Consider the following 72,089-nt stretch of genomic DNA (forward strand, 5'->3'; position numbering starts at 1 on the left):
ACCATGTACGAGGGAATGCACAACCATGTGAGCCCTGGTACCATCTATTACGCCACCCAGGACGCCGCCTCCGGCCGCTTCTTCGTCGCCGGGATGCATCAGCCAGGCCACTGATCAACCAGAGATCAGAGCGTGTTAATTAATTGGTGTAAGGTAGATACACTGCGCACTATCTTTAGGGTAGAGACAAACCTACTCAAGAAAAAACTGACGTAACATGTCGCTTATAGCTTGTCATATATCTCTCGATGCATGGTCTCTTCTGGTTTAACGTGGGGCTAGATGATTTTGTTTGTGCTGCTACTAGGAGTAAATACTAGCTAATTATGTCTCGCTTTCAGGAAACTGATATATGTGTTCATTTGAAATGTGCTACAAAACAAATGCAATTTTCACTTATTGAGGAGTCATACAGTTTTAATTAAGTTTGATCAAATCTATGCAAAAAAAATATTAACATTTATGACACCGAATAAGTATCTTTTTGACAAGTGAATAAGTATGAGTAGATCAATCATAGAATATACTCCCTCTGTCCCTAGAAGAATGAATTTCAAGCAACTTTAGGGCAGATTAGCAGCAGCAACAACAACAACAAAGCCTTTAAGTCCAAAACAAATTAGGGTAGACTAAAGTTAAAACCCAGCAGAAGCAATCAAAGTTCAGGCACATGAATTGCTGTTTTACAAGCACTCCTATCTAAGGTTAAGTCTTTCGGTATATTCCATCCTTTCAAGTCTCCTTTTATTGTCTCTACCCGAGTCAACTTTGGTCTTCCTCTGCCTCTCTTCACGTTACTATCCTGGCTTAGGATTCCACTACGCACCGGTGTCTCTGAAGGTCTCCGTTGGACATGTTCAAACCATCTCAACCGGTGTTGGACAAGCTATTCTTCAATTGGTGCTACCCCTAATCTATCATGTATATCATCGTTCCGAACTCGATCCCTTCTTATATGACCGCAAATCCAACGCAACATACGCATTTCCGCGACACTTATCTGTTGAACATGTCTTTTTTTCATAGGCCAACATTCTGCACCATACAACATAGTAGGTATAATCGCCGTCCTATAAAACTTGCCTTTTAGGTTCTATGGTACCTTTTTGTCACATAGGACACCAGATGGTTGGCGCCACTTCATCCACCCTGCTTTGATTCTATGGCTAACATCTTTATCAATATCCCCGTCTCTCTGTAGTATTGATCCTAAATATCGAAAGGTATCCTTCCTAGGCACTACTTGACCTTCTAAACTAAAATCTTTCTCCTCCCGAGTAGTAGTGCCGAAGTCACATCTCATATACTCGGTTTTAGTTCTACCGAGTCTAAAATCTTTGGACTCCAAAGTCTCCTGCCATAACTTCAGTTTCTGATTCACTCCTGTCCGGCTTTCATCAACTAGCACTATATCATCCGCGAAAAGCATACACCAAGGGATGTCCCCTTGTGACCTCATCCATCACTAAGGCAAATAGATAAGGGCTCAAAACTGATACTTGATGTAGTCCTATCCTAATCAGAAAGTCATCCGTGTCTCCATCACTTGTTCGAACACTAGTTACAATATTATTGTACATGTCCTTAATGAGCCCGACATACTTCGTTGGGACTTTATGTTTGTCCAAAGCCCACCACATAACATTCCTTGGTATTTTATCATAAGCCTTCTCCAAGTCAATAAAAACTACGTGTAGGTCCTTTTTCTCCCTATACCACTCCATAACTTGTCTTATTAAGAAAATGGCTTCCATGGTTGACCTTCCGGGCTTGAAACCAAATTGGTTCATAGAGACCCGCGTTATTGCTCTCAAGCGATGCTTGATAACTCTCTCACATAGCTTCATAGTATGGCTCATCAACTTAATTCCTCGGTAATTAGTACAACTTTGAATATTCCATTTATTTTTGTAGATCGGTACCAATATACTTCTCCACTCGTCAGGCATCTTGTTCGATCGAAAAATATGGTTGAACAGCTTGGTTAGCCATACTATAGCTATGTCCCCGATGCATCTCCACACCTCGATTGGGATACCATCCGGTCCCATCGCCTTACCTCCTTTCATCATTTTCAACGCCTCTTTGACATCAGATTCTTGGATTCTCCGCACAAAGCGTCTATTGGTGTCATCAAAAGAGTCATCCAACTGAAAGAGTGTGTCCGTATTCTCACCATTGAACAATTTATCAAAATACTCTTGACATCGATGTCGGATCTCATCCTCCTTCACCAAGAGATGCTCCCTTTCATTCTTAATGCACTTAAGTTGGTTGAAGTCCCTTGTCTTTCTCTCACAAACCCTAGCCATCCTATAAATGTGACTAGGTTGTCCCTCATTAAACGGTTGAACCTTAATAGCTCTCTAAATATCGAGAAGCCTAACTAAGTAGTGTTGTTTAGAGTATCCAATAGCAGCGTAGGAGAGAGAGGTTGTGTTAAATGCGACCCAGACTACAAGAGAGATTAATGTGGATCTGTGGACCGTTTACCTCTAGAAATCGATTCTTTTGGAGATAAATTTTTGGGCTAGAAATAGATTTTTTCAGGAACTGAGGGAGTATTTTCATAATATACTTATTTCAAGTCCCAAATATTTTCAATAAAACATAGTCAAATGACTTAAGAAAATATTGATGATCAATCTAAACCCATAATTGCATCTTATTTGGCACTGAAGTAGTATAAGATAAATGCCAAATTTACAAGATGGATAAAATGATTCAACACTAAACAAAATGAAAAAAAAAATCCAATGTCATAGTTATATTTTGTCTTGTTTGCTAGAGCTCCGACTCTAGATTCTCATGGGACATGGAATCTAATTACAGCTAAAATAAAGTGGTTAAGCATATGTTTATAGTCGATATAAATATATAATGGACCGCAGCTCTCTTTGTTGGTGTTGTGTATCTAGCTTTTTTAAAAAAAATACATTTTCTAAACTTTGAGATAAGTAACCTATCTCTACTAATGTAACTTTCCACTTTTAGCAAAATGTAATATAAATACCAAAACATCGGCTAGACTTGAGATTAAAGAAGTCACCATAATCGTCTTAATGCTGGCGGGCACATATCCAAAAATTGAAAAGAATAGTTGGCCAAAATGCAAGCACACATACTGAGTGACTCGAACTCAAGTGGCAAGCATTCACCATAAGAAACATAGCTTAATTAGTTTGCAACCACTTCTTCTGACCTTGGCATGTTATAAATAGCTTGGTTCTCGATAAGATTGGTATCTAGGCATAAGAAGAAGAAAAAACAGCACTTGCATTGGGATATTAACAGTAGAATCTGTATGGCTTTATCTAATTGCAAGTTATGTATAAAAGTTTTCCCTCAGCTAGCTAGTAAAAGCCATATTAAAAAAAAGCCACCTGAAATCAATATGGTATAAACATGCTTAACACAATTTTGTAAGTGCAGCAGTAGACCAAGGAAAAAACAAATTAATACTCCCTCCATTCCAAATTATAAGTCGTTTTGATTTTTTTGATACTCATTTTGCTATATATCTAGATGTATATTATATCTAAATACATAGTAAAATAGATGTACCAAAAAAAATCAAAGTGGCTTATAATTTAGAACAGAGAGAGTAGATATTATGACATAGAAAACAGAAGCAAAAGGTGCTCAGATAGAAATTTGCACGCATAGAGGGTGGTGCAAGTTTCATTTGTTTTGGTTTATCGGATTGATTTAAAACTTGCTAAAATAAGCTAAAATTATGTGTCCTTTTAGAAACATAATCACCCTAATGAACACGTCTGACAAACTAAGCAGTAGATTTTGATATTAGCAAAGTTAATAACATAGTTTTTCTTCTAAAATTATTCCTAAAAGATAGAAGTATTCATGTCAAGCTGAGAACTTAAATGTAAGTACACAGACGCGCCACTTAAACGTGGCACGTAACTAATTGGCTGACTTATTAGAAAATACAATTAGATATCCACTTGTATCCGTAACGATGGACGCATGGCCAGCACGGCAGCACCGATAGTTCTAAGAGCAGGAAATAGGAATGCAGAAGCAGGATATAGTTTTGCTTGTAGGCTGCAGGTATGCAGGCCCAGCGAGCGACGCTAGTGTGCAAATTTGTGCACGCATGCAGAACATTCACGAAGCTTCCAGGACGTTCTGGAAAGTTGGCGTGTCACCTCATATCCACTTGGACAAGAGGATCGTTTTCCCCTTTCTGCGCCTGTGCGCGAACAAGCAGGGCACGTCCCTCGCTTCCGCTTCCGCTTTCGCTGCGGTTGCGGGGATCGAGCACGGGCCATCGCGCCACCAGCCGCCCTCATTCTTATCAGCTCGAGTATTCCTCCGGATCCACGGGCTCGAAGGCAAACGGATGGATCTGACACCATCCACGTACGGATCATGGCGGTGGAACAAGCGCGCGACAAAGTGACAGACCTGGAGGTACTCGTCAGCCATCTGATTTTTACCTATGCCTCGCTTCCTCCGTTCACATCTCGGTTGCTAGATCAATATCGATACCTGATGTCCTGATATCATCTACTTTAGGCTTATCCATGCAGTTGAGTGGGTATGCGGAATTGTAGTTGTGCTGCACCGATACCCTGCGAATGGTAACGTTCATGTGCATTGCATCTTTGCTTATCTGGGTGCAAATACCTATCCTTCTCTGATCTTCAACAAATCCATACTCATGGTACTGAGCAACAAGCTTTTCCTGCTCCAGTTCAACCGGGTCTGTTGGAACGGAGGATTGTAAAATAGAGGAAATGAAGAAAACACGTGAATAGAAAATGAGTGTAGGTAGAAAATAGACGATGATTTCCTAACACTCCATGGAGTATGTCCAGCTTTGGAGCGCTCTAAACCACATTCAGCTCCAATCGGACAGGAAAGACAGCATCAATTGGAAGCATAAGTTGGATGGAAAATTCACAACAGGATCGGCCTAGCATGTGTAATTCATTGGATCAACAATGACAAATTTCAAATGCCTAATTTGGAAAGTCTGGGAGCTGCCAAAGTACAAATTCTTTGGGTGGCTCGCCATCCAAAACAGAATCTGGACCTCCGATAACTACAAGCGCGGGCATGGCCAAATAATGGTGTGTGTATCCCCATTGCAGGCGTAGTCAAGAGTTTGGAGTCCATCTCTTTCAAGACTGTCGTTACACTAGGCGTATCTGGGAGAGCATTCTTGTCTGGCTAGGTAATGAGCATGTGCGACCTTCCGCCTGGGTGCTAGGAGACTCGGTACAAACTTGGTGGAACAACTTAGATGGAACACCTTCGACTACGAGACAAGGACTACGCTACATCATCATTCTTGTCTGTTGGAAGGTGTGGAATGAAATAAATGCAAGAATCTTTGAGCGCAAAGAATCCACACCAATGCAGCTCCTTCAGAAGATCAAGGATGAGGCGGGTCTATGGGCAATGGCGGGAGCAAAACACGTCTCCAACTTATTATTGTGTGCTTGATTTGAGGCCTAGAGAGCTTTGGTCTTTTTGTACACATTTGTATATGTCTGCACAGTGCCTTTGTAGGATCCCTTCTTTTTAATACAACAGGCAGTTCTGCCGGTTCCGTTTCAAAAAAGAAAATAGTTGATTGAAAAACACATAATTTTTATAGGAATGAGTGTTTGGAACACATGAATATATGGTGTGTTTGGTTTGTAGAGTCACCATATGCTTAATGAGGCGATGCATCATGAGTTCGTCCTATGAATTTTGGTGGGATCAACTCATTCCTCATGCATAACTAATTATTAGGTTGTGAGGAATGAGGTGATAATGGATCAACTCATTCCATTCTACAAACAAAATGAAAAAAGTGAGCCAGAAGAAGATGGACCACCTCATTCTCCAAACCAAACACACCCATAATAACTTATTCCTTCATTTTAGTGAAAAGACTTGCTCATCCCTCCATTCACATGTAGCAAAATTTCCAAGAGCTTGAAGTGGATGTTTTATTTCCTCTATTTTACGAAGGAAAGCAAGCCATCGATTCTCACATAACCGGCGGTGATCATCCTTTCTGTAGTAGTGAAAGTCTCATAAATTACACTTTAATCATTTATTTATTTTATACTAATTGTTTATTCTTATAAACCTTTGATAATTATATATTACATTTAATTACAAAATCTAACTGTATTCAAAGAATTTAAAGTCTGAATCTTAATATAATCTTAATATATGTATGCGCCTTGTAAAAGAGAACGAAGGGAGTAGCATATTGGCCCCACGTGCTCCACAGGCTGCAGGGGACTGCATCAATGAAGCCCTAGATCCTATTATCATGGCAATCTTATGGTTACTATGTCTCAATGTCTGTGGATACATATGTTTAGAGGGAAGGATGGTACCACGATTTTTCTGCATTAGTTATTGGCAGATCCAAATCATGCCTCAATTCAACTGGAAAAACTAATTGTGTGTCGCTGCCAGGGTGCCTGGTAGTGCAATGGGTAGCGGAGTTATGGAGTTAAGGAGAGGCAGTGTAGCACAAGGAAATTTACCCTAATAATGCAATGGTATATTTTTTTTTTCTTTTTGTAATACAAGTGGATCTATCTATTGCAACGCCCTATTCGCTTGAACTTATCGACATGACTTATCAGTCGAACAGAAATTTTGGTAACCTTATGCAACAGAAATGCACAATGTTAAACAAATACTGGCAACATACTTGATATATTGCCACGAGATTATTGGCCGTGGTAACAATATCTACTAGTTCCATCCAAATATGACCTATAGTAACATGTTGCTGTGACAAAAGAGAAAAAAAATATTAGCAGTGGGCTGCACAATGAGGCAGCTCGTCTTGTTTTGGCTTGGCTCGTTATGGCCCGCCTCATTATGAAAATAGGCTAAAACTCTAGCTCCACTTTTGGCTAGTTTAGTTTGTGAGTTGGATTGTTAACAATGACAACCGAATGCATAAATCTGAAACTACTAACTTGGTCTATACAAACATCAAGCAATAAATAGCATAAATATATTCTAGACTAAAATAATAGGCATATATATCGTAACATCAAGCATAATTTTTTGTTTTGTTTAATGTGGTTGACTGTCACGTGCTTTGTTCATTTAGCTCCCAACCTAGATCAACAACTTAACGAGCTATAGTGTTGGCTTTGTTGACAATGGTTGTAAAAGATTTCGATCTTAAGTGAACCATTTATCAATTTCTTAGAGCAAAATTCATTATTGGGGATCTAGGTATATTCATTTGCTTCAATCGATACTACCAATTGTGGGATCGGTTCGACGAAATTTCCTGTTGGAACCGACTAAAGATACCAAGATCCAGTATGGCGTTTGGTGTATACCTGTAATACCCTGAACTTTAAAAACTTAATGGTTGAACAGATGAACTAAAAAGAAGACAAAATTGTAACTTTTTGAGTTATCAGTGTTGTGTGGACGATTGGAGACCGCCTTGGGTGCTGACGAGTGGGCCCTAGAGCCTGCTACCCCTGGAGTTGGCTCCAGGGCCCACTCGTCAGCGCCCTATGCGGAGGCTCCTTCCCAGCCAAGGAAGCCTCGAGAAGGTTCACCCGGGGAGGCCACGTCGCAGCAGACAACCGTTGATGGCCAAGTGCTAGGTGACGGCAACGGTGTTAGGCAGCGGCTATAGCTCCATCGACTCCTCCCTACGCGATGAAGGCAATGTCCATCCCACACCGTGGTAGCACACTCCTACACCCATCGTATATACACCACAGACTAGAAACCCAAACCGACTTGTACCCGACCCCTCCTCAGAATATAAGGGGATGATCGGCTTCCAAAGAGAAGGGAGAAGAAGGAAGAATAGAGAGAACCGAACCGAGAAGGGAGAAGAATCGAAGGGAACATTAGACAGCCCCCCATCAACACAGCTAGAGAAGGTCGGTTCCTTACTCGATGCGAAAGAACTCTGACGAGCCGTAGGATAGCACCGAGCAATCCCCTCCTCCGTTGTAACCCCCAATTTCGGTGCTCCTTAACAAGAAGAACACCTCACTGTTAGACGTAGGGCTCAGAAGCCTGAAACCAGGATAGATCATCGTGTCTCTCTTGTGTTTTTGAGTGCCCAAGCCACCGGAGACCCACACATCAACTTCCGACGAACAATCACGATGCTTGTCACGGTTATGAACCCACGACACCAGGCAAAGATCTCAGGCGTGTTGATGGCCTAGGGCTAGGATTGCTTGCCTGGCCTAGGCAAGCCTGGGAGGCCTCCATCCAAACAAGCCCTATATTTGTGTGTTTCATGTGATCCAAGTTCACGTGTTCCTTTACATTCAGTTCATGTTCCCGTGGATCCAGGTGCAATTTGGTTTTTATATTCAAATTTAAGTTTTAAGTTTTCACTTACATTCAATTCTAGCGTCGTTTTATCCGGAAGTGCAATTTGATTCTTATGTTCAGTTTCCTTTGTAAGTGCTGGCCCCACTTGCTTGGGTTTGCTGGTAAATGCTAAGGAGCATTAAGGTGTTGTTGGTTTCAGACGGAAACTAGTGTTTAATTAATGTTCCAATTATTCATTCATGGATTTCCCTGTGACTCTTGTTCTTTCGGTTCTGAATATACTTGCTGATTGTTTTTACTCACCCTTATGTTTATTTGGTTTTTATAAGTAGATTGTAACCTGCATGGGAATTGGGAGTAGCATCTTCGTTGACACAACCACCTAGATCACACATGCTTATTTATTCGAAGTATGCAACTCTAATAGTGTAAGTAGAGGTCGCTTAAAGGATGATTTGGTTGAGATGATCTTTGCTATTAGGGTGGTTCTTATGTTATTGGGTTGGGCTGTGATGCTTATATCGTTCATGCTATGTGATTTTGCCTGTTCATATATATGCTTAATTTACTGGAAAGACTCCACCAAAAATTTTAATAAGTTCTAAACTTAATAGAATTTAAGTGTTGATTGGTAGCCTCCGGTGGCGTGTCTGGCGGTGGCGGGCCAGGGTGTTACAATACCCTTTCTCCTTCCACTGAGAACATACATTATGCATGCTCTGCTATGATAGACACTAAACTGATCATATTATCGTTGTGGCAAGTTGGTTACCTAAACATAGGAAAATTAAAGCTTCAATTCTCGTGACTTGTCAGTGTTGTGCTTGTTCCAGGTTAAACAGAGGTGAACGATCATTGAAATGCAGCTTGCATGTTCTGGAAATGGCGTTGCTGGTTCCTGCTTAAAGAAAAATTTCAAGTGAAATTCCTCATCACGCAAGTACCAAAAACAAACTGCCTCACGAAATGCGTGGCCAACAGGGTTGCGTCCTAAGCCCCAAAGGTGACACCACTCCGTGAGCCTAACGTGTTAATTGATCTCCACCAATAGGCCCAACGGCCTATTGGGCCCTATCTCTACTCCCTGATCGGGGGAGCCCAACCCTAATTCGGTTGGAGGGCCCCTGTCGCACAGCACACATAAAAGGAAGGTGGGGGGGACAGCTCGGACTACAAGGTTGACTGGAGCCGCCACACCCACCTACAGAGATACCCTAATCCGATCCTAAAGCGTGCTGCCAGCGACGGGATGAGCCCGTCACCACCACTGTCGTCTCCCCTGTAGGTCACCACCCGGGCCACTGGACCTCGCCACCGAGTCGGAGCTGCCTCGACACTGGCGTCCGTGAGGTCACAGCGCAACCGCGCACGGTGAATGGAATGTTACCCGGATCTACAGGTTACACACAGAGAGGTACACATCCAATCCTACGATCCTAACATTGGTTTCAGAGCCAGGTTACAAGTGTGTAACCCTAACCCTAACCGGGTAAAAGAAGAAAGAAAATCCACCGCCACCGCGCGGGGGGAAAGATGGCCGCACCGCTGTTCTACACCGGCGCATGGCAAGAACAGAAAAGAACCAAACACTCCCTAACCCTAACCCTAATTGGGTTAAAGGAAGGGGGAAAAGAAAGGTTTCGGCCTTAAGACGAACAGAGCCGAACCATAAATCCAAAAGAGAAAAGAAATAAAAGAAAAGAAAGAAAATTCCAAAGAAAGAAGAAAAGAAGGGTCGGAACCCTAACCCTAACCCTAGTTTCCCATTCGGATGAAAGCAAAAGAAAAGAAAGAAAAGACAAAACAGAAAAGATGACAGGTCGGATTCCGAACCCTATAACCAGTTCGAAAAAGAGGAACAAGATTCAAATCTGAAAGGGGAAGGGGAGAAGAATAGGGTCGGCACACGAACCCTAACCCTAACCCCATTCCCCACATCAGTTCGGATGAGAGAAGAACCAAATCAAAAAGAAATAGGGGAATGAGAAAGGGAAGGGAGAAGAAACCCACCCGAACCGGCCCTTGGCCGACGCGGGAGAAGAAAGGCCGAACCGGGGCTGCTGCTCGCCGGGCTCAGCAAAAGGGGGCACCGCGGCTAGGCCGCTCGACGGCGGCGTGCTCACCCGTTGGGGAGCACGCGCGCTGGCGAGGGGGCCAGCGACGGCGCCAAGGTCGCTCCACCGCCCGCTCGCTCACTCGGTGTCCTCTCGGTTACGCTGAGAGAGAAGAGAGCGGCGCTGAGAGATAAAGAAGAGAGAGAAGCAGAGAGTGCGAATGGCCTAGGTTTTCCGGTCGGGGGACGCGGCCGCGGTTTTGTTCGCGCGAAATCGACGCGCAGCCGTCGATCTCCATCGGACGGCCGAGATTGCACGGGCCAGCGATCGGCCCACGGGGGCGCGCGCGGCCGCGCAGCTTTGGCAGCCCAGGCCCAGGTTGCGGCCTGGGAGCTACAGTACTCGCGTCAAAGGAGTTGGGCCGGGCACAGTGCTCGCGTCAAAGCAGAGGGGCCGAGCTGTTTTAGCGGCCGGGCCGAAAGAACAGTGAAACATTTGAGTCATATTTTTCGTTTTTTCATTTTCCGGTAAAGGTTTTATTTCCTAGAAAATGGATAAATAGCTCAAAAGAAAATAGAAAAAGAAATTTTTCCCTGTGGGTAAAATTCAAGAAATTGAATGAAAGTTTTTTCCACTGCTAAAGAAAATTAAGTTCTCCAGTGTTTTTGAACCGACATGGTATTTAACTGGAGAAAAAGAAAGTTTTTCCAGTAAATGTTTATTTTCTGGAAAATGATTAATAGATTAAAGAAAATAGGAAAATCAATTTTCCCTGTGGGTAAAACTCAAGAAAAAGAGAGTTTTTCCACAGCTAAAGAAATTATTGATTCTCCAGTTATTTTGAACCAAAGTGGTATTTAATTGGAGAAAAAGAGATTTGTCATGGATTATAATGTTGTTATTTTCTGACCAACGTTGTTAATAACAATATCGTAATGTTAATGATTTATGTATTGATTCTACATCTGCCCAACGATGATGTAGAATTAGTGTATGAGAACAGTTGTAACAGTTAATAATTTATGTATTAATTCTATTTCTGTCCAACGGTGATATATAATTAGTGTATAAGAACAATTGTGAAAGTTAATGATTTATGCATTAATTTCATTTCTGCCCAACGATGATGTAGAATTAGTGTATAAGAATAGTTGTATGTTTTGATTTTGACCAACGTTGGAATCAAGGCATGCAAATGGTGTTAATTTTATGTTAAGAAAAGTTATGATCTGGTTTTCATCCTGTCTAAGATGGACTGGGTAGTCACCTCACCGAGGGAGACAAAAGAGAATAATGCCACTTGGGCAACTAAAGAAAGGGATTTTGAATCCCAAAAGATATCCTATGGCTTTTGAGCATAGAAAGTGGGTCACTGTCAACAAAAAATGTTTGGCTGTGATAAAGAACATGATTGAACCCGCAATTGTGGGCTTAATCCTAAAATGTGACACGGTCACCGAGTACCTCGATAGAATAAAGAGTCAATTCACTTACACTTCAAAGACATATGCTACTTAGCTGATAAAGCAGCTGGTGACAGAGTGTTACTCTAGAAATGGTGGCATAAGAGAGCTCACGATGCGTTGTCGAAATTATGGCACTATCGTTCAGGCCATATTTCGAGGGGGAGAATGGAAAGACAAGTTAAGAATGATATTCTTCCTCCATTAGAGCTCTCAGTTTTAGAACAAAGGAAAGTATGTAAAAAGAATTAAGAAAAGATGACAAACAAAGCGTAGGAATTCTACAGATTATTCACACAGACATCTATGATCAGTTTCCTATAAAGAGTGTGGATGGTAATGATTCATTCATAACATTCACAGATGATTACTTCCATTATGGCTATATTTATCCAATCAAAGAAAGAGGAGATGTATTGGATAAATTTAGGATATTAAAGATTAAGATAGTCAGGTCTGACCGTGGAGGAGTATTACGGTCGGCATACCCTAAAAGAATGGCATAGTAGCCCAGTATTCTATACCGGGTGAACCTCAGCAGAATAGAGTAGCTAAAAGAATTAATCGTACCCTAAAGGATATGGTGGGCAGTATGATAAGTTACTCTACCTTACAGTTGAGCTTGTGGATGGAGGCGTTAAAAACCTCATTCATATTCTTAAAAGAGTACCAAGTAAATCGGTGCCCAAAACACCGTATGAGTTGTGGACAGAAAGTGTACCCTCACTAAACCACTTGCGTGTGTGTGGGGGAGCCCTGCTGAGGCTAAAGGATTTAACCCAAATATTGGGAAGTTAGATCCCAAAACAGTAAGGTGCCATTTCATTGGCAACACAAAAAAGTCAAAAGATTTTCGTTTTCCACTGTCCAGAGAGACATACAAAGTTTGTGGAAACGAGACACGCTGTTTTCCTAGAGGATGAAAAGATGAGGGGGAGCATAGTAGCTCGAGAAATTGTCGTTGAAGTGGAGCGGGTGTATGCGTCTACTCCAATGATTCATGAGCCATTTTTCTCACTGCCTGCTATAGCTGCACCGACAGTGCTAGATAGTGTGGTGCCAGCACCTGTTGTTATCCCACCTGTGGCAACAATGAATGACGATGAGGAATCTGTTCCTCAGGATCCTATAAAACCTATTGCCACACATGAGGGGAGCAACAATAGCCTCAAACAGAAGTTGTGCCAAATGTGGAGGCCCCTAGAAGGTCTCAAAGAGTTAGAAAATCAGCTATTTCTGCTGATTATGAAGTGTATAACACTAAAGAATTTCAAATGGAGGATGATCCCACCTCATTTAAAGAAGCCATGAGAAGTGATCATTCATCAAAGTGGCTTGAGACCATGGAAGATGAATTGGAAATCGATGAATGCCTATAGAGTTATGGGATTTGGAAATAATTCCTAAAGGAGCCAATACAGTAGGCAGTAAATGGGTCTACAGAATAAAACTTGACTCTCAAGGGAATATAGAAACATATAAAGCGTGACTTGTGGCAAAAGGATTTATGCAAAGAGAAGGGATTGATTACAATGAGACCTTTTCTCCAGTCTCATGTAAGGTTTCCTTCAGAATCATAATGGCATTAGTGGCACATTACGATTAAGAATTACATCATATGGATGTAAAGACGGCATTTCTCAACGGAGACTTGGAGGAAAATGTTTACATGGCACAACCGAAAGGTTTTGTCATGGAAGGAAAAGAACGAATGTGATGCCACCTAAAGAAATCCATTTATGGATTAAAACAAGCTTCAAAACAGTGGTACTTGAAGTTTGATCAGACAATAAAGAATTTTGGATTTTAAAGAGAATGTAGAGGACAATTGTGTCTATACAATTTAAAGAAAATATAGAGGATAATTGTGTCTATGCAAAGTTTAAGAATGGGAAGTTTATCTTCCTTGTTCTGTATGTAGATGATATCTTACTTGCTAGTAGTGATGTCAGTCTACTACTGGAGACAAAGAAATTTGATATGAAAGATCTTGGCGAGGCCAAGATAGAAGAAAAAGGGTATAAGGACTATCACAAAAGGCATACATAGAAAAGATCTTAAAGAAATTCAGTATGCACAAATGTAGTCCCTCACTTGCTCCTATAGTCAAGGGCGATAGATATGAGAATTTTAAATACCCCAGGAACCAATATGAGCTCAATCGATAAAGTGAAAGTGGTTCCATATGCTTCAGCTGTTGGAAGCTTGCAACATGCTCAAGTATGTACACGCCCTGACTTGGCATTTGTTACCGGGTTTTACTTGGCAGATTCCAGAGGAATTCTGGAATAGAACACTGAAATTGATAAAGAAAGTCTTACGTTATTTGCAAGGAACGAAAGGCCTCATGATGACATATAGAAGATCTGATTCACTCCACAAGGTGGGATATTCAGATTCTGATTATGCGAGAGTGAATGCATATCCAGACGTAGATTTTCTATCATCTCGCAAAGAGGAGCTATTTCATGAAAAAGCTCAAAGCAAACTGTCACTATATCGTCCACAATGTATGACAGTTTGTAGCGTGCTATGAGGCAACGGACAGGTGAACTAACTAACGAAGTTCATACCCGGTTTGAAGGTGGTAGACGACATCTATAAACCACTAAAGTAATACTGCGATTATAATCTGGCAGTACAGTATGCTCACAACATAAGTCAAATGGTGCTGCCAAACACATTGACATAGAGTATTATGTTGTGAAAGATAAAGTCCGGGATCAAGTCATAAGTCTTGAGCATATAAGAACAGAAAGGATGCTCGCGGATCCGCTTACAAAAGGCTTACCACCCAATATGTTCAGAGGACATGGTGTTCAGAGAACATGTAGCTAGCTTGGGTTTAAGGGAAAGCCTAAAATATTCCTGGACAAAAGAAGGTCCAAAGATAAGTATCTATTTCAGAACAGAGTAGTGAGTTGTAGCTGTTAAGTCTATCGGTAATGGACCGTGACGATGAGACATGCTCTATGAGCTAATCTGTAATGGAATGAACAAAAGCAAATGATATAAAAGTGAAAGATGGAATGAGATCAAGGTAGAGAATGTTAGTTGATCTCCACCAATAGGCCCAACGGCCTATTGGGCCCTATCTCTACTCCCTGATCGGGGGAGCCCAACCCTAATTCGGTTGGAGGGCCCCTGTCGCACAGCACACATAAAAGGAAGATGGGAGTGAGGGCTCGGACTACGAGGTTGACTGGAGCCGCCACACCCACCTACAGAGATACCCTAATCCGATCCTAAAGCGTGCTGCCAGCGACGGGATGAGCCCGTCACCACCACTGCCGTCTCCCCTGCAGGTCACCACCCGGGCCACTGGACCTCACCACCGAGTCGGAGCTGCCTCGACACCGGCGTCCGTGAGGTCACAGCGCAACCGCGCATGACGAATGGAATGTTACCTGGATCTACGGGTTACACACAGAGAGGTACACATCCAATCCTACGATCCTAACATAACGGAGCAACATGGTTCTGCTGAGAGCTCTTTTACAATGGTTGAGAAAGTACCATAAGTTTTTTTTTATTATTTTCTTAGCTAATTAATTGAGGAAGATTATTTATAAAAGATAATTTGTACTATAGAGGGTATTTTGGTAACACATGGCGGCCTCGGCTCTACCGGACGCAGCGTGCCCCCGAACTCCCAATAGCTCGTCATCCGCTGCCGTTAGGCACTCCTCTCTCGATCGGCACTGAAGAGCCCAGGGCGCCACCGCTAGACGCTCCTCCCTCGAGTAACCGAGGACAGCAGCCACGCTCTGCTGCTGTGCCATCCTTGTCAAACACGAAGTTGTCTGAATGAGAAAATGGGCACTTAGAATTTAGCAGACCGTGGAAGCTTGAGTGGTAGCAATTCCTGACAAAGCATCATATTTGTTTCTCAAGCTCCTCCTTTACGAACAACGCGTGCTACCAGCAGGGGTGGGGAAGGCATCCGGAGTTGATGGGCGTCAACGCCGGAGTTGGAGAGGAGAGTGACGACCGCTTGCTGTGCCGCCGCGTAGCGCTGGATCACGGCGGACACCATGGTCGGCCCGCCCAAAAGCTTTGGGTTTCCCGCCTTCTCCGTGTGCGCGTGCTGGCAACGGTGGTGGGGACGCATCCGCGGGGGAGGTGGACGTGGGCACCGGAGAAATGAGGAGGAAGCCAGCGAGCTACGACTGTTTTGCCGGGTGGCGAACGCCAAGGATGGCCCACCCAACCTGGCTTTGCTCTACAGGATCCCCAGTTCCCCCACAGCTGCGGACGGAGGGACAGACGCGCGGCGGTGGCGGCGATGGTCCGGGTGCTCCAGATGGTGAGAAGTAAGGACGAGTGTCTAGATGAGCACGAAGAAAGAGCGGTCCGTGTGCTTCCTATACTGAAATTACCAAACTATCCGGGCATTGCTAGAGCGTGGGCGCGCAGGATCCAAAATTTCTGCCCGCTCACCTCCTCCAGCAGATTTTTAGTCCAAAAAAAACACACACGGCAGCTCTTTCTCCCCGACTCTGGTGCTCTCACCCCCGCCGCCGCCGCCGCCGCCGCCGCCACCACCGCCACCGCCACCGCCCGACCGTGGCGAGCTAGGGTTTCACCGGAACTCGGTTGGATGCCCGGTCTAGGCTTTTTTTGGTTTTTATTTGAATTAACAGAGACGTAACAAGCGCCTATGTAAATCCTCGATTTACCACCAGTAGAGAAACAACTTTTGATCCACTTTGAGATTTGGCTTTAGTCCCGCTATTTTTCGTGCCCGGGACTAAAGGTCCCTGCCCAACGGCTATTGCGGCAGACTTTTACTGCAGGGGACCTTTAGTCCTGGTTGGAGCTACCAACCGGAACTAAAGGTTAACTTTTACTCTCGGTTGGTCCCTCCAACTGGGAGTAAAAGTCTACTCCCGGCTGAAGGCTCCGTCCGAGACTAGAAATGGACCTTTAGTCCCGGTTGCTGTCTCCAACCGGGACTAAAGGCCCCCTCCTATATACCCCTTCTTCCTCCCCGAGCCCGAGCCACTTCGAGCTCAGTGTTCTTGCTTCATCGCCGGCCTCTCTTCTTCCTCATCGCCCATCTCTGACAGGACACAGCCACGCACACGGCCCGGATCGACTCTCAGCACGTAGGCAGCGAGCAAACCCTCTCGGCTGACTCGTCCACCTCCTTTTTCCTCTTTCCCCCTCGTGTCCGCCGCCCGCGCCGTCGGAACCCTAGCCTCCGCCGCCACAGGTGAGCCGGACGGGACTCTTCTCTGCTGTTCTCCGTGCACTTCCTGCTCGGGTCCAGCAGTCTACTGATCCGCCTGATCCAATTGGCGTGGTGCAAGCAGCCGGGATGGAGAAAGGAGCCCTGGAGGCGTCGCCCCCCTGCGCTCGCTGCGGCAAGCCCGCTCAGCTCCCGTTCACATATCGCTTCCTGTCTCTACCAGTGATCTGCTGTCGAGTTTTACCCGCTGCGTTTTGCTTCGACGCCCTACACCTGTCCATCTAGTAATAGGAATTGATGCTTGACGTGGCTTTGTTGTGACGATATTTATTTTAAGTTATAGAAATTGGGTCTTTAGCTCTCATTTGCTTGTAGTTAGAACATTGAAGCGGAACCTGGGTGGCTCTGATTGTTCATTGCTGTGATATATGGCTGGAAAAGCAGAGTTATACTTTGGAAAGTAGCACATAGTAGACATGTTGGTTTCTTCAAGTCATTGCTTATGCTCTGGTGTGTTGATTTTCAGATGCATATGTTTTAAAGGCATGTATCATTGCTTATGCATGTTTTAAAACATTCTGCATATTTTAAAGGCATGTATCATTTAGTTATGGCCTTATGTGGAAACTTCATCACAGTACGTAGTTAGTAGTGTCTGTAGATACCTCTATTAGTGGAAATGGTATTTTTTTCATATCCTTGATCTTTTGATTTTTTAAAGGAAACGCATCTTTTTATATCAAAGTATCCATTGGAAGTGCTGGCACACTAGTGCAGGGTAGAATTATGTTTCATGTGTGCTCCTTCACCTTTTTGAACTAGTGAAAGTGTTAAATTCTTTTGTGTCCACAAATCATTTGCAGCACACAGGATTGTTTTAGGGCAGCATGGAGCTCTCACAAATCTGTTCACCCAAAGCCTGGTGCACTGGCATCCCAGCAGTCTCCAGAAGGTTGGAAATATTGTGTGAGAAAAGGGTGGGGACGTGCATTGGAACTTCCTCGTTTTGATTGGACAGGGTAAAATACTATTACCACATCCTTAATTCCTTTGTTTGATTGTTGTTCAATATATGTAGCATTCCATTTGCCTCTGTTGTTCAAATTCAATCAAATACAAAAAGAACAAGAACAATAACAAAACTTTCTAGTTTCTAGTCCCAAGCAAGTTTAGGTAGGCTAGGTCTGAAATCCAACATGAGCCACCACAAAAAATGGTAGTGACAACTCAAATTCGAATATTCCAAATTTATATTAATTTTTAGCTGGTTGATTTCCTACCTTAAATAAATGCTGGTACCTTCTGACACAACCTATGTGGAACACTAAGGATAACCCTGCCACAACCATGCAAAAGGTTTAGAGCAGCAAATGAGCTATTTGGGTGGGAGGAATGAGCTATTTGGGTAGTACCTTTCTCACATTTACTGAATGATTATGTCTTTCAGTCCATTGATACCATATCCAATATCAAAGATGCGTGTGGTGCCAGATGAAATTGAGAAGCCTGATTGGGCGCTTGATGTAAGTTCATGTTGTTTTAAGGGTCTCTTCCTTCACAGTATGCATGCAGTGTCGTCTCACCATTCCACTATATCTCTTGCAATATGCTCTTTCAAATCTCCCTGACATTGTAATACTTTTTAGGGAATTCCCAAGATAGAACCAGATAGTGATTTGCAGAAAAGAGTAGAGGTAAAATCCTTCAAAGATTTTTTAGTATCACATATGTTCCATGAACAAATTTCTGATGATTACTGCTTTCTTTGTGCCTCTGTAGATTAAGACCCCTGAACTCATAGAAAGGATGAGAGAAACATGTCGAGTAAGTTCCCAGCATGTGTAAATGAGTGCTTAGTTGTGACATTATAATTTCACTTTCCTAATTTTTTCTGCTTTATCTCGTATTATCATTTATAGATTGCAAGAGAGGTTTTAGATGCAGCTGCTCGTGTAATTAAACCAGGAATTACAACAGATGAAATTGATAGAGTTGTCCATGAAGAGACAATTGCTAGAGGTGAGATCAACCTCCTTTAAGAATTAAATGCAACAAATTGAACTCCAGTTGATTGAATGATGAACTTGTGATCACTACAACTATTTTTAAAAAAAATACTATTTGTGTCTTGATTATAACTTTCATTCTTGATCCTCAGGTGGATACCCATCTCCATTGAATTACCATTTCTTCCCCAAGTCATGTTGCATGTATAAATATTATCTTTCTATATTTACTTACATGCATAAAGATTTATTTTTATATTTACTCAAATGTATTACAATTATTTATGTTTCTTGAGTTCTATTTGTATGGTTGCACCTGATAGAATTTGAAATAATATGTTCAAATACATTTGATAGACCCATTCAAATCTCAAAGTAATTACCAGGAAAACAAGTCAGGAGCTTTTGTTTGTTTATTAGTTAATAATATTTTCACTATCATTAACTTTTGTCCAAGTTGGTATATTTGATTACAAAAAAAAGAAAAAGAAAAAAGAAAACCTTTAGTCCCGGTTGGTATTACCGGGACTAAAGGGCCGGCCCACGTGGCCAGGCCGGGAGGCCTCTTTAGCCCCGGTTGGTATTACTAAAGGAGTGGCCGTTTTGTCCCGGATTCGTGCTCCCGGTTGGAAAACCGGGACTGAAGGGGTTTCCAACCAGGAGTAAAACTTGTTTCTGTACTAGTGTACAGTGACTTTAAAACAAAGGCAGGCATGGTGCCCGTCTTTGTTAATGTATTTTTCTTCCTTTGAAAACCTTTATGCTAGGAGAGGGAGGATAGGAAACTATTATTTGGACAATTTTGTGTACTCCTAATGACATTGCTTTTGAGAAAAAAATATTTCTTTCATGCAAGCTGTTTTCAAGGGATCATATTAGTTGCGGTTCCAAGGTGGAGAAGATTTAATTGGCAAGCAAAGCATTGGAAGTTATCACTTTGGATGTTTTTGCCAAGAAAGAATGGCAAAGTAACAAGAGCAACTTCAACAACTTGGTTAAAATTAGTAGCCAAATTCCATTGTTTAGCCATTTTATAAAATAGAAAACTCCTCAAGAAATAAGAGGTTTACAAAGCAGATAGCGAGTGCCCATGATTGGCTATATATGGCCACTAAAAAGATTGCATATCTATTGAAACCTATTTTTTGCTATACAAATTCTAAAATAACCTTCACAACAAGAATAACCAAGCTGTTGCAGTTGCTCTAATAGATTTTGCATGTGATTTTTCCTATTTGAGTGCACTCTTTTTCTTTATTTCTATCAGGGAACAAGCTGACAATATTATGATACTTGGCTGTGTACAGTCACGGAATATTTTTCCATTTTCTTAAGAAATAATGGCAGAATAGTTTTCACTGCTTGAAAAACACACAGAAGTGGTTATTTTATTCATTACTTAGGTTATATCAACCTTGTGCAAATTTAGCAGCAGGTTGGATTTCATTAATTAATGGAAATGAAGTCAAGGGTAGACAAAAATTCGGTTGGTTAGTAAATAAAGTCTAGATATTAGTACAAAGGAAACTGCTTGCCTTAGCCTTAGCCTTAGCCTGGCAACAGGCCTTGGAATGCTTTTGCATGCCCTGGAATACATACAGCCAACAAACCTTCGCATGCCCTGAAACAACTAACTTCCCCTAACAATGACTCCCATGACGCCTAGCTTGTCTATATATATGAACAGCAGGCCAGAGAAGGGCTTCATCTACCGTCTACTTTGCTATTGCTCTTGCACTGCCACACTGCTGGCAGGTAACCTCCGATTCCCTTCTGTAGCTTTCCCTATTGAAGCTTGCTGTTCTTCTTTTCTTCCTGTTCTATCAATGAACTATGAATATATATGTATCTATGGTGCCGTGCCTTGGTTATTTTTTCATTTTTCCCATTTCTTGAAATGGATTATGATGTCTCCCTTAGGATAGTCAATTGATCATACTCTTTCATAATGTTCTAGTGCCCATTTATTGGTTACTGGGGGACAGCAACAGTGATTGTAAGATGGAAGCTAATCTTCTTGCCTGTTGATCTAAATTTATTGAACAAGTTGGAAAGTTGAGGACCTCATTCATTTTTTTTGTTATGAAGTATTACAATCATAACCATATTTGTGGTTGCAATGAAACTCTTTATAAGACTGTTGTGCCATGATAGGGTACCAACGATGAGGTTTTTGAATGTTCTGTGGATGGTACTGTACCATTGGTGCAAAACACCTTTGAATATATCAACACTGTTTGTTCTTAATTCTATATTCTGGACAATAGTGCAATGCTGCTGACCATATTATGAGCTCACATCATAAGAAAATGTTTCATGCCGGTAGAACCAGTGTGTTACCTTATGGAGAGAGTGCAGAAAGGCATCTCAATGGATCCCACTATAAGATTTAGTGGGTGCACTTGCAGCCTGCATGCCCCCTGTTAGCAAACCAATGATACCTTCATCTTTAGTAATATCACCAAACAAACATTGAAAAAGATCTTCATTTGAAGATCATGCTTCTTAGGAGTGTGTTACCCTATCTAGTGACTTACAAGTAATGGAGACACCAGACAACCCCCCACTCAAAAGAAAAAACACAAAACCTAAGCAGGGGAGATAGAAAGGCCTTTTGGGGGATACTCGGGAATTCACTACGCACAAGCACCTCTAGTTCATGTGTGGGAGCTTCAAGTACGTGAGGCTATAGCAACATGCACTAGTCCCATTCATCTCTTATTCTCTTACACTGATTTCCTAGGTCCTAGATGGCTAGCTCTATAAAATAGGGTCCCGCCACAACTGCACCCTTGACTTAATTTTGTTTTACGGGCATGCATGCTTCATGTTTATCCATGCCACAACTAAACTTTGGTAGCATGCAACTATATTTGGGGAAACAAACAAAATTGGCATGCCCAATAGTTGTGTCAATGAGCAAACAACTTCCTAACTATTGAATGCATTATTATGATATGTCTGCAACTTATGTTTCACACATAAAGCAAAAATTATTGTAACGTTTCTTATTTTTACAGCATAATCAAGTTTCCAAAACATAAGTGGCTTAATATACGCTATCCAGCTTTAGAGAACATTCTTTAGACATTATATTAAGCATATGAGAGTATATTTTGATATGTGATCAAGCTGGGTAAAAGACACAACAGGAACAAATTTTCTTTGATTGCGGAAACCAGGACGATCTATATGCTCATTAGCTTAGGGTCTTACTACGGTACTCTCAAATAATTGTGGGCCATCTATTTAATAAGATATGATGGTTCTGATCCCATATTACCTCGTAATATATGAAATATTAATTTATTTATTTTATAAAAGAGGATAATTTGGAAAAAATTGTTTTAGATAAAAAAATCTTTCATTTTGATCTAATTATTGCATGAGATATGTTGGATTTAACAAAATCTGTTTGTTAATTTGGGAACTTTGGAACGTGACGGGACCTTTCCTGTGAAACGTGGCATATCATAACTACATGTGCGTGAGGATAAACAAACGTGACACATATATGATTGTCCCTTCCGTTGTATTATGATGTACGTTTTTTGGTAAAGAAAGTACTCTGTTTTGATCTATATGTATTATGTCATGTGCTCGTTGTCTTGTCATACGGCGGGGAAGCACTTCTCCTAGTGTGTGTCGCAACATCTACAACAATGTTTACTACCATCCATGTAGATAAAATCCATCGCACCTTGCAGCCATGAGTGGAACCTGTTATATGTTAAACACATATGACGTACACGTGTACCACATCAGGAACCAGAGCACGTATATGCACATCATGAAACCCTGCGTCTGTCTGATGATGTTGACGGATTTGCCACATTGCACAGCTGCCAAGAAATCATAGTCTTGCATGCACTGCCTCGTATCCGAGGAATTTTATGGGATTTTTTTTCTTTTTCTGGGTTATTTTATTTATTTAATTATTAAAAAACAAAAATCAATGACTGAGATTTCTTCGAGCTATTATTTTCTAAGGAGTAACTGCAGTACCGTAGCAAAGTTCTTAACTTAGCCTATTTGGATCCCAGCTCGATTATTATAATCTAAATTATGTATAGAATTATTATAATCAGGATTGTGGGTTATAATAATTAGAGTGTTCGGGAATAAGTTATGATGATTGATTATGGTTGGTTAACATGAGAATTTCCTATCTTATCCTTTATAGTTTGGTATAAAGTTGGACAATCACATGGGAGTGAGTTAGACTTTAATTTCAGCATTCATAACCCCTTATAACCTGGTCTCATATGGATTATGTGATTATGATAATCAAGAGTTTTGATTATAATAATCTATATAATCAATCATGTTTCGATCAAAATTTGATTATATAATCTGACTATTATAATTAGAGGGGTATTCAAACAGTGCCTTAGTCACTACTAGTCCATCAACATCTCACATAAGCTGGAATTTTAAGAGATATAAGTATTAGTTATTGTTTTATACATCTGACTAATAAAGAATCTTTTATATTAATTTGTAAGTTTTTTCTCTTTGTTTATTTTCTAAAACAATACATATTCTATAGCCAATATCTAGTTATCATAAACTCATTAATTACTTCTTTGCAAGGGACATATCTATATGTTTTTTATCATATTCAATTTTTTTTGCATGGAGTCTATGTATATTTTAAATATGCAATTAGTTTGACACCTTGCCATTAACTATGGTGGTCCTTGTTGCATCATGTGCCTTATAATGTCATGAATCTAAATTTTGAATTTTTAAATTTCATTATTATTGACTCCTACATACTTTTCTGTGCTCAAGTTGAAACTCTTATGCTTATTGTATCTTTTATTAATTCTTCTTTTTTGCTCTTTATTTAAAATAAGAATTTTAGGCCGTAGAGTATATTCTTAAATACTACAATAGCATAAGAAATCATTTGAAACCTACACCATATCACTTAAGATAAGTGATAGAACTTAGAGGTGAGACCTCAAATGGGGTAGCAGTCTAACTCAAGATAATTTTAATAGTTAAGCCTTTTAATGCTCAACTTTTTATGCTAAAGTAATCTTAAAGAACAAGAAAAATATAGCCACCAGTGGTCTCCCACACTTCTAAACATGATTGATTTTTTTCAATCAAAGATATATGTGCAGTTACGGTAATGTTGTCAATATAAACATGTCAAACATTTTAGTTAAAATATATAGATATATCTGAAGTAACAACCTATATAAGTTATATGTCATTGTTAGTTGGTTACTAATATGGTTTTAAACAATTTATTAGTATCATTAATATATGAATTGTCAAGGAAATTTTTTAAGTGATGAAACATAACATGTATATAAATCGCTCATGCACATTGGCACAAGGTGTATGTTTGCATTAATCAAATATTAATATGTGGGTAATGTAGAAACATATATATGCTCTATGGTTATTTAAATATTTTTTTGTAATAGAAGATGTTGATGATTTAGATATAGTTTCGATGAGATATTTATTTATTTTTGTAATAATTACAAGAAAATTGGGCTACGTAAATTATTTATCATAATAGGAGGACGTAAGTAATTAGATGTAAATTTAGGTCTACTTTTGATCATATTTCTTAATGGCATGGGTGGTTTAAATATAGTCATAGGTTACTTTATATTGTTTTGAGCAATAGGAGAGGTGGGTATTTATTTAGAAAATATAATGGATCCATAGCTACTACTATCAATTGTGATCAAACATTTTAGTAAAAATATATAAACATATCTGAAGTAACAATCTATGTAAATCATATGTCATGGTTATTGATATGGTTTTAAACAATTTATTAGCACCGCTAATATATGAGTTATTACGAAAATATTTTATGTGATGAAACATAACATATATATTTATCACTCATACATGATGGCACGATGCGTATATTTACTTTAATCAAATCTTAATATATTAATACTCATAGAATTGAGTAATATGGAAACATATATATTCTCTATGGTTATTTAAACAACTTTTTGTAATCGAAGATGTTGATGATTTAATGTAGTTTCGAGAGGCTATTTATTTTTCTAATAATGACATGAAAATTGGTTTACTTAAATTATCTATCGCAATAGGACGACATGGGTAATTAGATACAAATAAGTCTACTTTAGATCATGTTTTTTAAAGGCATGAGTGGGTAGTTTAAATATAGGGTCATGGGTTACTTTATGTTGTTTTGTGCAGTAGGAGAGGTGGGTATTTATTTAGAAAATAGAATATATCGTAGCTACTACTATCAATTGTGATTAGGTCAGATATTTCTAATTTTGTGTGAATTTATAGGATCTATTTTTTTGTTTTCCTACCAGGATTGGTGAGGATTAACACTGCACGGAGGCTCTATTGGGGTCCTCTAGTTAGAATTTCTAGTATTGCAATAGTCCAACGGTTATTATCGGTAATGACGATTAGAGTTCACCGAATTAAAGGTCAGATGTTTCTGATTATTATGAGAATTTTTAGGACTTATCTTTTTTCTAGCACATCTTGTGACAATTAACGTGGTGCCTCTATTGGAGGCCCTAATTAGTAATAGTAAGAAGTAAGATATTATTTTAATGGTAGATTCATTCTTCTCATTAAGTAAATCTAATGTACATGCAAACCGCAAGCATTTCGCTACAACTTACCATTTCACTGATAAATTTTCCACTAATCATGTAATTGTACAGAAGGAGCGACATCCAAAAGACACGACTATAATGTCTTACTCAAAGCCTAGTGATAGGACCGGTTGTTGTTCTCCCAGTCCTAGCAAGACCCAGGAGAGGTCGCATGCAAGGATGTTATCACAAACAACCCTTGATTCTGAACTTAATGCAGAATATGAAGAATCGGGTAATTCCTATGACTACTTCAAGTTGGTTAAAGCACAGCGGACCACCCAAAGTGAACCTGAACAACTAGGGCATCCAGAGAAGGTCATAGCGTACTTGCAGCAGATTCAGAGAGCCAAGTTAATCCAACCGTTTGGTTGCTTGTTGGCCCTTGATGAGAAGAGCTTCAATATTATTGCATTCAGTGAGAATGCACCTGAAATGCTGATGGCAAACAGTCATGCAGTACCAACTGTTGATGACGATGCTCCAAAGATAAAGATTGGCACCAATGTTCAGTCCATTTTCTCTAGCCGTAGTGTCGCCGCCCTGCATAAGGCACTCAAATTTGATGATGTTTCATTGCTGAATCCTATTATAGTTCAATGCAAGACCTCAGGCAAGCAAATGTATGCCATTGTCCATAGGTCTACCGGTTCTCTGGTGGTAGATTTGGAGCCTGTGAAGCATACTGAATTCCCTTCCATTGCCACTGGGACTACACAGTCTTACAAGCATGCTACCAAGGCAATCTCTAAGATGCAGTCACTGCCAGGAGGAAGCATGCAGATCCTATGCAATACTGTGGTTAAGGAAGTGTTTGACCTTACCGGGTATGATAGGGTCATGGCTTACAAGTTTCATGAAGATGACCATGGTGAGGTCATTGCGGAGATCACAAAACCTGGTCTTGAGCCTTATCTTGGTCTACACTATCCGGCCACTGATGTTCCTCAAGCTGCCAGGGTTCTTTTCATGAAGAGCAAAGTACGGATAATTTGTGATTGTCGAGCAAATTCTGTGAAGATAATAGAAGCTAAAGGACTCCCCTTTGATATAAGTCTGTCTGGCTCAACTCTTAGAGCTCCACACAGTTGTCACCTTGAGTATATGGAGAACATGAACTCAATTGCATCACTTGTCATGGCTGTAGTAATAAATGAGAATAGAGAGGATGATGATGTCAAGCCTGAAGAACCTCCAAAAGGACTCAAGAGTAGGAGACTATGGGGTCTCCTTGTTTGCCACCATGAGAGCCCTAGATATATCCTCTTTCCAGTGCGGTACGCCTGTGAGTTCCTGGCAGAAGTATTTGCTGTCCATGTGAACAATGAATTTCTATTATTGGAGAAGCAGATACGAGAGAAAAGCATACTTGATGTACAGACAATGCTCTCTGATATGTTGTTCCATGAAGCATCTCCCCTGAGCATCATATTTGGGAGTCCAAATATCATGGACCTTGTTAAATGTGATGGTGCTGCTCTTTTGCATGGTGACAAAGTGTGGCGGCTAGGCATGGCTCCAACGGAGCCTCAGATACATGATATCGCCTCATGGCTATCAAAGGTTCATAGGGATTCCACCGGTTTGTGTACCGATAGCCTTGTTGATGCTGGATATTCAGGAGCTGCTTCCCTTGGTGACAGGATTTGTGGAATGGCAATGGCTAAGATTGCCCCAAATGATATTGTTTTCTGGTTTAGGTCACATACAGCTGCTGATATCAAATGGGGTGGTGCAAAGCATGATCCATTTGACCAGGATGACAACAGAAGAATGCACCCTAGGTTGTCCTTCATGGCATTCCTCGAGGTTGTCAAGATGAAATGCCTGCCGTGGAATGACTATGAGATGGATGCTATCTGCTCATTGCAGCTCATACTTGGAGATAGGATGAATGGTGCAACAAAACCAACTGGGGCAGCTGGTTTCGATAACCTGCAGATTCATGATATCAAGCTTGATTGTCTTGATAAATTGCATATGGTTACAAGTGAAATGGTTCATCTAGCGGAAGCAACAAGTGCTCCAATTTTGGGTGTAGATGTTAACGAATTGCTCAATCAGCAGAACCAGAACAATGCTATCAAGCTAGCCAAGGATTCTTGTTTGGATAGCCAGGATGGTGGCCATCAGTATCACAAGCTAGATGGGCTTGCTGAATTGCAGACAGTGACAAAAGAAATGTCTCGTCTGATGGAAACAGCATCTGTCCCAATATTTGCAGTTGATGCAAATGGGTTGGTCAATGGATGGAACCTTAAGTTAGTGGAGCTGACAGGATTGACAGTGCAGGAGACTGTAGGAAGGAACATACTTACCCTGGTAGAGCAATCATCTTTCCAAGTTGTACAGAAAATGCTATACTTGGCTCTGGAAGGTGTGTAGATTTTTTTCTCTCTAGTTATTTCAGTCTATTTACTATTCAACTATTTTTAGTTTTATGCTTATTCAGCTATTTTCACTACAGTAGATGCGTGCTTTGCCGAGTGCCATTGCACTCGGCAAAGAAGGCTTTGCACTCGGTAAAGCCTTTGCCGAGTGCTGCACTCGGCAAAGAGCTGTCGGCATATCCCCTCACAGCAAAGGCTTCTTTGCCGAGTGCCGCATGTCGGGCACTCGGCAAAGGATTTTCCGACTGCCACGACGGCACTCGGCAAAGAAAAGCCGCCGTGATGGCCAGGTCACGGTGACGGCCCCTTTGCCGAGTGCCACGCGTCGGCACTCGGCAAAGAAATGTGTTTTTTATTTTTTTTAAAAAATGCTTTGCCGAGTGCCTGCATCTGGCACTCGGCAAAGCTTGTTTTCTTTTTTTTTTTTGGATTTTCTTTGCCGAGTGCTGTAGGTAGGCACTCGGCAAAGCAGTTTTTTTTTTGAATTTTCTTTGCCGAGTGCCTTGACCATGGCACTCGGCAAAGCTGGGAAGCTTAGTGTCCCAAATTTCCAGCTTTGCCGAGTGTCATGGTCATGACACTCTGGCAAAGAAGTAAAAAAATTCAATTTTTTTTTGTTTTTAATCTTCCATCGTTGCAAACAAGATATGCATCATATATATATAACACAACTATATATCACACAAATATATATATAATACAAATGTATATCACAATCCACCACAAACACAAACATAGCATACAAGTATCACAATCTCGACTCCCAAGTCCAAAGTCCAAACACACAAGCATAGTTCACAAAGTTCACAAGTGCATTATATCACAACGGCTGCCATTTAAAGCTCATGGCGACGGTCCGGGTTGGGATGGCCCAAAGTGCGATCCCGGCGACCCTCCGAGGTGGTTCAACGCCGCCCCCGATTGATGCTGCACAAAATAGAAGAGATTGCACGTGAGCGACAAGAGAAGAGATAAATATGCAAGATAAATATCTGCCACTACCACCACCACCACATCACCGCCATCACCAATACTTCACCACCACCACCACCACATCACCATCATGACCACCACCACCACCACCATGAGCACCACAACACCGTGACCACCACCGCCAACACCACACCACCACCACCACCATGACCACCACACCACCACCACCACTAGGTTTCTCTAGGTTTCACTAGATTTCTCTAAGTTTTAGCATAGAAAGTAAAACTTCATACTTATACTCACCGGGGTAGAATCAGGACGTTGTGGAGGTGGATCTGGAGCAAGCAGCATCTGTGGGATCACCCAACCTTGTTGCTGGGCAATTTGCTGCATGAACTTGATCATCTCGGCCATCTGCCGCTGATCTTGCTCCCACTGGGCCTCCAAATCCTGTAGCCTTTGCCGCTCGACCTCCCGCTCGGCCTGCAGTTCCTGCACCTGGGCCTGCGGCATTTGACCCCAATGTTTCAATAATGCATAGGTAAGGTATGTAAAAGTCAAAGAACGACGAATGAAATGGGAATGCTTACCTAGAGTGCCGACACCGTGGTCGGCCGTTGGCGTATGGGCACGCTTGAGCTCGTGCTCGCTGCTCGGAGCTAGTGGAGAGGAGGAGTAGAGACCGTGTCGAGGACGTCGTCGCCAATCTAGAACCACCCATGCTTCTTGCCTTGCCCCACCCTCATCACGAGCTGAGGATCAAGGCGCTCCTCGGTTCTCGGATCATAGCCCGACCCATGGACTGACCTTGCCGCCTCCGTGTATGAAGAGAGGCGGGTGTGAACATTGGAGTTGGTGTACGCCTCAACCGAGGCGTCTGGGTCGTACTCGATGTCAGTCGTCGCCTTGCCCATGTGAGCTAGAGCATATGCCTTGAGTTGACCAACTGGCTAGCCACCGTGTGCATCCGACTACGAGAAAGACAACAACATGTGGTTAGAAATGATGCAGAATTGAGCGCGGCTAGATTAGAGCAATGGCGAAGACTTACATATGTCTTTGCATATTTGCTGAGGCTACGGCTGCCCTGATGGTGAGGTACACCTAGCATCTGCAAACGCCTGTCGTGGGCCTCCTCGTGCTTCTTCTGCTAGTCCTCGTCCAACCAGGTGTCCACAATATATTCCCAGCAATCGGGGTGGGTGGCGCACCAGCTTGGAATCGCCTACATGACATCAAGTAGACGACATATCAGAAGATCAAATTAGGCATACTTAATCTCAAAATAAATGAATATTCATGTTTTGTATTTACTTGTATGTACTGCTCCCTTGTCAGCGTCATTCGTCTTGCCTCCTCTTTGTTGACACGCCTAAGTAGGAACTTGGCGTTGTAGTCTGTGTGGGCCTGGATGCGGGACTCGTAGTGCAAGTCCATGACACGCCTTTCACAGGAAGCGTAAGCCACCTGATACGCACTTTCCTCCTGCCCCTCCTGGATTCTGAAGAAGTCCTGCATAAAGACACGAGGTATCCATTATTTTATTTCAAGAATGTCCAATGAATGCGAGGAATTGAGGAATGTAGTGCAAGAAAGACTTACCCATAACTCCCTAATCACCCGATCTGCCTTGTTTCTACAATGGATGCCATTATGATCTGGAGCATCCTGCACGAGGGCATAGTGGTCGAACGTCCAGGCTGGCTCCCAATCCTGATCTCCTTTCCTAACCAGGCCAAGGAAGTGTTCCTTGCACAGAAGTCCCAGGATGCCATTCACATTGCATGCCGAGACCGCCTGGTCCACAAGAACCTAGTTCCTGCACAAGTGGTCCACAATAGTTATTAGTTGTTATTATGATTTTTCAACATATCAAATGAAGAACATATGAAGTTACTTACTTATCGCCCTTAGGTGCAATCAGTGGGCGCCTCTCAACAGGTATCGGTCGCTTCGGGAGCTTTGCGGGACCTCGCCGGTAGGGCTTCAACGTACCAGAGGAAGTGGAACCCCCTACCATCGCTGCCTCCTCGTCCTCCATCTCTAGAACTGCCTCCTCGTCCTTCGTCCGTGGACCCCCCCGTCCCCGTCCACCGTGTGCTGAAGGTCATCGTCGTGCACAGGGTCACGTGAGGAGCTACGCTCGTGGTTAGTCAATAGCTCCCGCCTAGGCCTGCCTCTCGGCCTCCTCAGCCTCTCTGACGCCTCCGCCTCCTCAGCCGCCGCCATGTCCCTCTGGTTGGCGTAAACCGAGGGGCAGCTCCTCCTAGTGGGCCCCATCAACTGCAATTAAAAAGAGTAAACCAGTAAGTACAGATAAATGAGACGTACTTAGTAAGAGATGCAAAATAAAGAAAATGTAATTACAAAATAACATAGTATTACATGTATTTCTAATATTCTTCATGATCGAGATTATCTGGACGATAGGTATCGTCGTCACAATCAAGATTGTCCAAATCCTCAACAGCCTCATCCACATCGTTGTCATTGCCTAGTCGTAGTCTGTCAAGCATTTCCAAATCCTTTGGATCATGCACCTCATTTGCAGCGTCCTCGTCAACAACCCATTCCTCGTCTGCTTCCATTTCAATCTCTCCGGTTAAGTCTATCTCAAGCATCCCTGGTAGCCCCTCTTCTTATTGATAGAACTCACCATCATGCGTGTTTGGGTTCAAGTTGTAATCATCAGGGTTTGGGCGAGGTAATCTACCGTGTGGTGATACCTTGTGCACAATATACCAACCCTAAAGACGTGGGTTGGTTTTGCAAGCATATGGACAATAATAAACTTGTGTGGCTTGTTGAGCCACAATATAGACATCTTCTCCTAGATAGAAGAAATCATGTTGAGTTTCGACTATCCCAAGTTGATGGGACTTTCTCGATACTGCAGGATCAAACCACTGGCATTTGAATATGATAGGATTAAGTGCTTTGGAACCATGGTAGTCGAGCTCATATATTTCTTCAACTGTCCCATAATACTCCTCCTGATCAGTGCCTGGCGTAAATACTCCGGTATTCGTGGTCCTTGGATTGGGACGACTTTGCTCGTACCTTGTTGTGTGGAAGCGATATCCATCCACGTCATAAGCGTTAAATGACAAGACCTTATGGTCAAAGCCATTGGCCACCTATCGTAATTCAGCACTTATAGACACATCCCTTTGTCACTACAAGTTCAAGTAGGAGAGAAATGAAATCAGGCAACTTGGAACATCAAACTTAGTAAGAGCTAAGTTGGCCGGTACCTTTTTTGGAACCATGTAATGAAATCAGGCGAACCATGTTGAAGAAGGGTCTCTCGTTCATGGTCAGAAGGTGGCCTTGAATGATGCCAGGATTCATCAAAAAATTCTCTGCATCGACAAGGAACAATGTTGTTGGATGTACAAAAGTTACGGAGTATGTAACAAGTTTGTTGAGAACTTACCCCAGATACGTTTCCACTTCGTCAAGGTTGGTCAACATGTAGAGGTTCTGCACGGGCCCCCCCCCCATTCGTGCCTCAGACAGGAGGTGCAAAATCAAATGCTGCATCGACAAGAAAAAGCCAGGTGGAAAGATCTTCTCCAACTTACAGAGCAACAGAGGTGCCGCTTTTTCCAACTCCTCAACCACTTTCACAAATACCTCCTTGGCACAAAGCTGGCAGAAGAAAAAGCTCAACTCTACCAGCACCTTCCAGACATTCTCAGGGACGTAGCCTCGAACCATCGACGGAAGAAGCTGCTCAATCCATATGTGGTAGTCATGACTCTTCATCCCTAAGACTCGACCAGTCTCTGGGTTTGCTCCCCTCCTCAGATTCACTGCATACCCATTCAGAAACTTTAATGTCTGCATCCATTGTATCACTTCCGTCCTGTGCTTCTTTTCTAAGATGTAATCAGCCTTAGGCCTTTTCCATGGCTTGTCGTCTCTTGGAGGCAGCATCTCTAGCTTTGGTCTATCGCATAGAGTTGCCAAGTCCACTCTAGCCTTAGGGTTGTCCTTTGTCTTATTAGGAATGTCCATGAGTGTTTCCCAAAGTGCTTCGGTGACATTCTTCTTAGTGTGCATTACATCTATATTATGTGGAAGGAGAAGGTTATCAAAATAGGGAAGCCTCTCAAAGCCCGACTTATGAATCCACATATGTTCGACACCATATCCCACAAAGCAATCTTTCTTTGGATTATCTTTCTTTCGACTATCTTTCTATGGATTGACCACAAGAGCATCTATCTGAGCATGAACCTGGGCACTAGTCATCTTCTGAGGTTCAGGGTCGGTCACCTTGACACCTTTTGTGAAGTTCTTGGTGTCTTGTCTGAATGCATGGTTAAGAGGGAGGAACTATCGATGCTTGTCGCACGATGAAAACTTGCCACCCTTCTTCAACCAAATGAACTCCAAAGTTGTCTTGCATACCAGGCATGGGAACTTCCCGTGGACACACCAGGCGCTAAATATCCCATACGCCAGAAAGTCATGCATGGAGTACTGGTACCAAACATATATTTTGAAGTTTTTCTTTGTAGCTCGGTCGTAAGTCCATACCCCTTCATTCCAAGCACTGATCAATTCATCATAAACAGACTCCATGTACACACCCATTTTGTTTCCCGGGTGTCCAGGAATTATCAACGTCAAGAATATGTTTTGCCGTTGAAGGAGGACCCCGGGGGGAGATTGAGGGGGATAGCGAACATGGGCCAACAAGTGTATGGGGCTGATATCATTTCATAAGGATTGAACCCATCCGTTGCCAGCACAACACGTACATTACGGGCCTCAAGATCTTTGTCACGATGCTTGCAATTAAAGCTTTTCCATGCTTCACCATTAGCTGGATGTACCATCTTGTCAGGATTGTATCGAATGCCATTCTTGAGCCATGTCATCTGTTTCACAGACTCCTTGGTCATGAATAGCCATTGGAGCCTCGGTATGATCGGAAGGTGCCGTAGGACTTTCATGGGGATCTCAAGCTGCTCCTTCTAGCCATCACCTTTGTCTACCTCCACATACCTAGAGGATTTATACTTTGGACAGTACTTTATGTCCTTGTGATCTTTCCTAAATAGGACGCACCCCTTTGGACAACAATGTATCTGCTCATACGGCATCTTAAGTGCATGAAGGAGTCTCTGTGACTCGTAGAAGCTGCTCGGCAGAATATGACCCTCCGAAAGCAGCTCACCAATAACTGCCAACATACCATCGAAACAGGCTCGACTCATGTTGTACTGGGACTTCAACCCCATTAGGCATCTAATGGCATCCAGTTGAGAAACCGTTGCCTTCTTGTGTAGGAGCTTCTGTGCCGAAGACAACATTTGGTAGAACGCCTTTCCGGTTGGCTCTGGCTCCTCCTCCTCATCCTCCTTCTCCTCCTCCTCCTCCATAGGTCTTTCAGCGAACGTTGCTTCATGAAAGTCACCTAACCATCCTGCTACCCCGCCATCAGCATCAAATGCCTCCAAGCATGGTCTCACCACCTCCTCTCTAGTACGATGGGCTTCACCATGGAACACCCACCGGGTATAGTTTGACGTAAATCCATACTTGCAAAGATGTTCCCCCATGATCTTCCTTGTTTTTCTTTTCATGTTTCCGCATTCGCTACAGGGACAGAATGTGTCTCTCGCTCCATTAGCTGCCTTGCCAAATGCTTGGTTCAAGAAACCCTCGGTCTTATCCATCCATTCAGGGGTGATTTTAGCCTAACTTGGGCAGCCCGTGTACATCCACTCACGGTTATCCATCCTCTAGCATATACATGAGCGAGTAATATAACCACCAATTGCATCTGAATGACGTGCCTACTGTCTAATGGGTGAGGATAGGTCCTAATCCCACCCGCGGATACGTAGATGAGGTTAGTTTACATTCTTTACTCCGATCCGAGATAGAATTTCGGCAACACCTCCCCGCTGTTCTCCCGATACACATCCTGAAAGGGAGAGTATGTATCCGGAGAACAATAGGGAGGTGGTGCCGAAACTCTATCTCGGATCGAAGCAGGACATGAAAACTACCCCATCTACGCATCTGCGGACTGTCCAAAAAAGTGGATAATCTAAAACAGATACGGTCTTAGATATGCGAAGATCCGTATACCTCCAACCGTATCTGTTTTGAATGGGAGACGCCTAACTGGGTTACACCGATCTACGACAACAATAAGAGAGGTTATTTATACCTAGGGTGGCGGTGGAGTCAGGCTAGCGGGGCAGTGGCGAGGCGATGTTGTGCAGGCAGAACCGCAGCACCGACGAAGACGATCGGGGTCGCCTACGTACTCCGGGTCCCCTCCGACGGGTCCTGCTCTGCAAAAGAAGAATTATAATACTATAAGTTAAAAATTTTGGCAGAACCTCCCCTATACGGGGAGGTTTCCAAAACCTACAAGAAAAAAGCCAGCACGATGGCCGACAGCATATATACGGCACGAAGGCCCACACATCCATGTACGGCACGAAGGCCCACACATCCACATACGGCACGAAGGCCATCAATGACATACAAGGCACGAAGGCCGACAGCCGGGGGGGCTTTATACCTTGGGTGGCGGTGGAGTCGGGCGACGCGGTGCCGGGGTCACCTTCATCTCCAGCGAGGGGCGGGGACGAATGGCAAGGGGCGTGGCCAGCAGCCGAGGCTCCTCCTCCTCCCTTCTCCTTCCTCCTCCCTTCTCCTTCTTCCTTCAACCTTCTCCTCTCCTCCACCTCCCTTCTCTCCTCTACTCCCCTGCTCCTCTCCTCCACTCCAATGGTTTAGGGGCAAAGGGCAGCCGGGCAGGGCACCACCGGTGGTGGAGCGGGGCCGGGGCGGGGCCGGCTGGCTGCGGCGGCAGAGCGGGGCCGGGTCAGGGCTGGGGCGGGGCCGGTGGTCGCGCGGCGGTGAGGCGGGGCCGAGCGCACGCGGTAGTGAGAGGGAGTGAGAGAGTGGGAGCGGGCTGGCCGGCCCGCTAGGGTTAAGTGGGGCGGCTCTTTGCCGAGTGCCGAGATGCGAGCACTCGGCAAAGAAATTCAGGGTTCTTTTAATCCGAAAGAATAAAAAATATTATGAATAGTCTTTGCCGAGTGCTGCAAGTCTGGCACTCGGTAAAGAGGTTCCTTTGCCGAGTGCCAATTCCGACACTCGGCAAAGTATTTTTATTTTTTTTATTTTTGTTTTCAAACTTTTTCTATGGCATTTATATAGTACCTTGAAGCACATGTTCCAATTTGGAACTTTTCTATGACTCTTTGGTATATTTTTTTAATTTTTTATGTTTACTTGAATTTTTCTCGAAAAAGTAAATTTGAAAGATGTCTGGGTTTTAGGCATCGTACGTCACAACTTGCTCGGAAACTTCTAAATTTTTTACCACAGCCCCTACATGCGATGACACGACACCTCGACAAGTTTCATGATTTTCGGACTTCGTTTGCATTTTATATAATTAAAAAATACTTTTTTAACAAGTTGGTGGTCATGTTTTGTGAAACAGATGTTCGAAATTTCATGAATGTCCCTGCACATGTCCTCAAAATACACTCAAAAACATGAATACCATTTTTTGAATCGCTAAATTCTAATATTTCATGCACATGCAGTTCAAATTTACTTTTTCGAGAAAAATTCAAGTAAACATAAAAAATTAAAAAATATATATACCAAAAAGTCATAGAAAAGTTCCAAATTAGAACATGTGCTTCAAGGTACTGTATAAATGCCACAGAAAAAATTTGAAAACAAAAATAAAAAAATAAAAATACTTTGCCGAGTGTCGGAATTGGCACTCGGCAAATGAACATCTTTGCCGAGTGTCAGGCTTGCAGAACTCGGCAAAGACAGCACGTTTGCCCAGTGCTAATGGCCAGCACTCGGCAAAGGATGACGGAGGGGCCACCGGCGTCGGCTGAGGTATTTTGCCGAGGGTTATTCTTTGCCGAGTGTCTGACACTCGGCAAATAGGACGTTTGCCGAGTGTCCCTCTTTGTCGAGTGTTTGACACTCGGCAAAGACGGCCTTTGCCGAGGGCCGGCTTTGTCGAGTGCGGCACTCGGCAAACTGCCTCTTTGCCGAGTGCCCGTGTTTCGACACTCGGCAAAGCGACGAGCACTCGGCAAAGAGCGCGTCTCCCATAGTGTTTAACTGCTACATTTGATCTTCGTGATTATGCATGCCTTAATTATTTGATCCCATAGAAAAAATATATACTTGATAATTAGTGGTTTTCCACATTTGCTTTATATAAACATTTCACTGATATATATAATAGGCAAAGAAGAGAAGGATGTTCGATTTGAAGTGAAAACCCACAGTTCAAGGGTAGATGATGGGCCGGTTATCTTGGTTGCAAATGCTTGTTCTAGCCGTGACATTTCTGGCCATGTAATTGGGGTGTTCTTTGTGGCCCAAGATATGACTGTTCATAAGCTGGCCATGGACAAATTTACTCGAGTTGACGGAGACTACAAGGCAATCATTCACAACCCGAACCCACTCATTCCTCCTATATTTGGTGCTGACCAGTTTGGGTGGTGCTTCGAGTGGAATGCCGCCATGACTAAGCTTACTGGGTTCCACAAAGATGAGGTGCTCGATAAGATGCTTGTTGGTGAAATCTTTGACAGTAGCAATGGCTCCTGTCTTTTGAAGAACCATGATTCAGTTGTACGCCTTTGCGTCATTATCAACAGTGCACTGGCTGGTGAACAAACAGATAAGGCTACATTTGGCTTCTACAACCGAAATGGGAAGTACATTGAATGTATTTTGTCAGCTTATGGAAAAGAAAACACAGATGGCATCGTTGATGGAGTATTCTGCTTCATACATGTTCCTAGCCAGGAGCTGCAACATGCACTACATGTGAAGCAAGCCTCGGAGCAGACGACCATAAGACGGATGAAGGCTTTCTCCTACATGAGATATGCCATCAACAATCCTCTCTCAGGTTTGCTTCACACCACAGAAGCATTGAAGAGCACAGGTTTGAATGAAGAGCAGATGAGACACCCCAATGTTGCAGATCGTTGTCACCGCCAGCTCGACAAGATACTTGCTGACATTGATCATGATAACATAACTGACGAGTATGTATACGTACTTATTTCCAACTCTTCTTATTTTTCTATTTCTATCTATTATATAGGTTCTAGTATCCATTTGTAGCCTCGTTTGTTGTTTCTCAGCCCTTAGACCTAGTAAATTGATGGTACTACTCACTCTTATATTTATTTTCCATAGGTCGTTTTGCTTTGAGCTGGAGATGGTTGAATTTGTATTGCAAGATGTGGTAGAGGGTGCTGTAAGTCAAGTATTGACAGCTTGCCAGGACAAACACATTGGAGTCCTTGTAAACCAGTCAGAGGGATTTATGAAGGAAAAACTTTGTGGTGATGGAATTCGACTCCAACAGATTCTCTCTGACATTCTATTTGTTTCAGTGAAGTTCTCTACAGTTGGGGGCTCTGTTGAGATTTCCTGCAACCTGACCAAGAACAACATTGGCAAAAGCCTTGGCCTAGAACTTAGGTGAACTTATCCACAAATTTTGCCTTCTTGTTACATTTGTTTCTGTATAAGAGAGTAAGAGTCCAAATGCTTAATCATATTACTTTTTTGTGTTTACTGTTTTGTAGGATCAAACACAAGGGATTAGGTGTCCCTGGGGAAATCGTGTCAGGAACTTACAAGGATGACATCAAAGATATGTCAGGGGAGGGTTTGAGCCTTGTAGTTTCAAGATACCTTTTGAAGCTTATGAATGGTGACATTCATTATGTAAGGAAAGTTGGCACGTCAACTTTCATCCTCACGGCTGAACTTGCTTCTGCTCGTGCAGTCATTGGACAATGAAGCTGGTGCAACAAGACGCTATATCAAATGGTATGTGACATGTTTTTCTCTTTGTTATGATTGCATAGAAGAAGCCATTGCACATGCAAAACTAAACCTTCACTGGTCATTGCCACACCTCCGTGAATCTATATGCATTGCTTTGCTTACAGGATTATATTTTAACATTGAAAGGCCTACATATTTGTAAAATCTAGGCATAAGAATAACGAACCTCCATGAGCTACTGGTTATTAGATCTTCTTACATTTCTTGATTTCTGCTCTATTCCTCGAAGAAGGGATAATGCTTGCAAGTTTAGCCTTGAATGGACAAATGACCAAAACCAAATTTGTAGGACTCAATGATATTTACAGCTTCGCAGTGGATACCTTATTCATTTAAAATCATTTAGGGGATCAAATAATCATTTCAAAATCAGGTAAAGTGAATATGAGGATATTTGTGCCATTTAATCACAAGTGACTTTTGTAGTGTAGTGGTTAGGGCAGCTATGCGTGAGACCCGAGGTCACGGTTAGAACCCTCACGGCCGCACATGCATGAAAAAATCATTTGTGATTACGCAAATCCAATTATTACTGTTGTCGGAATATAATCGTACATACACAAAACCTTTCATTACATTGTCTTCTAGCAAAACATTACAGGGTATAATCCTCAATTCCTTCGGTTCATGCAGGCTGCTTGTTGCTACGAGCTTGTTTCATTTGATTTGTATGGAAACGATAGTGACTTCGATGTCTGGAGGATGGAATTTACAGCAGCCAATAGGGTCTGACTTGGGGAAGAGGAGTACTTGTACGGTTGTTTGTCACAAAAGGTTTGTGTACTAGTACTATTGTAAAATTCAAAAAGCTTATTGTACTATGCAAAAGGTTTGTCGCAAAAGGTTTGAAAAATTGTATAAGATTTGGTTGTGTAATACTATAATCAGTTGGGGCTCCTTGCACCTCCCGATTCTAAAAAAAAGATTTGGTTGTGTAATCTTCTTGTATTCCAAAAAGGGTGACATCTATGCAGTATACATCCATTCACGTTTATGTGTTACATCCAAAATATCAGATTAGCTTGGTCTCCCTCGTTCATTTGCTCCATTTAATTTTTCACACGTCATAATTAACACCCTATTGAAGGGAACGGGTATACTATGCTACAACAGATAAATCTAGTGTGTTCAACTAAGATATCATGCGAGTAGGAGACTATAGATTCTTACCACAAGACAAGCTACATAGTGGAAGAAGAGTTGGAACAACTTGGTCCAACGTCGTGTGTGTCGATGAAGTGGAAGTAGACGTTCAACTTCGCTTCCTTGCAGCAGTCTCACGTGCGGCTGTTTCATGCGACCACCTCATTTTCATCGCCAATCAAGACATGGATCAGTATCCTATTTTGACCCACATATGGATCTAATCCATAGTGTGTATGATTGTCTCTTGTAGACATCACAAACAATCTCCCACTTGTATAAAGTCAATCATCATGCAAATATTCCAACTCCCTGAAGTGTGTGGCCTATTAGGTTTATGTATAGATAGCCATGACCAAAACCATTTGTGAGCCATCAGTCAATTATGACACCTAGCAAGCATATTGAATCTTGCCTACACAGAAAGATCATATCCGCTAAACCTTAATATACACACTTCTTGATCCTTTTGCCACACAATACCAATCAAAATCAAGTTGAGAATTGTGCCAGCCTAGTGATACCTCAATGATTCACTAGATCTTGTAGTGGATGACAACTCATGACTAATCCTTTACTCACATCATAATTAGCTCTTTAAATCGTATTGGCATAGGAACCATGTAGAGGTAATTTTGTTGCTGTCAAGTAAAGAAATTCGGCTTTGCCGTGGTGGAAAAAAGGAACCATATAGAGGGGCAGATATCTCTCATTTTATGTAGGAGGGGCAAATTCCATTTGATCCACTCATTTCCCATTCTATGTTTTATGGTATATCCAAATACTGCTTTTGTAACTACCCAGCTACAGAGTTGCATTTGGCAGCCCAAAAATGCAACCCTACACACAATGAGAAACAATGGCGATCTTAGGTCTAAGGATCAAGCAGGTATGGCATTTGATGAGAGCACTGGATGACACATATTAGCATAACAATACCAGCAACATCTCGGTGTGAATCAATACAACACCATAATCTCTATGACATGTCCATACTATTGATTTTATACCGCTATATCTATGATCTATCAAATATGATAATCAAAGAATGCATTTTTAGTATAAAATCACTATTTTTTGATACAATACTACTACAAATTGACTTATCACTATCGCCACTTTCATTGCCGTGGCAATAGAAGCGACTATGTGTTTTACTTCCACCGCCGGTTGGACCAATAGCGAGGCCTCCTGATAAAGGAAACTAGCAGTTGAGACTTCTACCACTGATGGGTTAACAATAGATGCGGCAGTGGTATTTTCTCCGTCGTATGAAAAGTCAAGCCAACTGGATAGGCGTTTTGGCCGCCGGCCCTACACAACCGTTTGGTCTACCGGCGGTAGTAAATTGAGTGAGTTTTTTCTCAACTACCCACAACACAGTTGCATCACCATTCCACTTCTCCGTCTTTAAGGTTGGCGCATTGTTCCTCTCTCCCAGTTTATGTGAACCATTGCACGCCTCGTGCAGCGCCACCGCCACCTCCCGCACAGCCGGAGCATTGTTCCTCTCGCATTTTTTGTGAACCATTGCACGCCTCGCGCCACGCCACCGCTAGATCCAAAGATAAGGGTAATGCTTTCGCACTGCACTGATGGATCTTTGTTGGATTATTTTCCTCTTTAGTGATCTCATTGCTAAGGAAGCTCTCATCCTACTGCACAATGATGATCGCAGGCTCTTTGAAATGGAGGCGGCCCCCAACAACAGGAACGCACTGGCCAGCCTCACAGAGGATGTTGTTCTATAGATCCTCTGCCGCCTCTCCGCCCGCTCCTTGTTGTGCTGTAAATGTGTTTGTCACTCCTAGAACCGCCTCATCTCCAACAACCGTAAGGTGCTACCCCAGACTATGGCCAGCTTCTTCTACAACGGCGAGAAAGACGAGCGAAACTTCACCAGCATCACAGGTGAACACCCCTTCTTGTCCTTCCCCATTGACAAAGTAGTTGTCTTAAATTGCTGCAATGGCCTCATCATATGCTTGTGCGTTGAGGCTCTACTAGATCCTGCTACGTCGTTTGCAATTTGGCAACCAAGAATTTGTTGGTACTACCACCTAGCATCCATATTGTTGGTTAGGCTCGACTGGGGTTCGATCCAATAGCCTCCTCGCACTTTCATGTGATTGAATTTATGGAGGAGGAGGACGTTGAGTGTCTAGGTGTGAAGATCTACTCATCTCAAACTACAGCATGGATCTAGCAGGAATCTAAATGGGGCTAGAACACTGATGATGTGATACGTTCAAGATCAGCAAGTGTGTTTCTTAACGGTTGTCTGCACATTATGGGGTACTCTATGATACTTGTTGTGGATATGGAGGGAAAGACATGGAGGAAAATTCCTAGGCCTCGTGGTACTCTACCTGTGGGGGTATGGTCCCCGGTACCCACAAGACAAGACATGGGCCACACCCCAAAGGTGGCCCAACCCACAAGATCAAGGTGTGCACCGCAAGACTATATGAAGATGTGATTTATTGTATAATACCATCCATCAAGTTCAGGATCACTTGTGTGCATGTATTGTTGGTGGTGTTAGTGGTCACAATATGTCCCAGCTTTCAGTCTGGATCCTTGAAGACTATGTTACTAATAAATAGACATTGAAGCATACTGTCTGCATACTAAAGGTGTTTGGAAAGACTAATATTCAATTTGGTTATGCGGATTATGATTCAACCTACACAGCGATTACAGTTCACCCAGAATAGAATTTAATTTTTTTTTGTCGGGGCGGAAAGAACAATCATCGCGTATGACATGGACCGAAGAAAAGTTCATGTCATCCCTGCTATTGTCGACCGTAGCTATGGTAGACGTAAAGTCCTAGCATGGTTCATGAGCATACCTTACTTTCTTCCTTATGTTCACTTATTCTTTTTCTTGGAGTCATTAGCGGAGTAGTGAATAAAGTTCCATTGGATGTATCTCTGTGTCACGACATGTTCAAATGGACCAATATTGTTTGATTGTCTATGGCCATGTTAATTTTGTCTAGGATGGATGTTGTCATTATTGCAGCTAAACTAGTGTGCCATCTTAATTTGTTGTGTTTCTAAATTGGTTTATTTCTTTGGTGCGAACAGTACATTATGGTGGTGTTGTAGCTCCCGTCGCCGTTTCATACGGTGATTCAGCGTTAGTGTGACATCGCCCTACTCTAAGAGGAGGAAGGCCTACGTGACAATGAAGAAGGAAGAAGCACTATAGTAGTAGAATACTTATATTCATTTCTAATGTTATGGTTACATGGGCAATGCTGATGAGGGCACTCCAAAATACTACACAAAAATGTCACCTCAAAAGAACTACAATGCACACGTGTTATAGATGCACCTCAAATGTGGTAGGGAATCAAATGGTCCATGTCATCTGCCCTACTCTGTTGCCCATGTGACTCGTGTGGGTGGCCATAGATGTCACGGACCTTGACTGTTGCCTTCCTTGCTCGTGTCATATCATACGCTTAAGTACACGTCGTCATTAAGTCCAGTTTTAAATTAGAATGAAATGTTGTAGGGAATCAAATGTGTGCCAGGGAATCTGAACCACATCGTGTTCACCACTCTATCGCCCTTGAATCACGTGGGTGGCCATGGATGTCACGGACCTTGATTGTTGCCTTCCCCGTGCGCGTCTTGAGGTGGGGCTATTTAAGCCAAGGTAAGCTAGTTTGCCATTAGTTGTGCTCATTCAACACACCTTCCTCCAAAAACCGCCTTTAGTTTTAGTGAAAGGAAGGTTTTGAGCCTATCGTCCATCTTCATCGCCAAGGTGCTCGTTCTTCAACTTCTCCGGTGATAGCACCAACGATGGGATAAGGCCTTGAAGATTGGCTTTCTTCCGTGTTTGGGGGGCAGCAATGGCTGCTTGTCTGGCCTCGGTGCTAGTGGAAGTTTTGAGAAGATATAGGGAGGATAACTGCCTTTGGTATGTCTGGGGGTGATCCTCTCTTCCATTTCCATGGAGGAGTCAGATGCGGGTAGGTCTCCTCATGCTTTTCACTGCAACCCTTGCCTACGAGGGGATGCAAGTGGAAGCTTTATGAGGTGGGTGTCGCATCGGCTCTCTTCATCAGAGCAGCCTACGACTACAACTATGTCATTTCAAACTCTGCTCCATGCCCCTTCTTGGGTGATGTTAGTGGAAGTTTTGCGATGTCGTAGTCGAGTATAGGTTGTTTTATGTACTCGATAGGTCTTTGTTATTGTACATCCAATAGTCTTCGATACACATCTTTGTTATTGTACACCTTTTGAATGTAACCTACTAGACTTATGAATAAAGATTTACTTTTTTAATGAAATGTTGCCTCATGTCATTGTGGTACTCACATTCCTATTTTTATTCGCTCCTTATTCTACTCTGACGATGGGCGACCGGGTGGATGAGACCCTTCAGATGAACCACGTGGTATAGTCAATTTTCTCAGTCCAACTTCCAAAGCCATTTTGGGAGAAGCGTGCTCCACTAAGATTGTGGGAGACATGGCCTCACCTTAACTCCTGCTCTTGCTCGGTGCAATCATAGGGAAATCCAATGGACGCCTAGCTTGGCTATATATCCTTCGATAAAAGGGGGTACCAAGTATGATTGCTTTCTAACCTCGTTGCTCTTGCTCGGTGCAATCATAAGGAAATCCAACAGAAGCACCCATGGGAAGACTCACCAGAGGAGAGGGTGTTCGGAGGTCCTCCCCTCCTTCACGATAGTTTACGATGGGACTACGGGTAATTAAGTACGGATCTTGCACTTTATCTTACACTGGTGGTCTTGATGCTTCCCCTTTATACAGTGCTATCTCCATGGCGCATCCGGTGCTATGCTTCCCCGCTGATGGGGAAGGCACCTCAGCGTTGCCACAACCGGTGCCCTAATCCACCCTCGGGGAGGAGAGCCAGGAGGCGCACCAGCTACAGCTTTGCCTTGACGCCATGCAGACGGCGCTTGTCACATCAGAGCACGAAACGGCCACGGCGAAGGCTGTGGCCGCCAAGGCCCAGGCGTGGCTCGCTGGTAAGTCATATTGGGCATGATCTTGCTATTTCACTTTGTGCGATGCAATGTCGTGTGTTTAGTTGTAGGGTTTTGTTGTCACCTTTTTCAGCCATTGAGGAGCTGCTCCACGCCTCGCAAGCCAAGGCGGTGGAGTTGTGTTGGGCCAATGATGACCTGGCCTGGCAGACGGCGAAGGCGATCCTCCTTCGCCGGGATGCTAACAACAATGCCCTCAACCAGGCAGTAGTTGTCGCCGTCCGTGCGGTGGTGCCTGCGGGGGCGATAGTGGAGGAGCGTCTCCACACCTTGCTGGCATGGGTCATGGAGGTGACCAACTATGACATTCACCAAGGTGCTACGGGGGCCTTGGCCACCGCCCAGCTTCAGCATGGGGCCTGCATGGGCTGGAGCCGGGGTTCCCGCCACGGTCATCCTTTCACGATCGAGAGGACCTCATCGTCTACTTTTAACCCATGTTCGTGGCTATCTCGGGCGTGATGGATGTACCAGAGGTCATTCTTAATGCTCTCCTAGAGTAGTTGGATTGTAATCTATCTCTACATCTTTTACAAAATTTGTTCATACTACTACTATTTACTATGAGTTTGAACTTTGAACATATCTGAGTTTACTATTGCCTAGAACATTCCATTTGTGCGCCTTTAACACGTAAGACACCCTATGACATGGTCGTCATTATTAGGTGGTAACATCTTCGTAGGACCCATTCACCACCACTGGTAGCCTTCATCGCCGCCTGTTGACGGTGTGGATGGTAACACTTTTGTGTCAATTTCTAAGCACGTGCGTGAATCCCACATGTATCGTTTCATTTTTTTAGCAGTTGCTATTGTCATGCAACTCACATTCCTATTTTTATTCTATGCATTAATTAAGGAAAAGCAACAGGAAATCAAAAGCTATAGAATCCACTATATTTGAGGACAAATTTCAAATGACAGAATACACTAAAGAGTGAATTATATTACTAGTCTCTTATTCAAAATTCACATTCAAAAAATGAATTTCTTGGCGAAGCCTATAGTCCTTGCTGCAATACAGATCCCTAAGTTCCAATTCTTCTACAAAATTACCACAGATGTTGCCTGCGCACAGAAGATCGTCGCGCACCTGTGCCGACGGCAGCAACGACAACATGCCCCACGCCGATTGGTAGATCATCTTGGTGGTTGGAAGGCGGCACAGCACACACCCATTGTTGCTTAGCCACCTACTCGTTGGTCCACCGCCGCCGTCCGCCCACCGTCTCCATGGCATGCAAAATCAAAACCATGGAGAGCTTTCATTAGAGCAAGGGCCTTGGTATTGGTGGATCTTCCAGAGCTTTCCCTAGAGCAAGGGCTCGAGCATCATCTGGATTGGTTTTGTGAGCTAGAGCAGTTCTGACTCATGAATGCAATCCAGATGTGGGAATACATATCCTCGTTGCTCTGCTTCACCTCTTCCTCCCACTGCTCCCAGGGGGATGTTAGAGGAAGTTTCATGAGGCTATTTCCCATCTCCATTCTCCTATTTAGTCAGGTATGGGCTACCCCCATACTTGTAAGGTCTTTACAAATGGATGAATGTTGTTGCATCTAGCTCCATCATTGATTGAACGTATTAAGGAGATAGATGCAAATGACCCTTATCCAAAGTAAAGCAAGTTATGAGGATCGTTGGAATGTCGTATTTCAATTCCTAGACCCATAGATTGTATGTAGGGTATAAGATATCAATGGAAGATTTATTGTTGAATGTTGGACTTAGTTCTAGTTTATTTCGTACTTAGGTCAGTCTCAATGCAGAGTTTCATTACGTTGTTTCCAAGACAGCCAAGTCATGTAGAATAAAATGAAATATGGATGAAACACCCCTTCTCAATGGAGAGTTTCATTCTAAACTTTAGCAGGAGGAAGCCAAACAAGCCCTTAATCTAACATTTTTCTAGTTACAATCGGGTAGAACGAGTAATGGTTTACAATCGGGTAGAATGAGTGACGCCCTCAACCAGGCAACAATCGTTGTCGTTCGTGGCAATAGTGGCACGGTGGCTCCTGGAACATCTTCATAGGACCCATTCACCATCGATGGTAGCCTTCACCGCCGCCTGCATACGTCTGGTTGGTAATACTTTCGTCAATTTCCAAGCCTGTGCGTTTTTTACAAAGTAGTGCATAATTTCCATTCCCATGTCTGAAAGGGTTGCTTACAAAGCATGCTCGCCACCCTATGCGTTTCTCCTCGCCCATAGCTTTTGTTCCTCATCGTCGCTCATTGCTCCCTAGTGCTGAAATGTGTGACCGCCCCTACTCAGCGAGGTGCAAGCCGCCACTCACCATCGACAAGCTAGTACCCCATGGCAGTATGCCTCACCGGCAGGGCCTGCATAGATCCACCAGTGACCAGGCTGCTACTCATCACCGCCATGGCCACCAATCCCACAAGATCCAAAGGCAATGGTAATTCTTTCGCACTTCTCTCCATCTTTCTTGGATTTTTATTACCCTCTTCACTCATCTGAGTACAAAACAAGCTTCCATTTGTTTACTAAGGACTTCATGATCCAATCTCCACAAGCGCTCCTTCTCTGATTTAGATGACAGCGCAACCGCTTCCATTCCCGGCCCCGCTCCACTAGATCCTAGTCAAGAACTAAAGATGGAGGAGGCCCCCAACAAGAGGAACAAAGTGGTCATCCTCATAGACCATGTCTTCATCCTCATCCTCCAACGCCTCACCACTCACACCTTGTGCAGCTACAAGTGTGTCTGTCGCTCCTGGAACCACCTCATCTCTAAATCCGAGTACCGTAATGAGCTGCCCTAGATTATCGCCGGATTCTTCTATCGCGTCTGGAAAGGCAAACGCAAGTTCATTAGCATCAACGGTGAATACCCCTCCTTAATCTTCTTGCCCTTCCCCAATGAGGATGTTGTGATCTCAGATTGCTGTCGCGGGCTCATCCTATGCTGGTGCGTTGGGTTTTGCTATGTTGTCTACAATCCGGTGACTAACAAATGGTGGTTACTGCTGGATAACAACCGTTCTTTTGGTTTAGCTCGCTTGGGGTTCAATCCAACAATCTCCTTGCACTTCCATGTGATTGAATATGGGAAGAAGAGGGCTGGTGAGTCCGTAGGTATGAGCATCTACTCATCTAAGAGTGCAGCATGGATATTTAAGGAATCTAAATGGGGCGAGGGTGTTGTACGCACATATTCCACAAGTGCGTTTCTTAATGGTTTTATGCACTGGCTGGAGTTGTCCTAGATAGTCGCTGTTATTATGCAGGGAAAGACATGGAGAAAAATTCATAGGCCACATGGTAAAGCAATCTCCATCCATAAAGCTCAGGGTCAGCTGTGTGTGTAACACCCTAGTGTTACCTTGTAATGTTTTGCTGAAACATTTCATAAGCATCTGATTTATGTGCATTTGTGTATGATAGGCTCTTTAATCAATGTTTGGCATTCAAACATTTTTACGAAATGGGAAAGAAAAAGGTTATGTTTCATGTCACCTAACGCGTTTATTATCTTAATCGAATTCTTGTTAAAACAAAATGTTATAAAACGTTTTGCGAACGGTGATAAAAAGGTGCGGTCAAAGACATGGAGGGCTAGTGAGTACGTCCCGGGGGTCAGGTTTGGGATTCGTCGCGAAACCATTTGGATCGACGTCCTCCGCGTAAGTCTTTGAAGTGGTCGACGAAGCCATCTTTGGCATTAGTTGTAGAACAATTGGCTTAAGAAGTAGAGCAATGTCGTGACTGATGGTGATGGCTAGGTGTACCCATATTCGCAACGAGAAATTAGATTAGCATTTGGAACATGGCGTACGCAATTTCTAGCTGCTTTAATAATCATGCACGCCACCTGGCTGAGCTCTGGGCATGGTCACCACCCCGGTTGGCTTGCCAGCGTGCTCTGCCGTGCGGGCCAGAGCCACTGCCGTGCCTGGCTGCGCTCACGACGCCGTTCACGTGCACGACCCACGCATCCTGACCACCTGCTCGCTGCTGCCCGCCTGCGCGCTCTGCCTCGCTGCTGCTCGCCTCGCCAACCGACACATGGTGCCCTGACCGCCAGCCATGCTCTGCCTGCACCTTGCCCTGCCCCGCTGTGGCCGTGGTTGGGCGGGGTCCTACGTCCGCGTCGCTAGCGGCTACGCTCAGCACCGCTCCATTGACTCCTTTGGCCGCTTGCGCGTTAGAAGGCCGCCTGCTTCACAGTCGCCTCAACATCGCGTCCGCCATGTCGTTGCCTGGCGCTGTCCACAGACGTGCCATGCCAAGTCTTGTCGTTGTTGCAGCGGCCGTGCGGACGGCTGTTAGGAGCACGCCCTGTGGTTCCCCATGGCCAGGCACGGTGGTACCTGGCGTTGACGCCCACAGACGAGCCATGCCATGTCGTGAGCTCCTCTGGCTCCACTGTCCCCTTGCCGCCATAGCGTTTCCTTCCAATTCGCCATAGTGGTTGCACCCCGTTCCAATTGGTCTTGCCTGTAGCTCCGTTGGGCAGCCGGTAGCCCTTCCTGCCCCTCATAGCCGCCTGTAGCTCAGTCCTGTGTGCCAATTTTGAAGGGCCGAGCACTTGGGCCATTAAGACCCGGAGTGCCTGTGCCATCGGCTTTCATCGCCACCAAAGTAGCTTGGTCAAATTCCTCGCGCCACTAGCCTCCCCTTCCGTCGGTTGTCACTATGCTCACCACGTCCTAGACCCTACCGCCGTAGTGCATCCCGTGGCATGGCCGTGCCATTGCCGTGCTCCGCTGCACTCATCACGCGCACGTGGCCGGCTTGGCCTAAGCCACCTCCGATCGTTTCTTCACGTCTTCCAGTTCTGTGGTGAGTCGCTGGTACTCGTCCACTCCTTGTTTTGTCCTGGCAGCGCTGATGTTCACCGAAACGGCATTGCCGTTCTTGCAGGTTGCCCACCGTCGTGGTCCGAGCTTACTGTGACGTCTCAGCGCGTGTGTCTCCGCCCTGTGGTTTGCGTTCGCATGTAGGTGAGTATCGGCTCTTTATTTTTGTAACGAGAGGGCCGGGGTGGCCGACGTAGATGTCTAGTGCCGTGCCATCATGCCGGTGCGTGCTCTGGATGGTCAGGGACTTCACCGCAGTGAAGACACAGTATTCGGAGGGTGCTGTTGTAAAGGCGCTAATTGATTCAATAGTGGCTTGGGGTTTGCTATGATTTTGTTGTAGTTCGAGGGTGCCTGTGCATAATCGCCTCCGCGCGCAGGCCGTCACCGTTGCGGGCCGCTGGCCGGTTGGGCCGCGCCTCCGTGTGGGCCGTGCGCTGGCCTTCCGTCGTGCGCGGGCGGGGTGACGTGTTGGATCGGGCCACGTGTTGTGGGCCGGCCAAGGAGGTTTCTGTTTTCATTAATTCCTGGAATTTGAAATGCTTATTTATTTCCGGTTATGAATCCAACTTCGATAAATCATAGTAAATTGCATGATTGTCCAAAAATAGCGAAACTAAGTTTGTTAGGTTCGCAAAAATGTCGTCTACCTGTTAGTACAGTTAGTTCACCATTAGCTGTTAGGATGGTAGGCTCATAAGCTTGAAGTAGAGAGTTTAGCGGTATATCGATCTTTAATTGCAGGATTTGTTATGGTAAACCGACGATAACTTTAGCTTTGAAATCATTACCGTAGGTTCCTTAGACATTTATATACTTGCTGTAAAAATGGTAACCATAGAACAAGTCATTTAATGACGTAGTTATTATCCGTGCTTTATCATAAACTGGCATTAGGAGTATGAATATCCGTAGTCATTGTAAGAATGTAGGACACGGTCATACGTGTTAGTAGTACTGGTATGTAGCTTAGACTTTAGTAGGTAGACCTCACTTAGTAATGTAATAGAGGTACTTTTGCATTGAGAATTGCTGTTGCCATAGTGTAATCATTGCATCGTCATTTCATGTAGATCACGAACAGGTAGACTTCGTACCCGCCGGTGATCCGGAGTACGACGAGGTGATCGAGGAGTACGAGGAGGAGCTTTTCTCACAGGAGGGAGCCTAGGAGCCTGTTGGTACTGACTTTGCTGACCCAGCACCTGCCCAAGGCAAGCCCCGGTGCATAACCCCTATTTTTAAATGATCACTGAATATATTTATATGATATGCATTTATGTTACAGGCATTTTATGGAAACTACATGCATAGATATATCCACCATGAGTCCTACTAGTGCAGGTCAAGTAGCTGCTATGCTTAGGATGTCGGTAGCGTGAGTAACCTGACGTTACTCGCAAATAGGTGATTACACTATGATATCATGATGAAATAATGGAAAGGAAAAATGGTGACCGGACAGGGATGTGGATTTGGTACTGGAGGGTGTGAGGGGTTGTGTCCTATGGCCAACAGGGTATAGCCCGGTTACACTTTTTCCCTATCTATATCGATTAAGGACCGGTCGTTGCATATGACTCTAGGCAAGTCACAGACTATTGTCCCGAGCACATACTTGGGTATAGGCACAAGGAAGACTTGCTGCTCTCTTGTCATGAATCCGGCTCTTTTCGGACTGACTGATGGGAAGAGGAGGTGGTGGAGGTCCTTGCACCGCACTGAGTCTAGGATTCAGAGGCGGGGCTTGGAGTCCAAGTTTGGACAGGGACCTAGACACCCGGCACAGGAGAGTGGTGGGTTAGTCCTATTTGTGCCTGTGGTACAAACGGGACATGTGTCTTCGGAGCACCCAGCTGGGTACATTGATTTGCGAATCGCCAGGTTATCCGGTACGGCTTGTCTGCGGTTTAGCACCGTAGTAAGAACTAGAAGTGGAAAAGGAGAAGGAACAATATCGATTGCTCAACTCTTGCTTGAAAGTAGCACAGGTGCTTATATAGATTGACTAGATAAAAACTTAATACGGCTGATGATAATAATATATCAATAAGGACTCACTATTAGTACTGCTTTTGGCTAAAAGAGAACCAGCAACCATAAAGCCTAGCATATTCCTTGGAGTCGGGAAAGTATTCCCACTATCGGATAAGTCTTGTGAGTACATTATGTACTCAGGGTTTATTTACCCCTGTTGCAGGTGACGCTTGAGGAGTTTCTTGAGTGGAGGATCCATCTGGTGGGCTCAGACGGAATCCTCGTTATCTTATCGCTAGATGTTATCTTTTAATATTCCGCTGTTTATCATTCCGAACTCTGTATTTGGTATTGTAATAATGTACTTTTTAGAAACTCTAATGTATGAAATGGACTTGTGTTGTAACTCGTTTTCATTATTGGATCCTTGGGGAAAAATGTGGATCTTTCAGGCTCTCCCTCGGGGTGTGTCCGACGGATACCGCTCGTGGTAGTGGCTTTCGAGGTGCTTAGTGTCTGGTGGAAGACGAGCGCTTCTGTAAGTACGCTATTCCAGGTGGTTCTGCCACAGTTGGTACCAGAGCCAATAATGGTCACGAGTTCCTCACTCTTTTACAAAACTAAAAGTTGACCAACAAAGGTTTTGCGAAAAGTAGGATGCGATTAAGTAAGTTATATAAGTATCGGCCCTAGCTATATAGTATATCTAGGATAGCGGCACTGGTTTTATCTAATTAGTTTTCTATAGGTACACTGACTTACGTTGTGTAAGAAATCGCTTAGTATATGGAGAGTGAGTGTACGATGTGCCGAGAATTTTATGAACGCCGCTATATTTCGGCTTGAGCGAACGTATAGGTCGAAGCATGCATCATATAATAGCATCTTACTTGAACTAGGAATCCCCCTTCACGTATAATGAAAGTAGTAAATGGGTAGGACTAACTTAATGAATACTTTAATAAATGTGCTGCCATCTCTTTAATCCCTAGATTCTAATCCCTAGATTCTAATCGGGAAAGTGTCCTAATGGATGGTTCGTCTCTCTTACAGATGAATCTGAGGTCCGGACGTGGGAGCACCAATTTGGGAGTGGCCAATGAGGGCCATGGTGACAGTGCTCGGGCCTTTGAGCGTGACAACGAGGGAGCTCAGGAGGTTCCACCTTTGGTTCCTCATCCTTTCCCGCCACCACCACCACCTCCGCCGCTGTCCGCCGTGGAGGTCATGGTGGAGTTGTTGGCTGCTCGTCAGGAGTCAACCGCGGCTCGACAAGAGACTGCTCGTGCCTTGGAGATTATGGCACAGGCCGTCCTAGGTCTCGCCTGTGGAGGCCTTGGAGGCAATGGTGGGAATGGGGGTGGTGCTCGCCGTCCTGAGGGACAATCCTCTTACTAGGACTTCCTCAAGACCCACCCGCCCACGTTCATGCCATCGGATGATCCATTGGAGGCAGAGCACTGGCTTCGCACGCTGGAGCAGAAGTTTCGGCTGCTCAGAGTGGCCAATGAGCAGAAGGTGCACTTTGCGTCCCAGTAGCTTTTGGGGTCCGCAGGTGCCTGGTGGGAGACTTTCCTAGCTGTGGAGCTACCAGATCACCCGACAACATGGCAGGAGTTCTCCATCGCCTTCCGTGAGTTCTTCATACCTGCTGGCATTATCCACTAGAAGGTGACCGAGTTCATGGAGTTGCATCAGGGGAGCAGGACGGTAATGGAGTATGTGAATCAGTTCAACCACTTGGCTCAGTATGCTGGTAGTCAGGTGGACACGGATAACAAGAAGAAGGATCGCTTCTTTCGTGGTCCCACTCCTGTTCTTCAGGAGAAACTGTACCTGGGGAACTATCAGACCTTTGGGGCTCTGATGAACGCCGCCATTGCTCTTGAGGGTTTTCAGTGGGCATCTCAGGCGGATTGGAAGCGGAGGAGGGTGGTAGCTGGATCCTCTAGCCACCCTCATACTTAGAAGGTGCAAATTGTGAGGCGGGGGTCCTATCAACCATCCGGTAGGCCTCCGTTCTGGTCACCCCAGTAGACCTCACAGACTTCCGCTACTCAGTACAAGGCACCTCAGCAGCAGGTGTAGCCCCAGCAGACTCAGGGACAGTAGGTCCCACCTCGTTAGGGATTTAGGAACAAGCCTAGTGCTTGTTTCAAGTGTGGCAAGGAGGGCCACTATGCCAGGGAGTGTCCTCAGCAGCAGACAGCTCAGCCGTCTGCAAATTCTAGGCTAATTAAGAGGACTTTCATCAAGAGGAAGGTGCCCAGCAGATCTGGTCAGGTGCACTTCATGGATGCTCAGCAGGTTGTGCAGCAGGAGACAGTTATGGCCGGTATGTTTACCATCGAATCCTATCTAGCTTTGGTGTTGTTTGATTCTGGTGCATCGCATTCCTTTATGAGCATGGGGTTTGTAGAGCGGCACAATTTATCACTTGTGGCTATACCGTATGCCTATAAGATCCATATTGTGGGTTCTCAGATGTTCATCAATACCCGCACGGATACTATAAGTTTGGTATTAGCCACCCACACTTACCGTCTACAGTTCATGATAATGCCTGGGCAAGGCATTGATGTTATTCTTGGGATGAACTAGTTGCAGGTGTATGGGGTAGTATTGGATATGAAGAGAAGAAGTGTAGAGTTACGGCTTCTGTCTTCTGAGGATAGGATGTCTCTCATCATACCCTCAGAACTGGTCTTACCTGTTGCTGCCCATGCTGAAGCCGTCCTTGATCTTACCTCCATTCCAGTAGTATGTGAGTTCCCAAATGTTTTCCCTGAGGATCTTCCTGGATTGCCACCGGACCGTGAGGTAGAATTCTCTATTGAGCTTGAGCCTGGTACTGCTCCTATCTCCAGACGTCCGTACCGCATGGCTCCAAGAGAACTAGCAGAAATGAAGAAGTAACTAGAGGAGTTGATGGACAAGGGGTTCATCCACCCAAGTTCTTCACCATGGGGTTGCCCAGCGATTTTCAGGAAGAAGAAGGATGGTACACTGCGGATGTGTGTGGATTACCACCCCCTCAATGCGGTAACAGTTAAGAACAAGTATCCCTTGCCCCACATTGATACTTTGTTTGATCAGTTAGCTGGTGCCATGGTGTTCTCGAAGATAGATCTCTGATCGGGCTACCATTAGATCAAGATCAGGCCACAGGATATACCAAGGACAGCTTTCTCTACTAGGTATTGGCTATATGAATACCTAGTGATGTCTTTCGGCCTCACCAATGCCCCGGCCTTCTTCATGTACCTGATGAACTTAGTTTTTATGCCAGAGCTAGATAAGTTTGTGGTAGTTTTCATTGATGACATCTTAATCTATTCCAAGAATGAGGAAGAGCATGCCCGTCACCTCTGGATAATATTGACATGGCTAAGGGAGCACTAGTTGTATGCTAAATTCAGCAAGTGCGAGTTTTGGCTTGATCGAGTGCAGTTTTTGGGACATGTGTTGACACCTGAGGGCGTTTCTGTGGATCCCAGCAAGGTGCAAGATGTATTAGATTGGAAGTCTCCAAGGTCTGTGCACTAGATCCATCAGTTCCTTAGGCTAGCTGGATACTATCGATGTTTCATCCCTGATTTCTCCAAGATAGCCTAGCCCATGACTAAGCTGCTCCAGAAAGAAGCTAGGTTTGTTTAGAGTCTAGCTTATGAAGAAGCTTTTCAGTCCCTGAAGACTTTTCTAACCACTACTCCTGTGTTGGCTCAACCTGATATTGAGAGGCCCTTTGATGTTTACTGTGATGCCTCGAAGATAGGATTGGGGTGTGTGCTTATGCAAGAAGGGCGTGTGATAGCTTATGCTTCGTGCCAACTGAAGAAGCACGAGGTGAACTACCCTACCCATGATTTAGAGCTAGCTGCTGTAGTTCACTCTCTAAAGATTTGGAGGCATTATTTGTTGGGCAACAAAGTGCATATCTTCACTGACCACAAGAGCCTTATGTATATTTTCACTTAGTCTGAGTTGAACATGAGACAAAGGAGATGGTTAGAGTTGATCAAGGATTATGATTTGGAAGTCTACTATCATCCAAGAAAAGCTAATGTGGTGGCTGATGCTTTGAGTCGTAAGTCGCATCAGGTTGAGGAAATACCCTTGTCACTCCACCACATTGAGGTGCTAGCTCAGATTGCTTTGACCTCAGAATTACTAGAGCAAATTATTTAGGAACAGAAGGGAGATCACGAAGAGATTCCTCACATCAAGAAGTTGCTAGCAGAAGGGTGTGGCCCTCATTTTAGCATTGATAAGCAAGGAGTCATAAGATACAAGGATAGACTGGTAGTTCCATCCAATGAAGAGCTGAAAAGAAAGATTTTGCAAGAAGCCCATCATTCCAAGCTGTCTATCCACCCTGGTAGCAACAAGATGTATCATGATCTGTGCAAGCTATACTGGTGGTCATACATGAAGCAAGATATCACCTAGTTCATTGCAGAATGTGACACTTGTGGTAGAGTCAAGGAAGATCATATGCATACTCCTAGATATCTGCAGCCCTTGCCCATTCCTGTTTGGAAATGGGAGGATATTTCCCTAGATTTCATTGTGGGTTTACCCCGCACCTCCTCTAGTTTTGATTCTATTTGGGTCATCGTGGACCGTCTCACCAAGTCTGCCCACTTCCTTCCAATGGACACTAGATACAATGCCAAGAAGTATGCGGAGTTATACTTTGATCGGATTGTGACCCTACATGGAGTTCCTCTCACCATCATCTCTGATAGAGGGTCAGTTTTTGTCTCTCGTTTCTGGGAGAAACTCCAGGAGTGTTTGGGTACTCGTCTTCTTAGGAGCTCGGCATACCACCCACAGACAGATGGTCAAACTAAAAGGGTGAACTAGGTGCTTGAGGATATGCTGCGGGCTTGTACCATCTCTTTTCCTGAGAAGTGGGATCATTGTTTGAAGCTGGTAGAATTTTCATATAATAACAGCTATCAAGAGAGTATCCGCATGGCGCCATTTCAAGCTTTATATGGACAAAAGTGTAGGACGCCACTAAACTGGGTTGAAGTAGGAGACCGTGGGTACTTCAGGCCTCATTTCATAAAGGAGGCTCGAGAGAAAGTAAATATAATTCGTGAACACTTGAAGTCAGCTCAGAGTCAATAGAAGGCTTACGTAGACAAGCGAAGAAGGCCTTTGGAATTTGTAGATGGGGATTATGTGTATCTCAAAGTATCTTCTATGAGAGGAGTACATCGGTTTGGTGTCCATGGTAAGTTAGCCCCTCGGTATGTGGGTCCATACAAGGTGTTGCAGCAGTGTGGCCCCGTTGCTTATCGTCTCCAACTCTCTGAAATTCTCTCGGCAGTTCACAATGTATTTCATGTCTCGCAACTGAAGAAATGCCTATGAGTTCCTGAAGAATCTGTGGAAATAGAAGGACTTCCGCTACAACCTGATCTGTCCTATGTGGAGCATCCTATAAAAATCTTGGATGAGAAGGAGAGAGTGACTAGGAACAGGGTGATAAAGTTTATAAGGTACAATGGCAAAACCATGCAGAGGATGAAGCCACCTGGGAGCAAGAGAGTTACTTATCAAAGCATTACCCCCATCTCCTCTCTGGGTCAAATAGTTAGTTTTGCGCAAAATGTACTCCATACCCATTCTCACACTAGGCACATGAAATCTCGGGTCGAGATTTTGTTTTAGGGGGGTAGATTTGTAACACCCTGGTGTTACCTTGTAATGTTTTGCTGAAACATTTTGTAAGCATCTAATTTATGTGCATTTGTGTATGATAGGCTCTTTAATCAATGTTTGTCATTGAAACATTTTTACAAAACGGGAAAGAAAAAGGTTATGTTTCATGTCACCTAACGCATTTATTATCTTAATCGAATTCTTGTTAAAACAAAATGTTATAAAATGTTTTGCGAACGGTGATAAAAAGGTGCGGTCAAAGACATGGAGGGCTAGCGAGTACGTCCCGGGGGTCGGGTTTGGGATTCGTTGTGAAACCATTCGGATCGACGTCCTCCGCGTAAGTCTTTGAAGTGGTCGATGAAGCCATCTTTGGCATTAGTTGTAGAACAATTGGCTTAAGAAGTAGAGCAATGTCGCGACTGATGGTGATGGCTAGGTGTACCCATATTCGCATCAAGAAATTAGATTAGCGTTTGGAACATGGCGTATGCAATTTCTAGCTGCTTTAATAATCGTGCACGCCACCTGGCTGAGCTCTGGGCATGGTCACCACCCCGGTTGGCTTGCCAGCGCACTCTACCGCACGGGCCAGAGCCACTGCCGTGCCTAGCTACGCTCATGACGCCATTCACGCGCACGACCCATGCGTCCTGACCACCTACTCACTGCTGCCCGCCTATGCGCTCTGCCTCGATGTTGCTCGCCTCGCCAACCGACGCGTGGCGCCCTGACCGCCGACCGTGCTCTGCCTGCACCTTGCCCTGCCCCGCTGTGGCCATGGTTGGGTGGGGTCCCGTGTCCACGTCGCTAGCGGCTGTGCTTGGCACCGCTCCATTGACTCCTTTGGCCGCTTGCGCGTTAGAAGGCTGCCTGCTTCACAGTCGCCTTGGCGTCGCGTCCACCGTGTCGTTGCCTGGCGCTGTCCGTAGACATGCCATGTCAAGTCTCGTCGTTGCTACAGTGGCCATGCGGACGGCTGTCGGGAGCACGCCCTATGGTTCCCCATGGCCAAGCACAGCGGTACCTAGCGTTGACGCCCGCAGACGAGCCGTGCCGCGCCGTGAGCTCCTCTGGCTCCGCTGTCCCCTTGCCGCCGTAGCATTTCCTTCCAATTCACCATAGTGGTTGCACCCTGTTCCAATTGGTCTTGCTCGCAGCTCCGTTGGGCAGCCGGTAGCCCTTCCTGCCCCTCATAGCCGCCTGTAGCTCAGTCCTGTGCGCCAATTTTGAAGGGCTGAGCTCTCGGGCCATTAAGACCTGGAGTGCCTATGCCGCCGGCTTTCATCGCCACCAAAGCAGCTTGATCAAATTCCTCGCACCACTAGCCTCCCCTTCCGTCGATTGTCACCATGCTCGCCACGTCCTAGACCCTACCGTCGTAGTGCATCCCGTGGCACGGCTGTGCCATTGCCGTGCTGCGCTGCACTCATCACGCGCACATGGCCAGCTTAGCCTGAGCCACCTCCGATCGTTTCTTCATGTCTTCTAGTTCTGTGGTGAGTCGCTGGTACTCGTCCACTCCTTGTTTTGTCCCAGCAGCGCTGATGTTCACCGGAACAGCATTGCCGTTCTTGCAGGTTGCCCATCGTCGTGGTTCGAGCTTGCTGCGATGTCTCGGCGCGTGTGTCTCCGCCCTATGGTTTGCGTTCGCATGTAGGTGAGTATCGGCTCTTTATTTTTGTAAGGAGAGGGCCGGGGTGGCCGACGTAGACGTCCAGTGCCACATCGTCGTGCCGGTGCGTGCTCTAGATGGTCAGTGACTTCACCGCGGTGAAGATGCAGTATTCGGAGGGTGCTGTTGTAAAGGCGCTGACTGATTCAATAGTGGCTTAGGGTTTGCTGCGATTTTGTTGTAGTTCGGGGGTGCCCATGCATAATCGCCTCCGCGCGCAGGCTATCACCGTCGTGGGCCGCTGGCCGGCTGGGCCACGCCTCCGCGTGGGCCGTGCGCTGGCCTTCCGTCATGCGCGGGCGGGGTGACGCGTTGGATCGGGCTGCGCGTTGTGGGCCGGCCAAGGAGGTTTCGGTTTTCATTAATTCCTGGAATTTGAAATGCTTATTTATTTCTGGTTATGAATCCAACTTCGATAAATCATAGTAAATTGCATGGTTGTCCAAAAATAGCGAAACTAAGTTTGTTAGGTTCGCAAAAATGTTGTCTACCTGTTAGTACAGTTAGTTCACCATTAGCTGTTAGGATGGTAGGCTCATAAGCTTGAAGTAGAGAGTTTAGCGGTATATCGATCTTTAATTGCAGGATTTGTTATGGTAAACCGACGATAACTCTAGCTTTGAAATCGTTACCGTATGTTCCTTAGACATTTATATACTTGCTGTAAAAATGGTAACCATAGAACGAGTCGTTTAATGACGTAGTTATTATCCGTGCTTTATCGTAAACTGGCATTAGGAGTATGAATATCTATAGTCATCGTAAGAATGTAGGACACGATCATACGTGTTAGTAGTACTGGTATGTAGCTTAGACTTTAGTAGGTAGACCTCACTTAGTAATGTAATAGAGGTACTTTTGCATTGAGAATTGCTGTTGCCATAGTGTAATCATTGCATCGTCATTTCATGTAGATCATGAACAGGTAGACTTCGTACCCGTCGGTGATCCGGAGTACGACGAGGTGATCGAGGAGTATGAGGAGGAGCTTTTCTCATAGGAGGGAGCCCAGGAGCCTGTTGGTACTGACTTTGCTGACCCGGCACCTGCCTAAGGCAAGCCCCGGTGCATAACCCCTATTTTTAAATGATCACTGAATATATTTATATAATATGCATTTACGTTATAGGCATTTTATGGAAACCACATGCATAGATATATCCACCATGAGTCCTACTAGTGCAGGTTGAGTAGCTGCTATGCTCAGGATGTCGGTAGCGTGAGTAACCTGACATTACTCACAAATAGGTGATTACACTATGATATCATGATAAAATAATGGAAAGGAAAAATGGTGATCGGACACGGATGTGGATTTGGTACTAGAGGGTGTGAGGGGTTGTGTCCTGCGGCCAACAGGGCATAGCCCGGTTACACTTTTTTCCTGTCTGTGTCGATTAAGAACTGGTCGTTGCATATGACTCTAGGCAAGTCACAGACTATTGTCCCGAGCACATACTTGGGTATGAGCGCAGCGAAGACTTGCTGCTCTCTTGTCACGGATCTGGCTCTTTCTGGACTGACTGATGGGAAGAGGAGGTGGTGGAGGTCCTTGCACCGCACTGAGTCCAGGATTCAGAGGCGGGGGCTTGGAGTCCAAGTTTTGACGGGGACCTGGACACCCGGGACAGGAGAGTGGTGGGTTAGTCCTGTTTGTGCCTATGGTACAAACGGGACGTGTGTCTTCAGGGCACCCAGCTGGGTACATTGATTCGCGAATCGCTGGGTTATCCGGTACGGCTTGTCTGTGGTTTAGCACCGTAGTAAGAACTAGAAGTGGAAAAGGAGAAGGAACAATATCGATTGCCCAACTCTTGCTTGAAAGTAGCATAGGTGCTTATATAGATTGACTAGATAAAAACTTAATACGACTGATGATAATAATATATCAATAAGGACTCAATATTAGTACTGCTTTTGGCTAAAAGAGAACCAGCAACCATAAAGCCTAGCATATTCCTTGGAGTCGGGAAAGTATTCCCACTATCGGATAAGTCTTGCGAGTACATTGTGTACTCAGGATTTATTTACCCCTGTTGCAGGTGACGCTTGAGGAGTTTCTTGGGTGGAGGATCCATCTGGTGGGCTCAGACGGAATCCTCGTTATCTTATTGCTAGATGTTATCTTTTAATATTCCGCTGTTTATCATTCCGAACTCTGTATTTGGTATTGTAATAATGTACTTTTCAGAAACTCTAATGTATGAAATGGACTTGTGTTGTAACTCGTTTTCATTATTGGATCCTTGGGGAAAAATGTGGATCTTTCGAGCTCTCCCTCGGGGTGTGTCCGATGGATACCGCTCATGGTAGTGGCTTTCGGGGTGCTTAGTGTCTGGTGGAAGATGAGCGCCTCCATAAGTACGCTATTTCGGGTGGTTCTGCCACAGTGTGTATGTACTACTAGTATGTTTAGGAAGTATCAGCTTTCGCTCTAGGTTCTAGAAGACTATGGTATCGATAACTAGACATTGAAGCGTACAGTGACCATGCTGGAGATATTTGGATAGAACAATTTTGAATTTGGTTACGTTGTTTGCGATGTGGACTACAGAGGTTGTTAGGGTTATAACCCTGGGGTGTCTCAAGGCACCGATTAGTTAGCAGGCCACATGGCCCGCAATACGCTAGCTGGCAAAGGCCTGAACTACTAAGGCCTTGCTGAGTCAAGCAAGCTAGGATGGACGCTAGGGCCAAGGTCGGCCACAACCTCTACGCTCTGCCTTAGCCACATGGCGCACGAAAAGAGCACGACCTCGCCCCTGTCATGACCCCTAAAAGGGATGGGGAGAGGTCAAGCCCCACTAAGTACACCTACTCTTGCAAGGGTAGACACACCTCATTGACCCCATGAGGATTGAGGGAACAACAGTCACCTCGGCCCGGTCAGATGCTAGCCCTACGCAATAAAGGTTGGACAAGACAACACCGCCCTGAGGTGGTGATGACAGGCATGACAACCACCGGCTAGATATAGCCCTGCAAGGTGCATGTACGATCTCACCCACTATGGGATGGGATCCATGATAGGGGCCTTGACTTAACAGACACCTGAACCAATGAAAGCCACGACCCCATCGATCAGGATAGTGGCCTTTAGCACCTTAGAGATGACCAGATGATTGACAACCTAAGGGTAGCTACCAACTCATGTACTGTGCACTAGGAAACTAGGAGACTAGGACAAAGACCACAGCGAAGATCACGTCACATAGGATGGCTGACGAACAACCACCGTGCCTACAGTGCAGCCATGGTCGGCACAGTAAGCACCATGCCACACTCTACTACGACGTGACCACAAGGCGGTGATGACATCCACGCTCGGACATGCTCCACAAGATGGCATAGCTTGCAAGCCAAGTTAGCTAGGACCTCCATTAGGCTCATGACCCTTCGGTTGGGAGAACCTCCTACTTTGTATGCGCCCTGGCCCCAAACTATATATAAGGGCAGTCAGGGCACCCTTTCCACACATTTTGAATCCTCTACCATTCCATTCATTCATCATTGTAGTAGGGCTCCTAGAGCTTCTCTTTGGGTAGCCCTTCGCCTAGCATAGGACCTTCCACCATTCTTGCACCCTCATTGTAAGAACTTTAGAGTATTTAATTGAGGAACACACACTCGATCATCTCTAAGACTAGACATAGAGCTCTGGTCTAAACTAGTATAAATCCTCATGTCTATTGGATGCTACTATCATTTTCCTAGAGCAGTGCGGCAATCATATAAGTTTACTAGTCTGGTTTACAAAACACCAACAGTTCGCGCGCTAGGTAGGGGACAGTCATGCACTCTCAATCATAGAGAAGGGAGCAATGGCTCCCTGCACTTACGTCAAACTTGCTCTTGGTGCGGCCCTCGGTGGACGTATTCACTTTGGAAGCCAAGTTCGCCAACATCAATGGGCCACCTCCCGTAGACGGTCTTCTCCCTGGCCAAGCCTTGCACTTTGGGGACTTGGACTTCATGGCTGACTGCCTAGGTCTGCTATGACTGAGCGAAGAGAATGCGGCTTCGCCGCACATCTTGACACCTAATCATGGACTAGCCTGAGGTGGTCCCATGATCGTTGACTCCAATCCGCTAGCATGTCGAGTCGACGCCTATCTTAGGGTGAACCTTGAGCTAGAGTTGAGCCGACGCGTGTTTTACGTGTTCGCAAACGCTTTTCCTAGCTCTCCAGAGGTGGGCCCCTGCTACCACAGGTTGAATTCTAGAACCCCAGCACTCCACTACCCTCTGAAATGAGGGATGCAATTGCGCTCTTCAAGCAGGAGCTAGCCAGGCGCAACGGCCGAACAATGACACCAGATTCCCCCTAGTTTGTGGGGATGATGGAGAGAGATCTGGAGTCCCTCTATGACCTCCTGCTGGCCACCCCTAAGAACATGGACTCTGAGTCTGATTCTGAGGGGAGCTACCATTCATCGAGGGAGTGCAACATGTTGCATCTCTCAGAGGATGGCGCAGCATCGGTGGAGGATGCAGAGGACGATGCCAATCTGATTCCACGCACCCCTAGAGAACAGGCTGAGTATGACTAGGAATGCCTAGAACGAGCTAGGGCTTGAGAAGCTAATCATGCTGACAAATGTCGTGATGACGAATGCCCTAGCGCGTAATACCTCGACACCGATGGCGCGTGGGCACGGGCACGCCTTGTGTACGATCAAATCCAATAGGGCAAGAGGGAGACACATGTCTTCCCTCAAGCTAGCCAGAATGTCGCAATAGCCACCATGATCATGCAGACGGCCCCTGAGCCCTCGATCGATAAGGGAAACCGCATCCATCAGGAACTGTGAGATTTGCTGGAAATCACAGCGATACAGTAGGCTCAAAGTTCCATAGGGAGGCGACATCCCGAGGCTAGCCTCGTACACATCTCCTCGACATGTGGTGCCCCCGAAGGACACCACACACCAAGCATGCTCTGACCAGACGATGGCGGCGTGGCACATAGGCGGGAGCCCTCCCCAGCGCACAGCCACTAAGTCAGACACCACAACGCCCATCCAACTCAAGGCATCAGGCGCCCTAGGCTACACTGGGCGGTCGAAGATCAATTACACTATGGTGACAGCAACTCAGATAACAATGGCCAGCATCCTAGGGTGTGGGACGCTTGATGCAGCCCGAGCCCAGATGCCTGTGGGCCCGCAGGCGTTCACAATAAAGATCTGATAGACGCCATTCCCGGCGCGCTTCCGCGCACCACCAAACATCGTCAAGCACTCTAGGGACTCCAACCCTGCCATGTGGTTGGAAGACTTCCGCCTCGCTTGTCGAGCAGGCGGGATGGACAACGACCTCTTTATCATCCAATACTTGCCGCTCTACCTTACGAAAAGTGCCCGAGCATGGCTCGAGCATCTCCCCATGAACAGCATCCACTCATGGGCAGACATAAAGCGCATCTTTGTAGGAAACTTTTAGGGCACGTACGTGTGCCCTAGAAATTCCTAGGACCTCAAAGCTTGCAAGCAAAAAACAAGAGAGACTCTACGCGAGTACATCCTCCCCCAAGCAATGCAACAAGCTTCCCGATATCGTGGATGCGGATGTGATCAGAGCATTCATCTCTGATACGGCCAATGAAGCACTCATTCACGAGCTCGGACATTGCAAACCGTGAACGACATGGGAGTTGCTCGACCTCGCAACAAGCTATGCCATCGGCGAGGAGGTCGTTTGTGCAATCTTCTACAAACATAAGGGCAAGGCTATTGGTATAAATTAATGCACATAGATAAATCCACAAGCGTATGGATACCGCTGTAGCTTTCACCTGGAAGTATTCCAAGTATAGTACCTATAGGGAAACATGTGAGACTAACTACAATCTAACTTAACTAGGGGTAGCAACAAGGTTAAGATAAATAGAAGCGTAGAGAGGAAAACTAAGGTTCTCTAGTTCTGACTTAGGTAAGCTATGTCTTTTACTATTCAACTGGGGACATTACTTAAGGAAAGACACCAGCAGAGGATGCTTCCCATAGTAACCACGTCCTACTTGCCCTACAAACAGGAGGTGAACTATAGAGGATTCAACGAGGCTATAAGAGTCACCCTCACGAGCTACCACCAATCCAAAATGTAGGATGCATCCACAAGTAATTAGAGTCTAAGCACCATGCTTACGCTACAATTACTACTTTACTCTTCCCAGATAAAGAATTGTAACACCCTAAAATTATAATTTCTAGAAATGGACCTAAAAAGATTTAATTTGAAATTTTTGTGCACATGAAATATTGGAAAATAAATTTTTTTCATTAAATTAAAATTCATCATAAGATAGCAACATGTTTGAGCATACATGCCATTGCATTTTATTTATTTGGTTGAGTGGTTTTGATTAAAAATTCAAAATGGTTAAAATTGCTTTTGCACATGAAATTAAAAATGGCTTTGAAATAAAAGAAAAGAAAATTTGAAAATGAAAGAATTTAAAAAGTTATTCTCGAAAACTTACCCAAAATTGGTTCATTTATGTTTGAATTAAAAAGTGTATTTTAAATCATATTTATACTCGATTCAGTTCATATTTGAATTTGCTTTGAATTAAGAAAAGAAAAAGGATTTGAAAAAAAAAGATCTCCTATCTCATTTTGGCCCGAAGGCCCACGCTTCCTCTCTCCGACAGCCCGCTCCTTTCCTCCTTTCTGGCCCGGCCATTTCTTTCTCCCTTCCCTTTCCCGGCCTGGCCTGCTCGGTGGCCCAGCTCGCGCCGTCGTCCCTCTCCCTCCCTTCCGCGCACGTCTGCCGCTCTGCACCGGCCCGCTCCACGCCCTTCCTCCGCGTCACTCCGCGCGCGCACCGCGCGGCCCAACTCGGCACCGTGGCCCGCATCGGCCTGCCCTGTAGCGCCCACGCCAGCAAGCTGTTTCCTCCCTTCTCCCTCACTGCGTCGCTGGCCCCACCCGTCAGCCAGCCCCACTCCCTTCCTTCCCCTTTCTTTCCTTCCCCGCGCGCTCCCTTTCCTTTCCTCCCCGCCGATGATGGCACTGCCACCTATGGCAAGTCGCCGCGCCCGCGCCCATATGGCAAGCGACCAAAATCGTCGCGCCCCGCTCTCCTTCCATCTACGCAGTGCCTGCCCGCCTACAAAACCCAAGCCAGACCCCCTCCCTCTCTCCTTTTTCCCTCCGCGCTTGAGCTCACTCACCGTCGCCGGCAATCCACCGCTCCCGCGCATCTAACCTCGACGTCGACGTGTCCCGAAGCTCCGCCGCGACCCACCAGTGCTGTGGGTATCCCCAATTTCACGTTTTGGTCATGGATTGCTCGGATTCATCCTCACCGTGCCCCATTTCTCTCTCTCTCCAGTTCACCGCCGTCGTTGACCCACCCCTTTGAGGCCTTCCCGGGCGCCGCACTCCCTTCCAATCGACTCGCGGTGAGCTACTCGTTCTCCCCATGCCCTCCGTTCATCGAATTGCGCACTGGAACGCTGTATTGGCAAGCACTAGTCACCGTCGGCCATGGCGCCACCATGGGACATCGCTTCGGCGCGTTCCTCGCCCTAGGTTTGCACTCCGTTGAGTTTACGAGGTCCTATGCTTCACGTCCGTGGGTTCGGGTTGGTTTGGGATGGCCGGAATCACCATCCCGACATCCGCCATCGAGTTTGAATCGCCGCTGGCCATGGCGTTGGCCACGGGGGTTGTCTTCCCCGACGATTCCTCCGTGTCTACGAACCAGCACTGCCAGATCTAGCACGGACGGCTACGATTGAAACGTACCGGTTGGATGTGTAACCGGTCCACTGTGGACCCATGGACCTGGCCCACGGTGCCGCGTCAGCGCACGCCTACGCCACGTGGTGCACCGCGCCAACCAGATTAGGCCACGTGTCACCCAATCAGCAGTCGTAGTCAACCCTTGGTCAAGCCCCGCACGTTTTGCAGAAAAGCTCCTCGGTTTCCAGTGAATTCACCCGTAGTCCCGTCCAGTTCAAAATAAATACATTTCAGTCCTGTTTTTATTCGTTTTAGACCCTGTAATTTTTAGAAATAGTACCCACAGTCCGGTAAGCATTTAAAATTCAGAATTAATTAGTTTAAATTCAAATTTGAGTTCATTTAATTACAGAAATACCATCAAACTTGTTTAGGCCACAACTTTATCATTTTAACTCCAATTTGACCCATTGGAATTGTGTTAAGACCGTATTTAGGTTTTCAACGTGTTTATACTACTGTTAGGCATGTTTTCAATATTTAAAATTCATGGGTAGATTTAAACTATTATTTAACTAAAGGAAAACTTGTTTAAATCGTGACTTATTCATTTTAACTCTGAAATTGTCCGTTCAAGTTGCGCTAGTTTCATAACGACGTGACCTACGCATTAGTATTAATGGCTCCGTTCGCTGGTTTGAAACTTAGTTGAAACTGGCTGAAAAATACTGTTCCGGCTGAATTGTTGTGAGAGAAAACACTGTTTCGGCTGAAAAAAGAAACCGAACAAGCCGAATATGGGGTAAGCCGAACAGAGCCAATGTCAAAATCTCTAGAATTTTATGGGTTAAAACTCAACTTGAATAATAATTATGTCACTAAATTTATAAATAAAATGTAATAAATTCCACTTCATTTTTAAAACCAAATATAAGTTTGACTTAATTCAACTTAAGTATTTTCTCTGAAATATCATATACATGCTTTTATATAATAAAATAAATAAAGCTTATGGTTTTTCGTTTTATAAGCAAAAAGCTTCCGGTAGATGTATCTTTTCAACCGTAGCTTCGATTAGCGTGCTTCCCGCGTTTATGTATTCGTAGCAATACGTAGATATGTTTCAAATCCTTTTTCCACCGGTTGGTGTATTGTTCTAATATGGCTATGTATGTATGTTATGCATGTCTGTTTAGATGCTTGTGCGGTGTTTTATGATCAAGTTCAGTCGATGAGCTATACGTGGAGAGTCCAGAAGCAGTTCTTGAAAGATTTGGACCAGAAGAAGATCTGATGTGAGTTTAAGGCAAGTATCACCGAGAAGCTCACGAAGTGTGTGAAGGAGTTCCACTTGGATTCGATGATTAGTGAGAAGGAAGACAATGCGAACGGCACGGTGATATGCCAACATGACCAGTTGGAGAATAAGGGTTGTCGGAGGCACGAAACATTGGGGCGGCATTGTACCTTGGGCAGCCTTCTTGCTCCTTGTCGTTTGATGATGCTTATTGTTTTCTCTTTCGAGAGAAGCGAGCAAGAGACGAGCTGTGTGCTGATAACGTGAGTAATGCAAGTAATGTAAAAGAAAACAGCATAATAAAATGAATCATTGATCATAGCCTGATATTTCACTACTACAGAATCTTCATCACCACTAGTTCTAGACTCCTCATCACTGCTGGTTTTGGCCCCTTGGCGGTGAAAGTCGTTGATGATAAGAATGGTCATCACCGGTAGTTAGGCCTGGGCATTTGGCATTACCAAATCGATCGGTACGGTACTTCGGTTCTCACAGAAATTTGGCTCCTCAGAAAATAGGTAGTGATCAGTTCCTTCCAAAAATTGGTACCGAGAAAATTCGGTTTCGGTATTTTTAGTTCGGTTTTGGTATTTACTGAAAAAATACCGAACTGATCACAGAGGTTCAAAAGGTCATTTTTACATAATTTTAACATGATTTTGTAGAGAATAATACTGCCAAATACATACAAATAAAAGTTCACAAGACTATAAGAGTCTAATACTATAAATACATAATATAATAGTCTACAATAATACAATCAATAGCATAACAACACTCAAATTCAGCACATTTCATATAGTTCTATAAATTCGGTTTCCTGAGGTAAAGAACCGAATATACCAGAGAATTAGGAACCGAATTGAGTACCGAAAAATTCGATCTCGGTATTTTTGGTTCGGTTCTCGGTATTTTTTGCCCAGCCTTACCAGCAGTGATGATAGTCTATCACCATCGATTCGTGTTACCAGTCAGCGGTGATTAGGATTTCCAGAAATTTCAAAATCGAGTCAAAAATAGCTAAAAATTTTGATTCAATCTCGGGAGGCCCCACCAGCCAGTCGCACGTAAATCAAAAGTCACGTGATTTTTCATGCAAAAATCTCCGCGCCACGCGGTGGTGGGATTCAAACCTAAGACATGTGTCCTCACGCTTAGCTAGTCTAACCACTCCACCCCTAAGTCGCATGTATCTATATGCATATTCATTCTCTTGGTTTCACTTCTTAGGATTTTCAAATGAATATTTAGGACCCTAAAAGACTTCAGATGAAAAGGTCATCAACTACAAAGTTTTGTTGTTCTAATTAAGATCTACATCTTTGATGTTGGTCGTTTTGCTATCCGAGGTCATTTGAACATTTTGAATTTAAAAGTGTGGGAACTTCAGACATACTTTTAGGACCTCAAATGATTTCAAATGAAAAGGTCATCAACTACAAAGTTGTAGTTATCATCGAGATCTACAACTTTAGTTTTAGTCGATTTTCCATCCGAAGTCGTATGAAATTTTTGAATTTTAAATTTTAGAACTTCATATACAAATTTGAGACCCTAAATTATTTCTAATGAAAAAGTTGTCATCTATAAAGTTATAGATCACATAGAGATCTAAAATTTTGCTTTTGATCATTTTTTTCATCTGAGATAGTTTGTGCAATTCAAAAAATTGAATTTTAAAACACGAGAGCTTCAAACAGAATTCTGGGACCGTAAATGATTTCAAATAGAAAAATCATCAACTACAAAATTGTATATCTCTCTGATATAAGTTTGTTTTCATACAGCTTTGTTTGAAAAAAGTTGTGAATTTTATTGTGCTGCAACATAACTCAAACTGCTGATGAAAGTGATTTTCACCGTCAGTTCCGACAGTGAAAATGGATCGACCCGTCACCACCGGTTGGTAACACAAACCAACGGTGGTAATCGCTCCCATTTTTACCAATTATTTGTAACACAACCGATGATAAAAATTATTTCACCAACGGTTTGTAATACAAACCGATGACTGGTGGCGTTGAGTATCACCGTCGGTGTGCAGCAAATCAGCAGCGAAAGTGACGGCGGTGATTGTCAACTATGTAGTAGTGTTTATACAGGAGGAGAGAAAGTTCGAAGATACACATTCTAGAATAAGTTGGCTCATGAGTTGGTGCATTTTGCTATTAAGTCCAGGAAGTGTCGGACTTTTTTTCCTTGTTTTCAAAAGTGGGTTGTCTCACTCTCTTGTAACGATGTTACTTACTCCCTCCGTTTCAAAATATCTGTCGTTTTCGCTTCCTGAGAAACAAATTTGATAAAATATATATTAAAAATATTAATATTTATGGTACATAATTAGTGTCATTGGAAAGATCTTTGAATCTAGTTTTTTAATAAATTTATTTGGAGATACAAATGATGTACATATTTTCTACAAATCGAGTCAAACTTGTGGCACGAAAATCGGAAACGACAAATAAATTGGGACAGGGAGTAGGTTTTAATAAAATTTTAGTTAAAAAAAATATACACATCTGTCCGCCAATCACCGAGACGTGTGACGTGCGCACGTCCGAGGTCGCGGGAACGCCCGAGGACGTGTGAACATGTGTGAGCGTGTTTTGAAGGGAAAAAATTACATGCGGATGGACCGCACTGCAGTCCGTGCGGATAGCCTATTCTCGCATGACGCGTGTCCCGCACCGTGCTATGACTCTGGATGGCTCGGCTCGCATGTCCACATGTCGTGTTTTCATTGGAAGTCCGCACCATGCCGGGTGGGGACGGTCCCTACCCATTTTTTTTTCCCTGTTTTGACCGTTCGAGGATTGCCCGGTGCGTGTTCGGTTCGCGAAATTTAGAAATTTTGCTATCGTAGTATTTTTATTTGTATTTGATAATTAGTGTTCAATTATGAATTAATTAGACTTAAAACATTTATCACGTGATTTCTAACCAAGCTGTGTAATTAGTTTTTTTCATCTACATTTAATGTTTTATGCACGTATCGTAAGATTCGATGTGATGGCTACTATAGCATTTTTTAGGAAACTTTTTAACAACTAAACACAGCCCTAATATACCGAACAACTCCGAATACGTGGTTGGGTTGAGATCGTTCCTTACAATATATTTGTAACAAATACAGAAGCCAGACTCTACACGTCTGATAGGACATAGATACTTCCATCGTGAAATCTCCGAGGGAGTCCACACAGAAACTATCTACGGGCCTTCGCCAACCTTGCAGGCCGGCTTCTCGGCGGCGGCAGTGGAGGCGGCGTCCGGGCATACGAAGAACAAGTAGAAGCCCGCAAGGATGGTCACCGCGGCCATCGACCACACGACGGCGGCGACAGGCGCGGGCATCAACGGGGCAACTCTGCCGGAAAACATGACCGTCAGGGTGGTGGTGAGGGCCCATACTGCCGCCTTCACCTGGAACCTCCTGGGCGATTCCGGGGGCAATCTCTCGAACACACGAAGCAGGTGGAAGAGAAAGACGACGCAGAAGAAGGAGACGGTTACAAATACTATGGACCAGGGATCGTGTCTCGAGTGGTAGATGGCTATCACGCTGTTGAGCCCGAGAAAGGACAGGGCGACGGCCGAGGCGCAGGATGACGAGCCATCGGAGGAGGCTCCGGTGGGAGTGGGGTTGTCTTCGGCGCAAGGAGGAGGATTTAGGGAGAGTTTGAGCTCACCCTTCACGAGCGGTTTGCCATAGTCCATGAAGTATCCTAGCGCCAAGGCTTGCTTGCTTCGCGCGAGTTCTTACCAGCAGCTGGGACATCCATTTATACAGAGTTGGGCGAGAGTTTGTTGCCTGCAGACAAGCCATCAAGGAGGTCACCACGAAATTTCGCTTCCAGTGTGCTCGACAGTTTCTGCTTGTTCACAAGCCATCAAGAAGGTCACATGAAATT

The 72,089-nt window shown here is 44.4% G+C and overlaps 3 protein-coding genes across 3 annotated transcripts in view; 2 read left to right on the forward strand and 1 right to left on the reverse strand.

The window, feature by feature from the left end:
• LOC136452805 (uncharacterized) overlaps nucleotides 1–395 on the forward strand; it is a 1,303-nt gene extending 908 nt beyond the window's left edge. The window contains exon 3 of the mRNA XM_066453399.1: nucleotides 1–395. This exon is cut by the window's left edge and continues 82 nt beyond it. Within this exon, the coding sequence (XP_066309496.1) occupies nucleotides 1–114 (114 nt within the window). The 3' untranslated portion in view covers nucleotides 115–395.
• A 25,345-nt stretch (nucleotides 396–25,740) lies between these two features.
• Nucleotides 25,741–39,214, forward strand: LOC136452806 (phytochrome a-like). The gene is made up of 5 exons (XM_066453400.1): nucleotides 25,741–27,604; nucleotides 27,788–28,018; nucleotides 37,222–38,038; nucleotides 38,193–38,480; nucleotides 38,588–39,214. Exons 1-5 carry the CDS (start codon nucleotides 25,741–25,743, stop codon nucleotides 38,802–38,804), a joined length of 3,417 nt encoding a protein of 1,138 aa, XP_066309497.1. The 3' UTR covers nucleotides 38,805–39,214.
• A 32,029-nt stretch (nucleotides 39,215–71,243) lies between these two features.
• The window catches only part of LOC136452807 (uncharacterized), an 882-nt gene continuing 36 nt past the window's right edge, over nucleotides 71,244–72,089 (reverse strand). Inside the window, exon 1 of the mRNA XM_066453401.1 lies at nucleotides 71,244–72,089. This exon is cut by the window's right edge and continues 36 nt beyond it. Within this exon, the coding sequence (XP_066309498.1) occupies nucleotides 71,389–71,895 (507 nt within the window). The 5' untranslated portion in view covers nucleotides 71,896–72,089 and the 3' untranslated portion in view covers nucleotides 71,244–71,388.

This window comes from Miscanthus floridulus, chromosome 5 (assembly GCF_019320115.1).
Source record: "Miscanthus floridulus cultivar M001 chromosome 5, ASM1932011v1, whole genome shotgun sequence".
NCBI classification, from domain to species: domain Eukaryota; kingdom Viridiplantae; phylum Streptophyta; class Magnoliopsida; order Poales; family Poaceae; genus Miscanthus; species Miscanthus floridulus.

Excerpts from the sequence above, each read along its gene's own strand:
- LOC136452806 (XM_066453400.1), top strand. The coding sequence starts at position 25,741 with ATGTCTTACTCAAAGCCTAGTGATAGGACCGGTTGTTGTTCTCCCAGT. Across the intron at positions 28,019-37,221 it reads GCTATACTTGGCTCTGGAAG|GCAAAGAAGAGAAGGATGTT; the intron begins GTGTGTAGATTT and ends TATATATAATAG. Across the intron at positions 38,039-38,192 it reads CATGATAACATAACTGACGA|GTCGTTTTGCTTTGAGCTGG; the intron begins GTATGTATACGT and ends TATTTTCCATAG.